The sequence below is a fragment of the Neltuma alba genome, unplaced genomic scaffold (assembly GCF_004799145.2).
Source record: "Neltuma alba isolate B1F8T4 unplaced genomic scaffold, ASM479914v2 tig00011916_pilon, whole genome shotgun sequence".
Taxonomy (NCBI): Eukaryota; Viridiplantae; Streptophyta; class Magnoliopsida; order Fabales; family Fabaceae; genus Neltuma; species Neltuma alba.
Genome location: NW_021636509.1, coordinates 38422 through 110510, shown reverse-complemented (window position 1 = coordinate 110510; position 72089 = coordinate 38422). Strand labels below are relative to the sequence as shown.

Here is a 72089-nt window from a genome sequence, read left to right as displayed (position 1 = left end):
ATAGTAATAAAGTTTGAATAAAGTTATTTTGCAAAATGCTGATCAATAAAATTTTATAATTTTGCAGTTAATTAACCAATATAAAAAATTTTAACCCTTTAGAGGGAAAAGGATATGTGAGAATTATCTATGTATAATGCTCCTGCCAAGGTCACTTATTGTAATTCTGTTGATTTAAAAATCTCCTCTTGATTAAATCCTTGGATCTTTGAGTACGCTCACTGGTCACCATCTCTTGTGTCAATCTTTTTTAAAAGACAAAAGGGGTGCAATACAGGTTGGTCTCCAGGCCCAACCTACAGTCCTGCAAAAAAATGAGGAGTTTTTGTTGACTACAAACCAATCCTGTTGGGAGTGGGCCTTTTGGCTCGCGTTGCTTTAGTATGAACCCATAATAGGTTAGTCCATCAATCCACGGTCTAACCAGGATATTTTTTCATTACTAGCATTTAATAGAATTATTTAAGTTTTTCGGTCCAACCAAATTGGGGATAGTCGTTGGCTTGATGATTTGTATGATCTATCAGTTCAGTTATATCCTTTCTATCAGATACACAGAGAAACCGAATTCTCTGTGAAACATCCTTCCTTTGACCCCTCAAAGTATGCGTTTGGAAACATTACGGTTTAAGCAATTCACGAACCAAGCCTGTAGATTGAAAATTTGCAATTAGTTCTTGGGTTACTGTTCACGGGTCAAATTCCAGATTTTTAGTCTAATTTTGAAAAATCATAACTAATTCAATAAAAATCGTATTAAGGTGCTCCAAAATTCTACTCGAAACTCTTTCAATTCTGTATAGGAGAAAAATATGAAAATGGACTTATTCTTACCCAATTCATATAGTTTATTCGTTGAAATTTACTATTTATTTGGTTAAAACTATACGTTCTAATTTCTCTGCCCTAATTTTGATCAAGCATAACTCTTGGCACACACATCCATTTAAAATGATCTGCCACTTGTTTTAAAGCTCCAGGTATTTATTTTAAACATACCAAATTTCATGGCTTGACTTATACATTTGATAGGTCAAACTAGAGCTGGAAACTGACTGCTCTAGGACCTACGTTTTTTTTTCCATGGGACAATTCTTACTTTAATTCTTTTTATTGTTTTGGCATGCATAACTTGGGTTTTCTCTTTCCCATTCATTCTTATACATTTTCAGTCATGCCATAAATGTTCTAAACCAATACATCGCATCATTAGCATTCTTGTACATAATTTACACAATAGGAGAATCATACATTAACCAATAGTTTCATTCATTAACATGAATAATTCTTCACTTTCTTCTCCTTCCTTCTCATGCTCTCCTTCATGCAATCATTGTCCATCATACTTGACCTAAATGGTTGGTTAGAAAGGGGTGAGATTTGAAAAAATCTCAGTTACAAACAATAACCACCCAAATATACATGATAAGCTTGGTATTTATAACATGCTTGCAACTTAACATCTTTATAACATAATGATATGTTTGGAAATCATCATACATTTATCATAAAATACATAAGCCGATGGCATATTTCAAACACATTCACAATCACAACATGAGTTCATAAAATCATATAAACATAGAAACATGTCATACCTGCAAGCAAATACCAAGCAGATAAGAGTAAGGTCAAGTTTGCTACCTTGTGTCTTTAAACTTTCTCTTTACTTCCTCTTGCTTCCTTTTGCTACCAACCATTAAGGTCGCTTGCTCAACCTTTGCCATTCATCTTCCTCAATGTCTCATGACCCTAAATGCATCAACACATCATTCCCATTCATTCATTAGAGCCATGGTAATGAACAATATCAACACTTTGTTTTCTTTGAGCTATATTGACTTCTAACTTTTGAGCTTGATTTCCAACCTTTCTAAAATTAATTCCACATGCTATTCCCACACAATTTTGCATGTAGAATCTATTTCTAAGCTCAAAATAATCAAAATCAAACTCCTTCTCTATGAACTAGCCTTGGCCAAAATATAACTCAAGTTACATCGTCATGAAATTCAACCAATTTCAATATAAAACCACTTATTCTTGTTCCTTTCAAACCTTTAAACATTATTCTAACATTAATTTCATCTTCCCCTATTTTTAAGAATTTTGTGCAGCATATCCCTCTAGAGTTTCAAGCTCCCAAAAATCATTAAAATCCATAACCAAACTCAACAACAACAAGGGTAGTGAAAACAACATTAAAAACTATGAACATACCTTGTTTTGAAGTTTGATCTTGCATATGACCGCTTGACCTTTCTCTCTCCCTCTTCTTTCTCTCTCTAGAATCCATTTTGTAAGAGTTTCCCCATAGGTCCATAGCTTGCAAGAAAATGACGGGTGGGGAGGGGGTATTTATAAAAAACAAGATTGAATCTGGACCGTTGATCTTAAAAATATGTGGCTTGATCTAGACCGTCCGTTTTCTCTTTTTATCTTGTGATGGCATGTGTCCTATGACATCATGATTACATCATCTTGATGACATCATTCTTGCATCATCAAGCCACATGCCTTTAATCCAATAGTACACGTGTCTTGCATTCGACCGTACATATGTCTTGCATTCAACCGTACACATAATACCTTCTTTTCCCATCTGATTGTACACTTGTCTCTTTGATATTCCTTCATCATTTTGGCATTAAAATAGGGAGGAAATTAATATAAAATTTATGCAAAATACAAACATTAGGCATTCCTCTACCTATCTTACCATTCTACACCATATAGGATACTTTTTCTGGCCTTAACTTACTTGGGACTACTGGGACATACTATGGTACCATTTTCTCACCTCAAATAAATCTATATGGTATTGTATAACATGCCCAAAGAGAGAATGATGCTCTTTTCTTGTTCTTCCATTAAAATAATTAAAATAATTAATAATATTTATTTCGGAGTGATCTTGACCGAATTCTTTCTACCAGTCCACAATTTTGAGAATCTATCTTCGGGTGCCAATAATATTTATTTATCATGGGGAATTCCTCTAATTTTTCTTAAGTCAAAAGTCAACCTCTAGACAGTTGACTTTGACTTTCCCTGGATAGTGTATAAATAGGCTTTAAATTCCATTAAAGCCAATCTCTTCGCTTTCTGGGGACAGAATTATTTTTAAAACCTGTGATAATTTCTCAAGTATTTTTTTTCATTTTCTTCCAATTATCTGAGACTTCCCTGTACTTTAAATATTTATTTTTAATAATATTCAAAATCAATCAAAACCCTAGGAATTCCACAATTTCCTTCTAGGGGCATTTTCATCATTTTTAGCCTCATACATGCCTTTGAACCTTATTTCTATTTTTCTAAAATTTTCTGGAGTGTTCAGGCACCTACCATTTCCCATTTTCTAGAATTTTTTTTGGAATTTTCGGGCATAATTTTCATTTTTGCCCTTACCAACCCCTAAATTTTGCAAAATTATGATTTTGCCTCTGGTTTGGCTTAACATCAAAATTCACCTTATTGAGGCCTCTAACATAATCTTTGGCCTATATTTATCTCTATTTCTCATTCCTGGGCACCAAGACTTCCTCTGAGTCTCTAACTTCTTCTTTTTTCAGTCCGAGAAAACTTTCCCTTTGCGATTTAGTTCTTAGGAATCCTACTGTCCTTCCAGGGACATAACTGTGGCTTTTTATGCAAAAGCCAAATTTTCTCATTCCTAATCCAAACACCACAAGTACAAACTCATCATGCTTAAACTCCATAAGCAGTTTATAAGTGGCTTTCACCGCTAACCCAAATAGAGCTGCCTCTAGGGAAAACGAGGTGGTTTGAGGGGGGAAAATGAGGGGCAACGTGGTCATCTAACAAGATTTAGAAATTCCTAGTTACGTAGCACTAATTGGGAATTTATTAGTTGTATATAATTATGAATTTATTAAAAATGTAGACCTGAATTTGAATTTTGGTGTTTTAACTGTATTTAATTAGGATTTTCTCTTTTTTTGGGGTAAAACAATCAACTTTACTTGAGCTGGATGTGTTTTATTTTCCTGTTTTAGTCTGCATGTTCTTTCTGTTTCATAGATAATAAGATATAAATGTTTTTGCTTTGTTAAAACCTTTTTACCGAATCTGGGCACTTATTAGTTATAATTCTTTGATAATTACTTTTCTTCTGCGGTAGAATATGTTTAGAACATTTCTTAGTCATATGGCATAATCTAAACCATCCGTACAAATCCAATAATAATACGTATTTTTGTAATTAATTAACTAACAAGTTTTCTCATATATTATACAAGATTTGAGAGATGGGGAGTATTTTTTATGACTTATGAGTCATATGACTTGTTTACCTTGTGTATCTATAATTAAAGGATTAAAGGTCAAAAATACCTATGAAAATACACCAAAAATTCACCTAACACTATAAACTTTCTTTGGGTTCAAATCTACCAATCCAAGTTTAAGCAAAGATCAATAATTATCACTATCGTTAAATTTAACTAATATCTGTTTTTTGGGTTGTGTGGCTCATGATTTTTTTAATGAAAGAAATAAAATACCCCAATTAAAATAAAAGAGTCAAGAGTCAGAAATACCCATGAACTGATATTAAAAATTCACTAAATACCATATAATTTTTAATGAAAGTACCAAAATACTCTCAATCTTGAAGAGCTATTGCATTAGAGTGTGTTAGAGATTAATTAATTATAATAAATTCTTATATCCCAAAATTCATAATTGAAAAAGATTATTAATGTTTCTTTGTTATGAAATTAACCAACAAAGAAAGTAGACTAGAAAAGAGATATGGACAAGAAAATAAATGATACTCCTTCACTTGTCTTGCAACACAAATGACATGATATGTTCTATTTATAAGTATAGTCTTACACATAGGTTACACTTATACTTAAATGATAGGCAGTGAGCAATAAACTACATGAATGTGAGTGGGAGTGAGTTACAAAATTAAAGGCATAGTGGATAGTAATGGAGTAGTAGAAGATTAATGCCTAGTGGAAGTAGTGGGAGTTGATGAAATTGAAGAGGAAGAGGAGATGGACATCTACTCTTGATAATATTTATGACACTCCCCCTTGGATGTCTATTATTTAAGAATGTGCCTCATTAAAAAACTTTAACTAGGAAAAACCCTGCGGGACAAAAATCTAGCAGAAGAAAAAGAGTACACATCTATTATAAACTATTCAATGCTGCTTTACTAAAAACCTTTCTAAGAAAATCCAGTGGGAAAAAAATAGAGGAGAAAAAAAGAGTACAGTATATATTAATTCTCCCTCTTGGTAACATCAATTGACATCCCTGAGTTCGTAACATCCAATATAATTAGTAAGCTTTTCAAATATTGCGGCTGGAAGTGACTTAGTGAACAAATCTGCTCGATTTTTATTTGAAGGGATTTGTTGGATGTTAATTTCATCATTTTTTGGAGATCATAAGTGAAGAAGAATTTTGTTGAAATATGTTTTGTCCTATCTCCTTTGATATGCCCTTCTTTTAGTTGCACAATACATGCAATATCTTCATACAGAATTGTTAGGATCATATTACTGGAAGACAAGCCACAAGTAGTTCATATGTGATGTATTATCGATCTTAACTTTACACATTCTCAACTTGCTTCATATATTGCTAGAATTTCTGCATGATTAGATGATGTGGTTGATATAATTTGTTTCAGAGATCGTCATGAAATGGTTCTCCTACCATATGTGAACAAATATACTGTTTGTGATCTACCGACATGTGGATCAGATAAGAATCCAGCATCTGCATAATCAACAAAGTCAGTCTTGGGTACATTCAAGTAAAATAATACCATGTCTATAGTAACCCTAGAGTACCAAAGAATGTGCTTAACTCCATTTTAATGTCTTCATGTTGGTGATCTTGCTTGTAAGTAACAGCAAATGATATATCAGATCGTATGTGCTTAGCAAGATACATAAGTGCAACAATTGTACCAAGATATGGTACTTTTGGACCAAGTAGTTCTTCATCACACTTTTAAGGTCTAAATGGAACTTTGTCTCTCTCTTAAGAACTTACAACCACTAGAGTACATACTGGATGTGATTTATCCATATAAAAACACTTCAAAACCATTCTTGTATAGGTTTCTTGATACAAAAAAAGAAATCTCATTTCTTAAATATTAAATTTGTCATTCAAGACAAAATTTGTTCTTCCCGAGTCCTTCATTTTGAATTCTTTTTTTAAGCAATCCATGGCTTTGTAAGCTTTTCATGAGTCCCAATAATATTCATGCTATCAACATAAACAGCAATTATAACAAACTTATTTCTAAATCTTTTCATAAAAATTCATAGGTAAATTGAATCATTCTTATATCCTGCATCTAACAGATATTTGTTTAAACAGTTATACCACATAAGCTATGATTGCTTTAATCAATACAAAGATTTATTTAACTTGGTTGAATATTGCTCTTGACAATATTCATAATATTCTTAATAAAACATTTTCTTGATAGCCAATTTTTTTAATAAATACCAGCCACTTGTTATAATTATTATATTAACTAGACTGTTATACTCGTGCACTACACGGGGAACTACTTTAAAACACAAAGGACAAGGGAAATGTTAAGGGATATTCCCACAAACAGTTAGTGCTTGATCAGCGTGAGTTATTTATGTCATAACTTAAACAATTAAATTGTAACGGTTGACAAACATAATGAGCTATGGATACCAGTATTTACTGCTAATGGTAAAGGAACTATAAAAACAAAATAGTGAATACCACGTGCCATATTACTTACATTACCATGAACCTCAAACATTCCTAAATATTTCTGGGTATACCACATTTGTTGTTGTGTTCAATGCATCAGAACCAGTTTGGGCAACAACAATCTTCAACCCTTCCATGCTCTTAACTCTAGACAGTGCAACATATAATTGACCATGTGTAAAAACAGGCTTGCATAAGTATAAACTAACATAACGAAGAGATTGCCCTTGACTTTTATTGATTGTCATGGCAAATGAGAGTGATATTGGAAATTGCCTTCTTTGCATTCGAAATGGCCACCTATTCTCTGAGGGATTCATATCCATTCTATGAATAAGGACTTTTTTGTTTGGATTGGACCCATTCAATGTGACAGCTTCTATGATTGATTTCCCCAACTTTGATATACGAAGGCGTGTGCCATTACATAGTCCTGATGCTTGATCAATGTTTCGTAATAACATTATAGGTGCTCCCACCTTCAAAATTAACTTATGGGGAGGCATGCCTGAGCAGTTAATTGTGTTGAGAAATTCTGTTGTGTACAGATCATCAAAAGTATCAGTTTTATCAGTGGTCTTGCAAACAGAATCGCAGCTTAGAAATTCAAATGACTCTCCTAGCAAAGATGATGACATGTACTCATTGATAAGGTTAACCATCTCAATTGTGGGTGCCAATATTGCTCTTTTATTGAAATATTCATTGCAGTCTAAGTTATCTATCAAATCTGAGTATGTAGATTGAACAATAGAATGCATTGGGTCCATAGGGTTTGAAATCAAGATCTCTTTTGGAATTTCAATCTGTGCAATTCCATCCACTGGGGCACCTAATTTCCCATCTCCAACATCCAATAACCATTGTGAAAACCAAGCCAATTTTTCTACATCCACAGGATTTTTTGGTGCAGACAGACGCATGTTTTTTGTCAACTTGAAAATAGTGCAGTAATCCCACAAGTGAGATGAATTAATACATACATCTACAATGGAGGCCCTATTTCCTTTAGGAATAACAGGGAGAATCTGACAGAAATCACCACCCATAATAATGCATTTTCCACCAAAAGGTTTGCTAGATTGCATGATATCTTGCAAAGACCTACTAAACGCCTCCACACATAACCTTTGAACCATAGGAGCCTCATCCCAAATTATTAATTTTGTACTCTTGATCAAATTTGCTAGTGGAGTGTTCTGATTTATAGAACAAATGGAAGACTCATTTATTTGGATAGGAATTGCAAACCTTGAATGAGCAGTCCTACCAGATGGCAATAAAGTAGCTGCAATCCCACTCGAAGCAACAGTTATGACTATATCACCTTTTGCTCGTAATGTAGAGGTCAATGCATTCCACAAAAATGTCTTGCCAGTACCACCATAACCATATACGAAGAAGAATCCACCTTCACCTTTTTCAACATGCAAAATAACCTCGTCATAAATTTTTTTTTTATCAGCATTAAGCATATTGAGCAATTTGATCGATTCACGTTGCATCTCAAGCCTATCATAGCTTAACTCTTGAATGATTAGATGGTTCCTGATATCTATTGGTTGAGTTCCATTCGGAATTGATAAAGAAGGAAAGTTGTGGAGGCTCTTCCCATTTTGACGAAGCAAGGAATCAATGTCTTTAAGTGCTGCTTGTTCTTTATCATCCAAACTAATGTTTAAACCTAAAAAGTAAGTATACTAAAAAATCATAAGTATGAAGTACAAGCATATAACTTAAGTAACATAATAATTGATTGCAAAAGTACTTACAGTTACCTGTAAATGTAGGATCATCTCGAGGGAAGTACAACATATCCTCTGAAATAAATTTTGATGTCTCCCTCCATACATAGTCTGGATGTTGAAGACTACATGACAACAGCATACTAACAAATAGTTTTCGCAAGGAAGTCCTAGTTGCCCAAACAGATGCTTCTTTTATAGCTGCTATGTATTCATTGTCATCATCAAGAAGACCATATGCAAAGCATGCATCCTTAAAAGTTGTATATACAATACCATCAACTATCGTAATTGCATCAAAAGAGGATGGACCTTTAACTTTGGTCAATAACACACGGAGATAATACAATTCCCCTACAGATGGTGAGATATGCGTCATCCTACCAACGGCAAAGCCTTTCTTCCTACGCTTCCATTTTCGTTTATCCTTTTGGTAGACGTAATGATTAGGGAACTCAATATAAGTCAAACTTCTAGCAAAACCATCATTTGAGTTTTTTTCCATCCAAGATGGAAACTATGACTCACATACCCTCGGCTTCTCCAACAATGCAGCAACATCATCTGTATTGGCATATATGACATGTTGTTGGTTTGGTAAATGGAAACTCAATCTTTCTACTGCAGGATTTCTATGATGGATATTGAATCCAAATATACGCCATGCACCTTCACATGCAGATATATATCTGCAATTGTAGTATTGTTGCACCTCATCAATTATTTTGTTGTTACCATCAGTATTATTCTGGAAAAGTGCAGCAACTACTCTATCATTTCCTTTGCTGATATACTTGAACAAATATTTGACTGCAGTTGAATGGTTGCACTTCTCAATATTGATGTGCCCTTGAAACATTTGTAGCAATATTGGATTATATGGTATGACATACAGGTTGTCTAGATGTACACCTTTGCTTTCAATAGTTCTACCGTCATCTCTTTGTTTATAAGTAGGATACCCATCCTCATCAACAATGGTGTGGTGATTGTATTTTTTGGGAAAATATTTGGTGCATTTTCTTTCCTTCATGCATGGTGACTTTGGGTTACTAACACCACATGGACCATGTATCATATATCTCTTCACCAACTCGTACAGAATGGGGCTTGATGATTTGTCTGGTATTTCTGCGCACACAACTGCATCAATGGCTTCGGGATCTTTTATTTTGTCTCTAGGGTGAAGGAATAATAGTATATGTGCATGCGGGAGTCCTCTCTTTTGGAATTCGATTGTGTAAATTTCTGAGAAAGTGAATGAAGAGATGTCACAGTTTAAAATTGCATAATTAGAAATGAAGTAAATACAAAGAACAGTAAATAAGGAGAATATTATTATATGAGCTAACCTGCTATGATTTCACCAAGTATCTTCTCAGTCTTGAGAAATTTCATGAGACATTGTAACTTCAGTTTGAAAATGCAAACTAATATATTTGGACGGTCGGATGGCTTGACTGCGTGTTGTGAGCAAAACCTTGTGATCTCCGGCTAGGCAGGATTGCAAGTAAATGTCAAAAATAAATCAGGATACCCAACAGACCGACAAAGAGCCATTGCATCTTGATAATTGTTGACCATATATCTTGCTCCACCAGTGAAAGAAGATGGAAGAATGATTCGCTTCCCAATTGAAGCAGCATTTCGTTCCCCTCCAACAATAGCATTAGATAATCCTTGGTATAAGTCTACACGTAGCTCCCTTTGATGTGTCTTGACCCATAGCAACCTTTGTGATTCTATCATTGTATATCCATCGACTATAAATTGTTGGAGTAATCTAGAAGCATGCAAGATGGTAGAGGGCTCATTTGTTCTTACTATCAAGCGATAGCTAAAGAACTCACGCATACTTAATCTTTTTCTTGTTTTGGTCACCCTAACGGTCTCTTCTCTATGTTCAATATCATCTCTATAGCCATCTTCTCCGAAAGGGAATAGGATAGGATATTGAAGAGGTAAATAAGATGCATGCAATTCACTAATCCTTTGAGGAGTCCCAGAATGTTCTTGTATAATAATATCCCTAACTGAAGATGTCATGTCTAAATCACCAATAACTAATGCTGCAACCTCAGAAGCTATAGGCACATTATAGATTCTACCATCTGTTTGTCTTGCACTAAGCAAACACAGCTTAAGTGGTCTATGTTGATAACTATTGAGTAATGATGATCAAGACGGTATTGTTAGACAAAAGGATTCACTTCATTTAACTCCTCCTTAATTTGTTGTACTATATCAGAATTGATGATGACTTCATTTTGATATTTACTGCAAAAATGCCGAGCAAATTGGTCATCAGAGGTTCGAAGTATTTGTATAGATAAAATTGAATTTATATTTAAATTTGAAGTAAAGATTAATACCTAACAGCAGCAATTCTGTTGGTGACCTCATTTTCGGTGTCATATATGTATAGTTGTGAGAACACCGGACGACAACCCTCGGGTGGCAATAAACTACCAATATGATGGTAATTCATTCCTGATAATACAAATGTGTATGGACCTCCACCATTATTTTTAGAGTGATCTACCTTGCCTCCCAATAATGTGAATGAGAACATATTATTATATTGTCTAATATTATGATGGAAGTTTCTAGAGTTAGGCGAGTCCTTCTCAAAGAACAACCTTGCTAACGTCGGTGGAGGTGACTTCATTAGAGGCAAAACTACTTTACCTTTTAGGCAACAAAGTGAGAATGTATCCACGTGCCTTTGCTTCCTATCTTTCTTCACCCTTTCATTGAACCAAAGATTTGCTCCACAAAACTTGCAAACATGTATAGGATCCCCTTCATCTATATATCCTGTGAACAAATGCAATGTATAAGCTGTGCATTACATAATTAGACACATCATTTTCTAATGCAAAATGTAATGTACCATCGAATGCAATTATAGAGTCATCATGATCAGTTGAAATACTGTCTTGTGATAGAGAGTTAAACCCACTTGACTGTGTACCTGACATTTGGAAAAAAGACAGCCAACTAATTTGAAATGATATAAACTTACATGCTGCTTATTTCTCATTTGGTAACTATGGTTAATGGCAATAGCTAACCTTCGTTTAGATCAAAGGGTTCATCATCTGATCCACTGTCATCACTGCTATTATTTTCAAAGTTGAAAGTAATGTTTCTATAAGCTACACATTAAAAGAAACATAAGTCAATGACTATTAGCTGTTGCTGTCACTCATAAGTTTTAATAACATTATCTTGTGCATAACAAAACATTAATAGGAACGAATGGCTACTGTATACATATACCTGATTCTGTTTCATTGATAGATTTGTTAGCCTGACGATGCGATTGACTGACATGATGTAATTCTCCTTGATGACAACCTTTACATTTAAAAAACCAAAGCTGAAAATGACAAATTATTTTATTTCCTATGTTGCTTCTAAGGGATTTTCCCAATATCATTTCCCTATTCCACAGCTATCTACTCTCACATAAATATATATTTGTTTCATACACACACAAAAAAACTGCCAACCTATGCATTTAGAAAAAAATTTATTTTTTTACAATTTCATTCATACTACAAAAACGAAGTTAGTTAAGACTCTTCATTTTTTTTTTCCAAATCCCACATGTATTGTTAAAGCCTACACTTTCATACTCGCTAAAGTTCTAAATTATGAATTCTTAATGTGATTAAAAATACCCTTTTGACATATACATGCACCCAGATAAGGCTTTTTAGCTTTGTAAAACATAAAAATTTATAGACATATTACATGCCCGAAACCTTTATATATACGGTATAATATTTCATATATGTAATCTGAATTGATTTATACAATATATAACCTAATTGATTATCACCTGATGTTGGAGGCCTAATTGCATCTTCTCCCGGTCGTTCTGATAGAGTCCTTTCTACGCATAAACTTGTATCACCCAAAAACCCATTTGCTGGAAAAACTAAACGAACATGAACGAAATATAGCAACAGCTTAATAGGTCAAACTCTTACTTTGTGGTGCAGCAAGAAATGAAAGAACATGCAACACGGGTTTTCTAAGTTGGTTTGCTCATCGTATACAACATCTAGATCGGAAAAATATGAGCATTACCTTCGTTGACATCTTTTTTGTATTCTTTTCCTTGTCCTTTTATTGGCAATGCACATATTTTCAATGCTTCTCATTCGTGCACTCTTTCGTGTTAAAGGCTCTTTCCTTCCTGTTGCATTTGTCTTTTCTATAAGAGATGAAAAGAACCATTAATAAACGTCTTGAAGAGTCTACTCAAGATTGCCTCAGAAGGTATCATAGCAATACCGGTATCAAAGTGCACTGCCAAATTCGAAACCAAGTTTGTTAAATCTGTCAAGGCACCAGACTTCCTTCCTTGCCTTCGTTTGCTAGTCACACCAAGTTGACTAAAAACACTAGATGTCGGGGTTTGATTTGAAGAGTTAACATCCACCATTGCTGTTGAGAAATGAACATACAATGCGAATGAGATTCGTAATATGAATATATGTTGAATGGACTAGCTAAAAACTATGACAGTATCTTCAACTTTCATATATAACAGCATATACATGTTTTTATAAGCATAGAAATGAAAGAGAGTAATACCTGGTACAGATAAATCACAATCATTTAGTTCATTGGAGTATGTCGGACTAATCCCGTATGGTTCTTTGGAAGCCATACTAATGACATCAAAGCTGAGAGAGCTTCGTGAAGTTGATATTTATATGGTTAGCATTTTATATTGATTATTTTCTTTGACCAAGATTGTAACTTTAACAGTCAAACCGTACACAAGTTATGTGAACTGTTAAAAGCAAAGTTGATAGGGACATGGCTTATGCAGCATAAGCATTAGGTGTTCGATGTCTGCAAGCAAGCATTAAATACATGACATTGACCTATCATTGACATGTAGCTATTGGTAATCTCAGGTATCAATTGAGATTATATAGTATAAAATAGTAGTGGCTAGTAGTAGGGAGACTCTAGAAATTTTTTATTTTTTCTTCTTATTGTGATCATCAAAGATTTAGAATTACTTACATTAATATGCAGATTGTTTTTCCCCATATCGAGAGTGAGAATTTTTGGTAAAAAAATAATGATAGTAAAAGACTGAGAAATATTTCCTTTTTATCCACCACAACAACACGATGAATTTTGTATGGGTATTACTAACGTTTTCCTACCAGGTATTAACTGATGGATCAGAGACTTTTACTCTGATATTCAGGAAAATACTATTTAAGTTTTTGCAGTACATTGACTACCTGAGCTTTAACTAATATTAGTAACTGCATTTGACATAATGGCCTAAATAATAAAAAATTAGTTAGGAAGAGGTGGATAATTTTTTTATTGGTGATATTTATAATCAAGAAAGACAAGATATTTACCCAAAAATTAAAGAACTGGTAGAAACATCCACTCCAACATTTCTCTTGATCGCCGGCCTTCTCCTCACTCTATTAGTTACTGGTGTGACCTGGTTAGCAAGCTTGACAAGAGTGACGTCTTCAAGTTCATTGTTCTGTGGTGCAGCAGGCTGAGGGATAACGGGTGACATGTTTTCATGGCTATCCTGAATATCAGTGATTTCAACTAACAAAGGAACATCCTGGAGCATCAATTTTCAAACAATATTTAACTCATATTTACTGTCTTGAACAATAATGTAAGGATAGTAATATTATGGACCATTTTTTTGTTATAATTTATGGATCCAAACCTGGCTGTCATTGTTCGCATTACGAGCATTAACTTCACCGACTTCAACATTTGCATCCATAAACTGGTCCATGAGGTCTTCATAAATAGTAAACTGGCCTACACTAATTGCAGATGTTGGATGTTTTTTGTTGTACTCATTGAGCTTCATTTTCACTAGTAGAACCTTTCCTACAGGATCTTCCAGCTCATCCGAAAAATCATATGCTGGGCGATTATCCTGTGAACATTGATATTGTTATATAGCAAAATACGTACATTTAATTGTGGAGTACTTTCAAAGCAACCAAACCTGTTGCATGAGAAGTTTCAACTCTGTGGCTGTCTTGTTAATCAATTGAATAGCTTGTTTATCCCAAAAGATTAATGAAGCAAATCCAGTACGTCTTCCACCATGTAGTGAATGCGAAGCCTACAATAAAAGACATGACGGTCATAATATGTGAGGATAAAAATAACATACCAAATAATACTAACATCTCCTTCGACCATACTTTGGTTCTATGGCATCTGGAACTTTCTTGCAGATCGGGCACATAACTGATGTACCCTCAAGTCTGGTTTTCGCAGCACACTTTGAACATCCATCATAGGTCCATCCGTGATATGTTTCTAGCTTCTTAACCGTGCATTTAACAACAAAAGTCTCACCCTGATGTTGGGAGGAAAAAACAGACTTACATATCACAGCCATAACTTATAAAATTGACAGATACAAGCTTGTTGGGATAGAATTTTTGTATCTCTAACATAAAAAGACAATATACTAACTATTTGTTGCAATTGAACGTCTTTGATAGTAACTTTCGGCTGACTGCGGAGTGATGTGGCACTTGAGGATTGACTTGACTGTGAAGATAACTGCTGACCATATAGGTGCATCACAGGGGAGCTATCATCATCGACACTATATATATAATCATTTCAAAGTAATGAGTAACATGTGGAAAAAGATAACCGACACTGACAGCTACGATGCATGCTTAGTTATATTAATACGTAACTATATTATTGAATGTGGTAATATAATAATAGTAGATCCCACACACTTGACTTTAACCTTTCAATTAAGTCTTTGACTTCCTTGATTGGAGGGTTGAAAAATACTCTAGTGGCAAAGAAGGAACTGCATATAGTTGGGGCTCCTACAATAATACAAAATAAAATCCGTCAAACAAAGGGTAGGTAATATTACTATAAACTAAACCAAATAAACCACATAGAAAGTATATAAGTATATGAACAATACCATCTTCGGAGAAACCAATTCTAGCGAGATTGAATAGGCCAACAACAGGTGTTTCTGTGTTCTGTAACTGAGCCATAAAAGCATCAATTGCACAGTCATCAAATAGTATGCACTCAATATCATTCTCCCTGCCAATACATAATAGTTAATATTATGCCATTAATGAAGTATGAAATAAGTATATTTTGTTCTAAATTAGGTAGGTGGTCAGTACTGGGCATCAATCAATATCATGGGAAGTTTAGACTTAGTTTCATTATCCCTACGGAACTCTTCAAGCGTACCCATGGCCTTCACAAATGCCATCACATCTGCAAAAAATAATTTACTTACAACTATACGACACAACTATATTAATACCTATTGTGTGAAGTCATCTGTATAAATAATTCACCATACCAAAAAGGTGTTGAACGTGGTGCTCTAGAGTGGCCTTCAAAATCTCAGAGATGGGGAAGAATGAATATGAATATGCTGGAAGTGATGCGTTGTGGTCTGCAAAGAAAGTTTGTGGAGTGAAAGTGATCTTGAAAGGGTGTGTTGAAGCTCTGTATTGATTTCCATTTTGTGACACAATGAAGTTAGCGAATAAGTATTTCCTTCCACAATATTAGTTTTGTATCTGGCCATGATATTCCTATTTAGCACAGTCGCTTGAATGGTAGTACCCTGTGTTATAGTCAGCACATGTAAGTAACACACACTAAGTGACTAAGTTGAAGAATATTGACACATGATAGAATACCTCCTCATCCAATAACAGCATGGTCACACCAAAAACATCACCAGGAGTTTTTTTTTGGTAGATGTTCCACTTGCGCATAACCCTCACTATTATACTCCAACGGTCCGTACCATCATGCAAGTTCTTAATCAAACTCATACGCACCATTTCTACAGATTTGAACCAAAGAATGCACACTAAATAAGATATGGAAGCTAGAACAATATATGAAGATAAAAAAAATATGAAATAAACCATTGGAGCAATGGAAGAGGACGAATATAAAATATAAAAGCATTATTCACCTCTTACGTATTCAAAGATGAAGGGCAAGGATTACAAGAAAGAGTTATGTGATACCACTAGCAAACATCTTTATATAAGCCGCTACCTATGATGCATGGGCGGGAAAATTTTGAAAACCATTATCCAGCTTGCTGCCCTCACTATCTTATTCGTCTTATATACCTACAACAATTAGAAACAATTTGAAATAAGTTTATTATCCACACAGCTACAACTTACGTCAAAAAGGGGCTTTATCAAGAGAAAGCGATTCATAATAGGGATTTTAACTAAAATTGTGTACAGTTGATATGACTATTCATGTATGATATATTATAAGATAAGCTGTCAATGTTCTTTCTGTGCCTTATATTACCCATGACATTGGCTATTCCCAATTTTGTGTAATTCTATGGTCTTCGATATAGCTATTACTTCTTTTATACAATTAGCATATACTATCATGATGAGCGATATCCCACTTCAAACAACTTTTAGGCATACTCTCTGCTGCCTACATTGTAGCTCAACTTGCAGAGATCATATGGAAAATACCCAGTTATAGTGATTTTATATATGAGAATATTAAATAATAAAATAAGTGGTCTGGAGAATGATTTCAATTTACATACAGGTTTCACAGCATCCATGTATAATATTAATGGAGATGGGGACATATCGTTCTGTTTTATATTATATTAAATTACAGCATATTAAAGGACATCAAAAGATACCTACGACAACCTATCTGTTTATTAGACCGTGGTATTAAGTGATTGGACATGCATAGATAAACTATTAATTATACATTCGTTGAATCCGGTTGTAATGGATATGAATAGAATGGTACCCATGATGATATTAATTTCATTTCACATTAGCATATTCCTTAACTTTAAGTTTAATTTTTTTAAATATTGCCTGCATCTATTACGCATTTTTGGTAATTTTTAATTTGATTTTTACCATTCATAATATTTTATCTATCCTTTCAATTTAATTTAAAATGTCAGAATTAGAAGCTACATATATAATTCTATTCCTTTCATTTACATATATATATATATATATGAAAAATAAGGGCATATTTATTTTTTTAATACTACATTTGATCCTTAATATAAAAGCTAGATAACTAATTTTGGGATTTAAAAAAAAATTAATATAGTTATTTGTCATACATGTATATTGATTTCCCTAAACTATCCTCTTCAATCATGTGAGTTGGATGATTATAATTATATAATTGTTATAATAAGAAGAATTTTTATTTTCAAAATACATATAAAGGGGAAATTATTATTTCCATGATATTAAATTGAAACATAAATTGGAGAATCAATATAAGTTAAGTGTCTCATGTTTCTATCTAAGTTAAGTATAAACTATAAGTAGGAGCCAATTTACATCATGTGCACTAAATATGAGCCAATGTCTGATAAGACTATGAACATGTGAAATTAACATCTTGTTGCTCTAGCAATTGTTCTATAAAGTTTGGAAACAAAAGATTCGAGTTAGAATTAATAGCTCAAGACAAACAAAATTTCATACGTAACTATACATATCTGACAAAAAGAATCATTTCCACTTCCATAGGTATTTTGCTCACATTGGCATTGATAAAGTTCAAGGATCTTACCTTAATTATCAAACATACCTGATCTCTTCTACATTAATTGATGAAGTGAGGAGTCCAATATATATGATAGTCAAAGAGATTTGTAAACATGTTCCATCATGTTCATTATTACTGCAATCAATCCCTGTGTAACTTCTGATGACATTATACAAAAGTATAACTCCACTGGTCATACAATTTGTACTGTACTTTTTCATTTTTCTAACAAGTGCTTTTCTCATAAACCCATGTAAGATCAGCATCATCTAGTCCTTTCGACCATCTGTGAAATAAAGTTTAAATGAAAAAGATTATGACACCATCACTGTCTACATGTTCAGCGGCACCTATGACTTTCATTAAGCTCCAAAAAAACTTTCATCCCTTAGCAAAGTTACTCTCATCGGCTTCCACAACAAATAAAGTGCATGCTTACAAATAGAGATATTTCTACCTTGTGATATACTCATAAGGAAGCGGGCCGCTGAGTACTCTAACACTGCAGCAAAAGACTATAATAATTGTGATAATCCATAGCTGTTTGACCTAGTATATGGAAGTACCTTGATAGGTAAAGAGGTAGATAAAGCTTTTTATAAATAAATATGGTATATAAAAAGCACTATGATTATTGCCATACCCAAATAAGAGATGGAAGCTAGAACAATATATGAAGATTAAAAAAAAATTGAAATAAGCCATTGAAGCAATGAAACAGGACGAATAAATATTATCCAACCTCTTACTTACTCAAAGATTAAGAGTGAGGACTATAAGAAGAATTTTGTCATAAATATATATTGACTTCCCTAAACTATCATCTTCAATCATGTGCATCGGATGATTATAATTATTTTCAAAATACATATAAAGGGAAAATTATTAAACTAAACCATAAATTGGAGAATCAATATAAGTTAAGTGTCCAATGTTTCTATCTAAGTTAACTATAAACTATAAGTAGGAGCCAATTTACATCATGTGCACTTAATATGAGCCAATGTCTGATAAGACTATGAACATGTGAAATCAACATCTTGTTGCTCTAGCAACCGTTCTGTAAACTTTGGAAACAAAAGATTCCGGTTAGAATTAATAGCTCAAGACAAACAAAATTTCATACGTAACTATACATATCTGACAAAAAGAATCATTTCCACTTCCATAGGTATTTTACTGACATTGGCATTGATAAAGTTTAAGGATCTTACCTTAATTATCAAATATACCTGATCTCTTCTACATTAATCGATGAAGTGAGGACTCTAATATATATGATGGTCAAAGAGATTTGTAAATATGATCTGTCATGTTCATTATTACTGCAATCAATTCTTGTGTAACTTTCGATGACATTATACAAAAGTATAACTCCACTGGTCATACAATTTGTACTGTACTTTTTCATTTTTCTAACAAGTGCTTTTCTCATAAACCCATGTAAGATCAGCATCATCTAGTCCTTTCGACCATCTGTGAAATAAAGTTTAAATGAAAAAGATTATGACAACATCACTGTCTACATGTTCAGCGGCACCTATGACTTTCATTAAGCTCCAAAAAAACTTTCCTCCCTTAGCAAAGTTACTCTCATCGGCTTCCACAACAAATAAAGTGCATGCTTACAAATAGAAATATTTCTACCTTGTGATATACTCATAAAGAAGCGGGCCGCTGAGTACTCTAACACTGCAGCAAAAGACTATAATAATTGCGATAATCCATAGCTGTTTGACCTAGTATATGGAAGTACCTTGATAGGTAAAGAGGTAAATAAAGCTTCTTATAAATAAATATGGTACATAAAAAGCACTATGATTATCGCCATACCCCACGTATACACGAATATGTGAAATACACCATCAAGATGGGAAAGAAAGAATGTATAGTAAATAAGAGATAGAAGCTAGAACAATATATGAAGATTAAAAGAAAATGAAATAAGCCATTGAAGCAATGAAACAGGATGAATAAATATTATCCGACCTCTTACTTATTCAAAGATTAAGAGCGAGGATTGTAAGAAAGAGTTATGTGATCTACGACCAAGAAACATCCATATAAAAGCTGCCACTGATAATACATGGGCGGGAAAATTTTGAAAACCATAATCCATCTTGGCACCCTCACTATCCTATCCTACTCATATGGCTATAGCAATTGGAAACAATTTGAAATAAGTTTGTTATCTACATAGCTACAACTTGCGTCAAAAAGGGGCTTCATCAAGAGAAGGCGACTCATAATAAGGGGTTTAGCTAAAATTGTGTATAACTGATATGACTATTCATGTATGATATATTATAATGTAAGCTGTCAATGTTCTTTCCATGCCTTATATTAGCCATGCATTGACTATTGCTGATTTTGTGCAATTTTGAGTTCTTCGATATAGCTATTACTTCTTTTATACAATCAGCATATGCTACGTGATGAGTGATATCCCACTTCAGACAACATTCAGCCATACTATTTGCAGCCTACACTATAGCTCAACTTGCAAGAATCCTATGGAAAATGCACAGTTATCATGATTTGATAGGTAGACAGGTAAAGAAATTGTCTAATAATAAATATGGTATATAAATAACGCTATGATTGTCACAATGCCCCATGAATGCACAAATATGTGAAATAAATAATCAAGATGGTAACAAAGAAGAGAAAGTACCCATCAGAGTAGACAAATTTTGCACCTATTGTCAGGTTACCCCATGGATGAAAAGACAATACCAACATTGATTAAACCCTTCCTTTTATCTACTCTGGCTTATGTGAGCTACGAAGCCTAGCTCATCAGTAAGAATGATTGAAATTAATCAATGCACAATAATTTTTAAATATTACCACCATCACGTTTAGCTGGGGGGCTAAGCGTTATCAATATCCACATCACCAACCTCACTTCTTAATAAGTCCGTCGATCACTTCCACAACCAACAAAGGTTCAACCTATCAAATAACAACAAAGGATGAGCAGCATGGAGGCATTCGTTGGCATAGACTTCTACAACTTATTACGTCGCTGGAGGAACCATGGTGTCAGCCTTATTTGAGTCATCTGTGGTCCATTGATTGTTCTCATCACAAGGGATGCAACTACTAAAGAAAAAATGTTCCACACTGCTATTATGGAGGAAGTCATTGTGGGTTCCTCAAGTTGGTATGGAGAACAATATTTCATCATCAAATGTATTTATGGAATTTTGAGGGCACAAGGTTTTTACTGCAAACCATTGGAGCGTGTAGAAATCTACAACTATAATGACTACAATCATTACAAGAAGATCTTACGTGAACACACTCCTCACATACGTGTGGGAATGCCACGGTTTGGTTATGAACCACTGTTGATTCACGACCTGGATTCGCAGACATACATGAAGATCATCCCCATCGTGCGACCTCATTCAGCAAGGAAGTCTCGTATGGTGTACCGAAGAATTGAACCAGTGACCCAATGCAAGGGCTTACCTCCAGAAAACAGTGAGATATCGCATGAAGGTCAAAGCAAAGAACCAAATCTTCCCCGTTCTAGTGATTTTGATGCAGATTTAGGTTTCGTATCAAGCAGCGAGGAGGACGAGTGACTCAAGTTTTCTTGATCACTTCATATATGAAAGAAGCCATTCACGATACGTGGCACCTATTTTCCATTCGTAATATGTTTTTATTTTCATTGTGGTGAGCCATTAAGTTTTCTCTCTAGCATCATCCATTTAGTCTAACCTTATCCTTGACACAAAATGTTAACGTCAACTTTAATTATTTATGTTATTGGATAGTTTTATTACTTCAACTTTAATTATTTAAGTTATTAGATAGTTTCATTACTTTGACTTACGATCATGAATATACAAAATCACATGGTAGCATATTAACATATCACTGATAAGGAATTATATTTGATTTTTTTCGTCAATATAATTAGAATTTAGATAATATGAAATGACAAAAGTTTGATAAACATGCTAAGTATCGTTATGACATGTCTTGTAATCACCACTGACAAAAAAAAAAAAATTGTTCAGAAACTAAAACTACATAAACACACCTTTCTACTGGACATATAGAACCACAATTCAATACCCAATACCATTCCACTAAAGGTACACTAACACAACACCATGCCTCAAGCTAAAACATTAAAACATAGCCTATTCGCATTTGTCCTCCTCCTCTCATATCAACTCCTTCTTCAACTTTAGGACCTCAGGATAAGGTGGGTCAAACTTCACCTTCGTAGCATCACTGTAAGAAAGCTTCACTGGGCAACCTAATAAACAACACCACACATTTGGCAACAGTAGGTGATTATTTAATAATGCACTAAAAAGATTAAATACCAATGAGCTTACATAGACTATGATCCAAATCATACCATTCTTAGTGGGCATCCCACTAACTAAATACTTTACAAGAACAAAAAGATCCTTTTTCATTGTGATTGCATCGTACCCTTCCCTCACCGCTTCAACCCAGCCACCACGTAAGATGCATCTAACATGGTCCTTAGCCCTGTCGATTGCAAGCAAAGGAATGGAAATCACACATGTGTATTATATTATACTTAACAGCCAAAATAATATGTGGGAGAAAAAAATACTCACCATAAAGTACTTTTCCGGCGAGTCTCCAATATCATAACCAACTCCTTCTCATAGAATCCTCTATATTTATTCAGCTTCACTTGGGAAATATAGTTGAGGAAGCCACACACGTCTGTAATGTCAGTAAAAGAATGTCAGCCATATGGCAAACATTTAGTTTCTTTATTTACTTACAAGATAAACGTTCATAATGGGCTTCAGAAAAGCTAGTATATACCAACCTACAAATCTGTTATCATCCTTCAAACCCCATGGTATATCATACACAGCCTTCAAATTCAAGCTTCTCTCAGGTAAGAGTTGAAAACACTCTCTCAACACGGATGATGGAATGAGCTCCATGTGTTACATTTTGTGAATGCCCTCACCTCCGACTATGACACGCATTCCAGAAATGCTATAACAGCTACCCCTAAACATCCTCCATGTGAACCGTGCCATGGCTTCGTCACTCTTCATGTAGCAAAGCATATGAGTACCCTACAAAACTTACAACCAAATATTAAACACCCCTTACCAAAATCACATACTGATAAAAAGTGCACAGGAACAACCCTCTCATTGTATAACACAAAATCCATTGACATATTCTCCTTCATTGGCCGGTGCTGGTCGCCTATGAAATGGATGACATCCCTAGGGAATATCCTATCAATCTTTACTGTCACCATCTTCATAGCCACACCTGGCTCTAAATCATTGAGAAAAGCCTTTGGAAAAGACTGCATCATTACTAACAAACAACACCTGTGAAGATCAAATTAGCGACTGAGATATAAGCATGAGTAAGACTGTCAGTTAGGAGATTACGATATTGTCTGAATAGTAACAGCAAATAACGGCTCATCAATCGTCTCAACCACCACAAATAACTAATAAAGACACATTATTTATTATAAAAAAAAATAACGGAAACCATACAAAATACCACGCACCTGCACAAAATGGTGATGGCAAGACGAAACCCCTAAACCACGATACACTAAACAAATATAATAGATATATAGAATGTGAGAAGTGGAGAGATGAATAGCTTCATAGATGATGAGTTCGCTATATATACAAATGAAACCACAGATGCAGAACACCACGTGATCGATCACCAAACGGCTTGGACAAAGCCCAACAAATATAATATTTTATTCATATGGAAAGTATGTCGGCTTGTGAACAGTGTTTAGAGTCAAGAGCCGAGGATAAGCCATATAGCTAACGGCTTGCCGGAACAGTATCTAATTATATATTGATTGTTATGACTAAAAATATTTTAATAACATAAATATTATAAATAATAATTAAATATTTTTGTAACTTATCGTGTTTTATATTTTAACATCATTATTACTTATCCTGAAGTGTTTTGATTTTAGAGAATTGTTAAATAAAGTTAACAAAATAAATACTTACATTTTTATCCTTTGATTAGTATTTATCTTATATTTTTAAATTTTTATTCATTTTGAAAAAATTATAATTAAATCTAAAAAAAATTATATGAGGATGCTCCAAAGTTTGATTAAAATAAAGAATCTAAATCTATTTTGTAAGAGGTTGAATTTTTTTTTGGAAGGGAAATGAACCGAGAAGACCATCAAGAGATTGGAAGGAGATGTGGTTTCTTTTTTTGTTTTTTAAATTGAGATTATTTTAGTACTTTCACTAAAAATATTATGGGTTTTAGTATCAAAATTGGTTTTAAATTTTCTCAAAGAATTTAATATAAATGTAAAAGAAACCTTAGGTCGACTGTTAAATTTGATAATATAGAATGGAGGATAAATACAAGGGTTAAGGGTCAAAAATACTCATAAAAATATATTAAAAGTTCACCCAACATCATAAACTTTCTCTAGGTTCAAATCTACCAATCGAAGTTTAAAAAGAAGTTAATAATTCCAACACTGTTACGTCTGTTTTTTTAGCAGTGGGACCCATATTTTTTTTAATGAAAATACCAAAAGACCCCCATTGAAAAAAAAGTTAAAGGTCAGAAATACTCATAAACTTATACCAATGGTTCACCAAACCTATATAATTTTTGATAAAAGTATAAAAATGCCCAAATTTTGAAGGGTTATTGCATTAGAGTGTGTTAGAAATTATTAATTATAATAAATTTTTAATTCCCAATCTTTATAATTAAAAAAGATTATTGATGTTTTTTGATAAATTTTTTCTTGATCAACAATTTTTTTCTTTTTTTATAAAAATCAATCAATTGTAATAGTTACTATATTAATTGTTATGGCTCAAAATATTTTAATAGGATAAATGTTATGCATAATAATTAAATATCTTTTTGTAACTTATCATGTTTTATATTTTAACATCATTATTGCTTATCTCATAGTGGTTTCAGAGAATTGTTAAATTAAGCTAGCAAAATAAATATTCACATTTTATTTCTTTGATTAGTATTCATTTGATATTTTCATATTTTTTATTCAATTTAAAAAATTGCTTAATTCTAGAAAAAAAAATTAAATGAGGGTACTCTAAAGTTTAATTGAAATAAAGAATATAAATCCATCTTGCAAGAGGGTGAGCTTTTTTCTTAAAAAGGAGATGAGCTAAAAGGACCATTGACAGGTTAAAGGGAGATGGTGGCTTCTTTTTTTCTTACTAGGAATATTTTGGTACTTTTATTAAAAAATAGTGGGTTCCATTATCAAAAGTAGCTTTAAATTCTCTTAAAAAATTAAATATAAATGTAAAAAATAATTCAAATTAAATGTTAAATTTGATAACATAGACTGGAGGATAAACATAACTCCATATAATGTTGATACAAGCAACTTATTTTCAAAAGATACCTATAATGTCCGTTAAAAGAAAAGATTGGGAATATAAATAATTAATATTTAAAGAGCAATTCAATTTAAGCTTAAATTTTTTCCATGAGTTATTTTAATTATAAAAATTTATTATAATTAATAATCTTTAACACACTCTAATGTGATAGCCTTTTGAGATTGGGGGTATTTTCATACTTTCATTAAAAATTATACAGTATTTGGTGAACTTTCAATGCGAGTTCATGGGTGTTTTTGACCGTTAAACTTTTTGTTTTAATTAGGGGTATTTTAGTAATTTTGTTCCAAAAATCGTGGGTCCTACTGCTTAAAAAATGGATGTTAACGGCACTAGTATTATTGACCTCTTTTTAAACTTCGATTGGTAGATTTGAACCCAAAGAAAGTTCATGGTGTTGGGTGAATTTTTGGTATATTTTCATAGGTATTGTTTACTCTTAACCCTAAATACAATTCCATGGGTTGTTGATACAAGCAACTTATTTTTAAAAAATACCCATAATATAATATCTACTAAAAAGAAAATTGGGAATATTAATTACTTATCATTGAAGGTTAAACTTTTTTACCCAAGTTATTTTAATCATAAAATTTTTTATAACTAGTAATTTCTAGCACACTTTAATGCAATAGCCCTTCAAGATTTGGGTATTTTGGTACTTTCATAAACATTATATGGCATTTGGTGAATTTTGTGTATAAGTTCATGGGTATTTTTTGACCCTTAGCTTTCTTCTAATTAGGGGTATTTTGGTGCTTTCATTAAAAAAAAAAATGGGTCCCACAATCAAAAAAAGGATGTTAGTTAATTTTGATGGTATTGGCGTTATTGAACTCTTTTTAAACTTAAATTGATACTGGGTAAATTTTTGACATATTTTCATTAGTATTTTTGACTCTTAATCATAATTATATATTGATAATACAGTTCATTTGGCTGAAAAAAATGAGTTTTTTGATAACAATGTGAAAGCCTATCGCAGTTTGAGTCATCGGTCAACTATTTACTTTGTCATTTTAATATCTTATTGTCTATGCAAAAGTCTTGTTGAAATGACATGTCATGCGGGACAACTTTTTCTTTTTTTATTATAGAAGTCTTTAAGTCAACCTTCAAGTATAGCCCCACAATTTCTGGGCCAAAAAAAAAACCCCACAAGTACCTCATAAACAAGCTATCAGTAAGCACCCTGAAACTTGTCATTATTGATATAGATTGTCGAAAAGTATCAATATTTTTTTTAACTGAGATTATTTTAGTATTTTCATTAAAAATATTATGGGTTTTCCTACCAAAGTGATTTTAAATTTTCTCAAAGAATTTAATATAAAGTAAAAGAAATTCTAGATTGACTGTTACATTTGATAATATAGACCGGAAGATAAATACAATTCCATAGGTTGTTGATACAAACAAGTTATTTTTAAAACATAATATCTATTAAAAAAGGATTGGGGATATTAATTACTTATTGTTGAAGCTTAAACTTTTTTACCCAAGTTATTTTAATTATAAAATTTTTTATAACTAATAATTTCTAACATACTCTAATGCAATAGTCCTTTAAGATTTGTGGTATTTTGGTATTTTCATAAAAATTATATGGTATTTAGTGAATTTTTGGTATAAGTTCATGGGTATTTTTTGACCTTTAACTTTTTTTTAATTAGGGGTGTTTTGGTACTTTCATTAAAAAAGTTATGGGTCCCACAATTAAGAAAATGGATGTTACTTCATTTTCACGGTGCTAGTGTTATTGAGCTCTTTTTAAATTTGGATCGATAGATTTGAATCTAAAAAAAGTTTATAGTACTAGATAAACTTTTAGTATATTTTTATAGGTATTTTTAACCCTTAACTCATAATTATCTATTGATAATACATTTCATTTGGCCAAAAAAATAATTTTTTTGATAACAATCTGAAAGCCTATGCAGTTAGAGTCCTTGGTCAACTATTTTTACTTTGTCGTCTTAATATCTTAACGTCTATGCAAAAGTACTGTTGAAATAGCACATATGGGACAATCTCTTTTTTTTTCTTGATTATAGAAGTCTTCAATTCAACCTTTAAGTATAGCCCCACAATTTCTGACCCCGAAAAAAAAAAACGCCACAATTACCCCGTAAAGAAACTATCAGCAAGCGCCCAAAAACTTGCCATTATTGATATAGATGTGAAAAAGTATCTGTATTTTTTTTAACTGAGATTATTTCAGTACTTTCATTAAAAATATTGTGGGTTTCACTACCATAACTGATTTTAAATTTTATCAAAGAATTTAATATAAATGTAAAAGAAATTTTAGGTCGACTTTTAAATTTGATAACAGAGAGTGAAGAATAAATCATATTCTATAGGTTGTTGGTACAAACAACTTATTTTTAAAAAATATTCATAATATAATATCTACTAAAAAAAGAGTGGGGATATTAATTACTTATCGTTGAAGCTTAAATTTTTTTACCCAAGTTATTTTAATTATAAATTTTTTTATAAGTAATAATTTCTAACACACTCTAATGCAATAGCCCTTTAAGATTTGTGGTATTTTGGTACTTTCATAAAAATTATATGGCATTTGGTGAATTTTTTGTATAAGTTTATGGGTACTTTTTGACCCTTAACTTTTTTTTAATTAGGGGTATTTTAGTACTTTCATTAAAAAAAGGATCTCACAAACGAAACAACGGACGTTAGTTAATTTTAGCAGTGCTAGCATTATGAATAACTTTATTATATAAATTAATATAATGAACAAATAATTGTATTATATATACACAATATATTAAAGATGTAATATTTGATAAAAATTCAAAATTGACAAATGAATTTATTTGAACACCTCCATTTATGATTATTGACTAAACTAGTGTTGAAGAGAATTTTGAGTTTTAACAAGGATAGAATGAAATTTGATCAAGATATAGATTGATTTCGACATTCAATACAAAGACAAATGGCACATATATACAAAGGTTTTTAAGAAAAAAATTATGTAGCATACATGCGTTAATAGCAGAAGGGTGCTTACTTTAATTATTCAAATCATTATTTTTTTTATATAGAACAATTAATTAGATTTTTCACTAACTATAAATGGTTTTCTTCAAATAAATAAAAAGCACATATACAATATAATGCAATATAATACATATATATAATTAAATTTTATCTATTCAACGTTATTTAAAAATAAATTATATTAGCAAAAAATTATTTACAATATAAAATTCTAAATTTGTTTCATGTAAAATTAATATTATATGTAAAATAATTTCTGAGTGAAATAAAATATTATAAAATAAACACCAATATAAATATTAAAAAACTATTTTTTCATATCAATAATTAAATTAAAATTATTATATAATTTATTTTTATTTTTAATAATATGGTTGTTCAAAAAAAAAGAATATGACATATATTTAATTTTGTGTTAAAAGATTGCGATTTCTTTGGAGCTGAAGCTAAAGTGGCAAATACTCAGACTTGCACAGTCTACTTGAGGTGAGGGTTAGCTGTAATTGGAGTAATAGATATAGTGATCCCTCTGCACCTATTCAATATCTAAAAGCTCTAAAACGTTATGAAATTTATTGGCCAAAAAAAAACATTATTAAATTTCATTAAATCCTTTGGGCCAAAGTGAAATTAAAATTTTCTTATGTATCATCGTTAATTTCTTTATATTTTTTATAAAAGTAAAATTCCAAATAAAGATACTTAAATAGTCTAAATTTTTATTTGAATCAGTAAATTTGTTAAGCTCCTAATCAAGTCACATGACTCAAAAAGAGATATTATAATTTTATGAAATGCCTCTAATATTATTTTCATTAGAAGCGAAAAAAAATTCTAAATGAACATGTTCCATTTTACAATTAATATGTTTTAATTCTAAATTAATAATCTATTGCCTCCATAATACACTTGGAGTAAGTCTTTGAATAAAACTTATTAATCATAATAAAATCTTAAAAATTAATAAATTTAACTATGCAGTTAACAAGTTTCAATTTTAAATTACTAGCTTTATGTCTCCAAAATACATTTGCAATAAATCTCTAAATAAAACTTGATCATAATACAACTTTAAAAATTAATATATTTTATTTCATAATTATAATATTTTAATTCTAAATTCATAATTTTCTGTCACCATAACACTTGAAATAAATCTTTAAATAAAACTTGATCATAACATAACATTAAAAATTAACCTGTTCCATTTCACAGTTAATATATTCCAATTCTAAATTAATGACTTTATGTTTCCTTAACACACTTATGATACTATGAACAAAATTTTATGACAATACAACTTTAAAAATCAATATTTTTTATTTCACAATTAACACGTTTCGGTTGCAAATTAATAACTTTATATCTCCATAACATGCTTATAGAATTGAGGAAGAAATATTTTAATATAAAAACTAACATATCACTGCGTTCTTGATTGATTCTTCGACTTTGCAATGGCATACGCTAAATTTTCCTTGTTAAGAGCTCTTAGGCAATGCAAGAATGATAGAAAATCTTCATCGCTAAAGGTTTCTACTGAAAGGGGTATTATAGTTATTTCATAAAATTTTAAAATCCCTCTTTTGGTTCATGTGACCTGATTAGCCTCACCGTAAAGAAGACGGAAGAAAGGAAAAAAGTGGAATCAGACAATGACCCAAATAAAAATTTAACTTATTTAAGCATCTTTTTAAGGGATTTTTTCTTTTATAGATTGTCTAATTTTTATTGTAAACCTACCTATATTTCTTGTAAATCCGTGGTGGGTGATTCTCTTTCCAAAAATAAAAAAATAACGGTACAAATGTCTTTTCACGCATAAAATTTAATTTCATTTTGGTTCACGGGTATAGTAAAATTACATAATGTTTCGAGAGTTTTTGGATGCATTTTAATTAAATAGGTATAGAGGTGTGCAGTGAAATTCTTCCTAATTTTATCCTCAGATATTACTTAGATATTGCATTTTTTTTGTGAAACAATCGACCTTGCTTTAATTGAATCTGTTTCGTTTTCCGGTTTTAGTCTGCATGCTCTTTCTATTTCACGCATGATAAGATATAAATGCTTTTGTTTTCTTAAAAAAAAAATCCTTTTTACTGATCCCGGGCAATGATTATTTATAATTATTTGATAATTTCTTTTCTTGTGTGGTAGATAATATGTTTAGAACATTTCTTAGTCTTTCACATGGCATGATCTAAACCATCCCTACAAATCCAATATAATATAATTTATGAGTAATGAATAATATGACTTGTTTACCTCATTATATATATTTATATATTGATCGCACAATTCATTGGGCCCAAAAAAGAGGTCTTTGTAACGAATGTAAAAGTCTATAGTAGTCCAAATAACACGTTATGCGTAAAATCCATGAAGGAGTGTTTAGTGACAATTTTTCCAGTTTTTCTAAATCTAATATTTAAAGCTAGGAGTCGTATTACTTTGTGGCTTTTGGTATCTTCACCGACTTCACATCTATTCAAAGTCTTCCAAGTCAACCTTCGCGTGTATAGCCTACAAACAACCCCACAAACAAACTAGCAGCAAATTTTGACTTTATCTCTCTTTAATGTCCGTATGTTTGGTATGAGGACAAGGAAAGGGAGAAGAGAAAATTTTTAATAGGCTTAATTTAAAAGTTGAAAAAATAGAGTTAACAACTTTTAATTAATTTTTTTACTCTTTTTTTTTCTGCCGTTCCGTCCATTCCCCTCATACTAGACATAGAGAAAATTATTGAAACGTGTTGTGAACCGCGACTTTGCATTTAGAAAAGTCTCCGAGTCTATGGCCCCACAATGAATTCTATAAATCTTACCATCCATTTTTCACTCCCTCACGCCTCAAGCACATCTCATGGCCAATCTAGCCTCCACGTAGAGTTGCCTTTTTTTTTTTTTTATTTGTTAAATTCCTAAAACTACTACCTTTGGTACTTAATATAAGAGTTAGATAATTAATTTGTCAATATTATAAAAATTAATTAAGCTAGTTATTTATAATAAACTGATATTGTCTTTTTCAAAATATCCTTATTAGTTATATACTTTAAGGGAGTGTTTGGATAGAAACCAAACCATGGTTTCAGAAGTGCTTTTATGGATTACGAAGTAAATATGTGAAGGAGGTTACCTCGTTTTGTGGAAAAGTGCTTCTGAAACCACGGTTTTGGAGCATCCAAACAGGCCCTAAGAAGAAAACATTTTATCATATGCAATCACCATAAGCACTACTTTAAAGAAAAATAAATAAATATGTAAAACAAAATAGCTCGTGATCTTATATTTATGATCAAATTAAATTTTTAACTAGTTATTATATTTAGGACTGAACGTAACAAATTGTTAGGAGTAAATTTTGGGTTAAGTGCTGACATTAAAAAAAAAAATTATACAGGTGGCACACTTTGATTGGAGTAATGGATATAAGGAACCAAATTAACTTGATCTAAATGTTATCCTTAGATTTTACTTATATATTCATTTATTTTTCAGAAAATGTTAATTAAATTCAATTGAAATATTAAAATTTAGGTTCAACATATGTTTTTAACAAATTTCTAATTACAAATTAAGAATTTTTAAATCTTATAAATTTTCTTGCCCCCTCCTCTCTCAATCAGAAATCCCTCTTCCAGTCTTAAATCAGTATGGTCATTTAACAAGATTTGAAAATTCCTAATTAGTCTTGTTCGATTAGAAATTTTTAAAAATGTAGGTCCCAATTTGAATTTTGTTATTTTAGCTATTCATTGGAACTTTTCCTTCTTCTTTTTTTTTGTTTTTTGTGAAACAATCGACGTTACTTGAACTAGAGTTGTTTTAATTTATTTTCAAATTTTAGTCTGCAAGTTCTTCTTATTTCATAGATCATAAGATATAACATGCTTTTCTTCTCCAAAACGTTTTTACTGATTTTGGGCACTTTTCTTTGATAATTGCTTTTCTTGTGCGGCAGAAACTGCTGAGAACATTTCTTTGTCACACGGCGTGATCTGAGCTATCCCTTCAAATCCAATTAAACACCTATTTTCGTATGTGGCTAATCACTTTTTCTTATATATTATACATGATTTGAGAGATGAAGCATATTATTTATGATTTATGAACAATATGACTTATTTACCTTATTATACATATATATTATTATATATTGACAATACAATTCATTTGGCTCAAAAAATAATTTTTTTGATAACAATGTGAAAGCCAACATAGTTGTTGAAATAACAAGTTATGTGTGACGACTTTGATTTTTCTTCATTACAAAAGTCTTGCAAGTCAACCTTCAAGCATAGCCTCACAATTAACCCCATAAACAAGCTATCAGCAAGCACCACAAAATTTGTAAATGTTGATAATTTGCTTCGAAAGCATTTTTCATTTTCTTGTGTACATTTTGGCTGTATCTCTCTTTATAATATCTACATAAAAGTCTAAAAATTGTTGAAGCGTGTTCTGAACGATGACTCTGTATTTACAAGAGCCTACAAGTCTATGGCCCTACAATTCATTTTTCACTCTCTCACGCCTAAAGCACATCTCTTGAGCATTATATATGTATTGCTAGTTCTCTACTTCTGAACCTATAATTGAAGATACTGTCATTATAATGGCCTTTATCTGGAAGTTTTTCTATGCGTTATTTGCATTGCTGCTTCTGTTACATACGAGTTTCAGTTTGGCTGAAGGAGCAAAGTGCGTAGAGAATGAGAGAAAAGCTTTACTCTTATTCAAACAAGGAATCGTGCAAGACGACTCTGGAATGTTATCAACATGGAGAGATGGAGATCATGAAGACTGCTGCAACTGGAAAGGAGTTTATTGTAGTAATGAAACAGGTCACATTCAATTCCTTAATCTTCGCAGTTCATTTCCTTTGAGTGGTAAAATTAATATTACTTCATTGAGTGAATTCCATGACATGGAATATTTGGATCTCAGTGGCAATGATTTCTACCCAAGTGAAATCCCAGAGTCCATAGAGTCCTTTACCAAGTTACGATATCTCAATCTCTATTTCTAATTTTGTTGGAACTATTCCTTCTCAATTGGGGAAGCTTTCAAGTTTAGTATATCTTGATCTGAGTTACAATAGATTGGTTGGAGATCTCCCTTGGACGATTGGAAACCTTTCAAAGCTGCAACATCTCTATCTTGGATCTAATTCTATTGGTGGAGTAATCCCTTTCCAGCTCGGAAATCTTTCCATGTTGCGAACATTACAGCTTGGCGGTAATTCTAATCTCACATTTGATCAGCAGAGCAATCATGATGCAAAGTGGCTATCTGAGCTTTCTTCGCTATCAAGTCTTGACTTGAGTTCTGTGAGTGACGTTGGCTATTCTCATCTCTGGCTACAATTGATTGGTGAACTGTCAAAACTTAGAGTTTTGCGACTAAGTGGATATGGCATTTCTTATACCCATAATCCTTCTTTGACTTCTTATCCTTCAAATTATTCCTCTTCTCTTGTTATCCTTGATCTCTCTGGAAATAACTTGAACTCAGCATCATTTCAATGGCCCTTCAATTTGAGCTCCAACCTTCGAGAGCTATACCTACGTGATTGTAATCTTTCAAGTACTGATCTTCATTTTACATTTTCCAATTTTCAGCTTTCTTCTCTCATCGTCCTTGACCTTTCTTACAATAACCTGATGTCACTAACAGCACTGAACTTCGGCTCCAATCTACAAGTGCTTAATTTGCAAACTTGTAGCCTTTTATCTGATAATCTCATTTTTACAGCTTTCAATCCCAATCTCACTTCTCTTGTCCAGCTTGATTTCTCTTATAATTTATTGACATCATCATCCACATTCCATTGGATTTCTAACTTCACCTTTAATCTTCGTGAGATTCAACTTCTTGAAAACTTGCTGGAGGGTCCCATTCCAAAAGGTTTTGGAAACATAATGAACTCTCTAGAAGTCCTTGATCTCTCTGGAAATAAGCTATGTGGTGAAATACCAACATCACTTGGGAATATATGCACTTTGAAGCACTTATATCTTTCACACAATAACTTTAGTGGGGAGCTTTCAAGTTTCATCCGAAACACTTCCTGGTGCAGTAGTCATCAGCTACAGTCGTTGTAGTTATCTAACAATCACTACAAAAAAATTGACTTTCAGCGGGTACAAAAGTCGCCGCCGAAAGTTTTTTGCGGCGACAAGTCGCCGCTGAAAAGTCGTTGCCGTAGCAGCCGTGGCTGAAAACTTTCAGTGGCGACTAAAAAGGTCGCCGTTAAAAGATACTTTCAGCGGCGACTTTTAGAAGTTTCAGCAGCGACAAATGTCGTTGCCGAAAACACTTTCGGCGGCGACATTTGTCGCCGCTGAAAAGCCTTTCAGCGGCGACAAAAAAGTCGCCGCAGAAAACACTTTCGGCGGCGACACTCTTTTTGGTGTCGCCGCCGAAAGTGGACTTTCAGCGGCGACTTTTTTGTCGCCGCCGAAAATCGTCGCCTAAAGTCTATTTTTTTGTAGTGAATCAAATAAAGGGCATGTCAACCAATCTCTTTATTTTCTCCTTTTTGGAATATCTAGATCTCTCTAACAATCAATTAAAAGGAGAAGTACCTAAAAGCATCGGATTGCTATCTCAATTGAATCGTTTGTGGCTAGATGGAAACAATTTAGGAGGTGTAATAACTGAATCTCATTTCAACAAGCTCTCTAATTTGAAGGGGTTATCACTGTCTGGCAATTCATTAGCCCTGCAAATTAGCACTAGATGGATTGCCCCATTTCAGTTGGAAGATTTGGAAATGGCTTCTTGTATGTTGGGTCCTTATTTTCCTAATTGGCTCCATAATCAACACAAGTTAGAGAGATTGGATATTTCTAATTGTGGGCTTTCAGGTTTCATACCAGAATGGTTTTGGCCACTGATAAAATATGCGGTTTCCATGAACATCTCATATAACAATTTTGTTGGTGAAATTCCAAATTTATCATTGAAGCTCAGTACTGGAGCAATATATTTGACATCAAACAACTTTGAAGGTGCAGTTCCATCATTTTTTTCACGGGTATCAACACTTGATCTTTCAGAAAACAAATTCTCAAATTTGGTCCCACTTCTATTTGATCAAATTGAAGACAATGAAGACGTGGGCATTTTAGACACATCAAACAATCGATTAGAGGGACATCTACCTGATTGTTGGAGCCATTTGAGCTTGTTAACGTTTGTTGATTTGAGCAATAATAACCTGTTCGGAGTGATGCCAACCTCTATGGGATGACTTGTGAATTTGGAGGCTTTGGTTTTAAGAAACAACAGCCTAGTTGGAGAACTTCCTTTTTCTTTAACAAATTGCTCCCAGTTATTGCTCTTAGATGTGTCTGAAAATAAGCTGTTAGGGTCAATACCTTCATGGATTGGAGAAAACCTTAGACAATTGCAAATTCTAAGCTTAAGAATGAATAATTTATATGGCAGAATACCTTTGCATCTTTGTCACTTGGGCCATATTCGGCTCTTGGACCTATCTCATAACAATTTGTCCAATGAAATCCCATCATGTCTTCAAAATTTTAGTGCTTTGGTACATGATGACTATATCGACTTAACTCCTCATTCATATGAGTTCAATCAGACAGGTATACGTAGGGGATCTACCTCTTTTTTTTTTTGAATTCTACGTAACATTGATGTGGAAGGGTAAAGATGACTTGTTCAAGAGGCTAGAACAACTTCTTAAAAGCATTGATCTATCTAGCAATGCTCTCACTGGTGAAATACCCAAAGAAGTTGTATCTTTATTGGGATTGGTTTCTTTGAATCTATCGAGAAACAAATTAAGTGGAAAAATTCCTCCTAAGATTGGAAACCTAGGATCATTAGAATTCTTAGATTTGTCAAGAAATAGATTATCAGGTCCAATCCCTCAAAGTCTTGCTCATATTGATCGCCTTAGTGTGTTAGACTTGTCAAACAATCATCTTTCCGAAAATATCCCAAAAGGCACACAATTGCAGAGTTTTAATGCCACAAGTTATGAGGGAAATCTTGATCTCTGTGGAGCGCCACTTAACAAAAAGTGTCTTGATGATGATGAAACACCCTCACCTCAAACATCTAATCATTATGAAGATGATGATGACGACTCATATTTCACTCAGGACTTTTACTTGAGCTTGGGATTGGGATTTGCTTTTGGATTTTGGGCCTTCCTTGGACCATTGCTCTTCAATCGCACTTGGAGACAAACCTATTATACATTTGTAAGAAGAGTTACAGATAGAGTCCAGATCTTGATGGCCATTTATGTGTCAAGGTACCTCACGAACAGATAGGTAATAATATAAAGTAATAATGTTTTCTTGTTTTTGCACTAGTGACATTTTCAAAATATGTGATGCACTATCATGTTTCTTGCAGAATCTGCAACTTATTTGGCTTGGTGTACGTAGGATCATCCTTGGTGGTTAATAATTTGTGAGTCCAAGTAAAAACCGTTGGTTGTATGAGTTTGCTATATTATATGTAATCTAATCTACTTTTAATAATCTTCATTACTAGCATTATATTCAATCGAGCTATTGCTTTTCTATTGCCTTGTAAATCTTTTCTGTTGTATACAAACTGGGGCTGATAGCTTGATGATTCGTATGAATGTTTGTCTGTTCGGTTATATGATTTCTATTGGATAAATGTGGGCACCCTGTACAAAAGTTGGTAGCTTAGCTTCTTACAATTTAAGTTTACTGTTTTAATTTTGATTCTATATATTCTTGGTTGCTGCTATTTATTACTAAATTGTTGATTACAAGTATGCTTAAGGCAGCAGATATGAAATTTGTCAAATATTTATATGTGAACGAAAATTAACCAGTAGCCGCTTTGTGTTGAATTGATCATCTTGAGCCACTGATGAAAAATCATTATTGCTTGAAGACAAAAAGAAAAAAAAAATGGAAGTCCATGATTTTTGGAAACAAAAACGAAAAAAAAAAAATTATGAATGTTTATTGTGGCATTGGGAAAAACAGTTTTTTTTTTATATATAATCTTATTATGTGCTACTAATTTTCATGTGAAGGATCTGAGCATACAAGTCGTAATAGTAATAAGAGCAGCAAGATGTATTTTCAAGTTATACAAAAGGAAATAAATAATCTGCAGCATAAACTTGTTAATTAATGAAAGTCCGAATTCAACTTGAAAAGTGTAATAAAGTTGTTAATTATACAACAGTTTCGTAAGAATTATGTGGTTTGGACAGAAACAATATTGGACCTTTATTTGAAGCCTGTGAGGAACTCAGAATCCTTGCTTAAAGTTTGTTCGGTATATACTATATACATGCTAATTTGCACTTTGCAATGTGGAGTTCCCAAAGAGGACCAAAAATTCAGAAGCTTAGAGTCCCGCATCATGAGCTCATTATAGTTCGTACAGCGGAAGGCATATAAAAATGGAAGCAAGCCGACGTTGAGAAGCACGCAGCCACGCAGCGAGCACAGAGCAAACTATTCTTTCGCCTTTTACTAGAGAATACCGCGTGCAAGCTGCTTCAAGCGGCATATGCCTATCTTTGGAAGGGACCCATTTTTGGGTGGGATCCTACATTTCACCCTTAAAGATTTATGTTGTTTATAATTTTACATTTAGAACTGAAGAAGTATTTTATTAAAATCGGTAAATGATAATTTTTTTTTTTTAGGAAAATATTTAAATAATGCTCGTTGAAGATTTCCCTCCTAAAAAATATTTGGGAAAGATGTGCAATATGAGATAGTCTTTTCTCTTCTTTCTAACCATATGGGAGCTTATAATAAATTAATACAATACTATCTCAGTCTTAAATATAATCCTATATTTAGGACAAATTAGGTCATATATTTAGGATAACAAGTATTAATAAATTAGAAGTCCTGTATGTTATGCGAAAAGAAGATTGTGACATACAAAATGAAAACTACCACTGTGTTCCTGTGCTTTAATCTTGTTTTTAATCTCCAAATTTTCTTGGTCTTCTGTCACTTTTATTAGTTCCGTCTAGAATGCTAGTACTATTTTGAAAAATACTTAGAATGATCATGAGGTAACTTGAAAATGATGTTAATTTTGTCAAAATGGACTTAACACTCTTTAATTCCATCAGTCGATTGGCAACACAATTGCTAGCCTAATAAAAGTTATAAAAATAATAAATAAAAAAATTCATCTGATTAAAAAACCCACCTCCTTAAAACAAAATAAGCACGAATGTGAAGGCCAGTGAACCCAAAAAACACGGGCATTAGACCTCATTAAAATTAACATGTTTGGGCTAGCTGATAGTGTTTTTGAGTATTTTTAAGACAAAACAAATGTAAGAAATTAATTTATTTGAATAAAATATAATTATATATCCAAATTCTAAATCCAATTCACTTTCGGCTAACATTCCATTGAGAAGTCCCCCCCCCCCGGGTGGCCCACTTTGAAATTTATTGCCACATAGAATGACATGTAACATAGTTTGACGGCTCTCCTATAAAAAGTGATTCCCAATTAGATCTTGCTTATTAATGTCTTGCACAAATGAATTAGATCTTCTCTTCTTCTTTTTTTTTTGTTTTACCTGCACCAGACAATTGCTTGAGAAAATGTATTGCATGCCGAAAGTGTACAATTGATACGTGTTCGTGCTGAAATATCCGATTCCAAATAAGTGTAATATCCTTCCACAGTCATAAATTCAAATTTAAATAAACTAAAATAATCAAAACATTCATTGAAATAAAATTTATTGAATCTCAGTTCCAGAGCTATATTAATGAATACCATCACAATCAAATTCAAGATTCCCCACGAATGTTGACTAGAGGTTTGCAGCATTCATGCTAACAAATAAATAAATAAATAGTTAATAGAAATACCAATAATTAATAATCAAATAAAATCATGCCAACATTATTCCCAAAATATAATCACTATCACATATAACACTGCATATTGGGAAATGTAGCAATAAATTGGATCAATCTATACATCATATAAGAATGATATACTAAGGGGTGTTTGGATAGAAACCAAACCATGGTTTCAGAAATGCTTTTACGGATTACGAAGTAAATATGTGGAGGAGATTATCTCGTTTTGCGGAAAAGTGCTTCTAAAACCATGGTTTTGGGTTTCCCAAACACCCCCTAAATGAGGATTCGAAAATAAGACACAGTCAAGCCTCTGATGTCAGAAAATAAGAATGGAATTAGATTCAAACAAGATTTATCAAATTTCCTGTTCTTTCTCAATGTTAGCACGACCTCTACTTCACATATAAACTAAATTAGCCTGTAAAACACAACTCGACCAAAAAAAAAGTACACCTCAAATTTCCAGGGTGGCCGCAGCAAAAATTAAAAGACAGCCACCACACCTATGAATGAGACTCCTAAATTTGAATTTGAAAATTATAATAAAGGAATAAATCAAAAAATTATTCTCTGAATCGCTTAACTTATATACATGGTACAAAAGCTATGGAAAAGATTAAGCTACCTGCTAACTAGCTGTGAGAAGATCAGCAAAAAATGATAAAGCCCATGAATAAAACAGACTCTAAGACTTATTCAATGTAATTGCACTGGGAAGGAATCTAACGCGGCTACATTGTTTTAATTTGGATAAAGCTTCTTTCGGCTTACCAAGCAAGAGATCTACATAAATTGCAGTAATTGTGGCTTCAGGACTGTTTGGCAATATGGATAACGCCTGGGCAACTAATTGATGGGCTTGGTCTAACTCACCCTGCATTGCAGATAATGCCGCAAAATTTGCATAAATTATCCCACGGGCCTCTTCTGGCTTAAGAAAATCTATACGTTGAAAATCGTCAGATGAAGAAATGTTGGCTGGCGCAGATCCTGCAGTTCCATCTTCAAATTCAGCAGTTCTCTCCACCTGCCATTTCTTGCAGTCATCTTGACTGAAAGGCAATTCAATAGCGTATCCCCCAGACAAATAAATTGACAAATGCTCGGCAGCTTCTTTTGGTCTATTTAGCAAGCAGAGTGCCTCTGCTGAATAAACATGGCCTAGAAAGAGATAAATTCTAGAGCATTCTGGAAGTTCCAGAAGAGATGTTGCAACTGACAGTGCCTTAACAGGGTTGTCTAATTCCAATTCCACATATGCCAGGTTAGCAAGCGCTACCTGCTTAATCAATAAATTTTCTCTTCTGCACATATCTTCATAATGGGACAGGGAGCTCTGAATGACCTCCTGATTAGTACCTCCCTTTTGCTCTTTCACGTCCCCATTTGAATTAGCCTGACCTAAGCTTAATGCTAATGAAAATGCCTTGAAATTGATTCCGAGTAAATTCTTATTGTTTGAATTGCCGGATGACACATCACCTGAATGATTTTCCTCACTTAACGAATTGAAAGGCAAGCCAGACTTTAAATTATCCGTCTTGTTGGAATCCAGCAAGTACAGGACATTTAACAGGAACTGCCGGGCCAGAGACATCGATAAATTCAGCTGCACATCATTTTTGAGATGACAATCATATCTGTCAAGCAACTCTGCACATCCATTTCTCGGAATCTCATTGTTCAGTACAAGTTGCCTCCATTTTCCCTTCCCAACAACATGAACTCCAACTTCCAATCTTGTTGGTAAAACACGGCTTGATTTAATTAGGCCCTTTTCCAAAGCCATCAGACAGCATTCAGCGAGCCGAAGCCACAAGAGAGGCTTATTGTAGAAGACCATACTAGACTTCTGAAAACAGCGAGCAGCAAGTAATGGCTTTCCACAAGCCAAGTACTGCATACCACAATTATATACTATAAGAAGGGCGTTATCCTGAGAAAAAGTGGGCATCTTTAGCGGTTGGTTCTTCCTAAGGGACGAACAATTTGTCAATGCCTTAGAGAAAAACAAAGATGATGTCTGGTATTTCCCAAGCTGATAGTAAATGCAACCAAGATTGTTGTGGAAAATGCTCAAAAATGCAGGGTCAGTCCTGTTGTTTGATACCATCAATAGCTTGATTGCTTTGCGGTGGTTATGACGAGCATATTCAAGCTGAGATTTCAAAAGAAGAGCCATTGAAGAATCTCTTCCACGTGCAATGTTCATAGCGAGCTTCACTTCACGTTTGGCTAGCTTCAAATTCCTGGTTAGCAGCAAAAATTCAACCTTGTAAAGTTGGAGTTTAAGCTTCAACTCAACATTAGAAAACCTATCAACCAATGCCATTGATAGATCATTTGATGATAAGCCAGCTGGGCTGGTTAAATTCTGTCCACCCATATCCAGCATCAGGGCTTCATAACCAAGGGCCTCTTCAGAAAAAGCCCTAGACAGATTATTTTCAGATGCATTAGCAGCAGGCCCCAGATCAGAACTAGATGTATCTGCAGCTGATGGACCACTAGGGATTGATGAAGACTTGGTGATTAGGTTTGCAGATTGTTGCTGTGCTGTGTTTCCATTGTCGCCTTGACTCGCATTACTAAGACTAAATGCCCTTTCCAAATAAGACAAAACATCCTAATAAAACAGATTCCACCATCAGAACTTCGCACTTCTGAAAAGCTAAATAGGAAAAAAAATTCTATAAGCACTCAGTCATTTTATGCCCAGAAAATATTTTTACTAACAAATGTACTTAGCTGATCATCAAAATCTCATCAAAATATGCTCATGATCTGGAATGTGAAGAAAAAATTCCCCTAGTATATTCCTTTGTTTCTTCACAAATCACAATAACTCTTGGAATATTCATAACCCATATTATACACAATTATAAATACCATATCGAACAATGTTTAAAATATGTTTGTCATTTTTATGAATGATTACTCTCGTTATACTTGCTATGCTTGCTTGACCTTGACACAGTGGACACAAAATAAACTCACAAGTATATAAGTAATACTTATATCACAGTATATTTCAAAAATAAAAACTCAGTCTCACTCAATACTCAAATGTTCATATACCTACACCACCTAACATATACAACTCAGGGTCAACACCTCATTAATAACACTTCCAGTCCCTGGTAATAATTCTGAAAAAAAAAAATATATATATATATATATATATAAATGACAAAGGCCTCAACAAATGAACTAGTTTAATTATAAAATATAACTTACAGCTGATTTTGATGCATCACAGCAAGCAAGGCTAGCATCAAGCAGCAGCAGGCATACGTGTAGAGCTGTTGTCTGCTTTTTGAAAGAGAACCCAGAAAAATACAAAACCAAGGCAGTCAACACATTGCAACTTCCAGAACAATACAACATTTAATCAATTCTTGATATACCTCATCTATGGGTTCAATATTTTGATAGAGGGGTTCCAAAACTGATAATGTCTTTCTATACTCGTGGAGATGGTACCAAATGATGGCCTATAGAGATTAAAATCACAAAAAGCAAAAAAATATATATATACACAAATAAATTTATATGCCCAAATTGAAATATATAGATATTTTGAAAACAAATTTTTCAAGTAATAAAGAGTAACCAACGTACAATATTTAGTATTGCCACAGATGAGTCAAACCCATCCGTATATGTTGTAGTGGTGCTATGTGCACCTGAAAACTGATGTGACAAAGCATTACTTCCTTTGGATCCCAAAACAACTTTGTTTCCAACATTCTTAACTGACTCTCCATGTTCTCCAGAAGCCCGAGCAAGCTCATCACACTTTCTCTAAACCAATGGCAGTAACAAGATGCAGTAGTAAGCACAACTAAATAAGCGGCCAAAACAAAAAACGTGACTACAACTAAATAGAAATGAAAACTTCAAAGAAACAAAACAAAATGCAGATGGCGCAAATTAGGACAAATCAAGTTTCAAAACCCTAAATTTTAACCAATCTTCATTTGATTCATAGTTTAAGGGCAGATTGGAAATAAAAATGGACATCAACATCCTGACAGACTCAATGTGTGAGCAGAAAGATTGTCACCAATATTCGAGGACCCTTGTCTTCTGCAATCATTCAACTCAAGATTCAGTGAGAAAAATAATACTCAAGCCTCATACAGCTGTGTTCCCTAACTTAAAAGTACATTATTCAGGTCTCAGTATGCACAGGCGCACGTCCATCCATAAATATTATATCATAAAACTAAAAACCACAGAAGAGAGAATTTCATAGTTAATGGTTGGCATAAATATTTATGTCTATCAGCCAACCGGATACTAGAAATTTCCCATCTCTGCAGCTCTCCTATTCAAACGAAAAAAAATCTACTTCAAGTCCAAAATTTACAGTCATGTGAAGCAGCCAGCTATTTAAGATCAATCTAGACCAAGGTATATGGTAAAATTTTAGACATGCATCCTCCCATTTTCAACCAAGTTCCCGTACAGAAATTTCAAAGCCCCCTGCCCATAACAAAAAGAAAAATGCATTCACCTGCGTATTGCGTAAAGGCTCATAGACTACTGATATTTTGAGTCGGCCAATTTTTGAGTTTGCAGAATCCAAAATTTAGGCCAAAGCTATCACCATATGAATTTGTCATTATCACTTTTAATTTGGTAATGATGTAAACATAATTATATACCCTTTCTCACCTAGTGCTAGGAAAACCACAAAATAAAACCATTGTTAAAACTCACTTTTCCCCAGGGGAAAAATCCTAACATCCCAAACTAAAAAAGAAAAGAAACAAATTAATTTCACTGGCAAGCCAACCAACCCAAAAAGAAAAATATGGAAAAATAAAAAAGAAAATGACAACAAAGCCAACACTTCCAAGTAAACCACAAGGAGAGAATGAAGAAAATGAGGAAGAAGAGGAGGAGATAGCTTACCTTCACACAATTAAGCACTTCAAGCAACTTCTGGGGATTCAAGGAACCATCTTGGAAGGATTTCGTAATTGCAATATTATGAAAGACCTGAAATATTAGCATTTAAATTTAAAATCTTATATATTTGGAGAATAGGATAGCAGACTTCGTGGGTTGTATTAACCCATGATCCCACCATGATGGTCCACCTAAATTGTATGAAACAGACTGGGATATGAATGATAACAAATATTTCTAATATCAATGAGAAATTAAGATATGGCTCCCAAGAAAAGAGACAATAGATTCTTGATGACTACAGCACAGAGGGCAGCTCCAAGCATTCTAAAACACCAAAAAGTTCATAGTGCTTATTATCTGTTCTCATTCTGGCCCAAAAAAAAAAAAAAAACCAACTTCATGGCCATAGTTAATCCAATTGAAGCTCCTTCAATTATTTTAAAATATTGATCAAATTACAACCTAATCCATTTGCAGGATTCTTTTACAAGTACGCATAGAAACGACAACGCAAAGCCACAACGACTCCAAGTCCAAGGAAAGTGGATATTTATCTGGTTAGTGTTATGCATGCAAACAAATCATAAGTGAGCCCTTGAACAGAATACAGGCTCCAAATTTTTCTGGTGAAATTACTCCTGCATCCACTTTAGATTCAATATATGTTCTTTTTCTAAAAGTCCAACCTACTTTTTTTGAAGTTTGAAGAAGAACAGAGCCCCCGGAAATCTAACATCTTTCTCCCTGGAAAATACAGAGGCATTCCCCAATACAAACATTTCAAACTAAATAATACTTCATATTCAGTCATTTTTCACGTGCTTCCCCCCAGACAGATCTATATCAATTCGCATTTGCATGTATAGCAACAGAAATTTCACAGCATGCGCCCGCCAGCTAGTACGACAGGGATTTACCAAGATTGAATTTTGTCACTTACAAAAAATTGAACTAATGAATCAACGAAAGACCACCACCAGCCAGAGAAGGCAAGGGGAAGAACATACCATGGCATCAACTAACATCTGGACAGGTGAACAGAATTGAGTCTTGTCAAAACCATCCAGAAAGAAATGTAAATGGAAATGCTTAAGTGGATAACAATAAAGAGAGTCAACCATTTCCACCATTATTTCGTCCAGAGGAAAAATGAAAGCAGGCAGCAAAGTTAATGACGTCGGTACGACCAGCCATCCATATGCATGCAAAAATAGAAAGAAAAATGACCTTGGGATCGTCTTGTTGCATCTGCAAGAGCTGCTTCAAGACTTCAACACATTCGGCAAACTTGCCCGACTGAAAATGCAAGGCAGCGTCTTTTGCCAGCGCAACGGTGACCGAGAAAGAAGCATCGTCGGAGGCATCAACCGGCGAAGAACCATCGTGGCTAGGGGCAGGTAGGGTCGTTGACGCAGAGGAAGGCAATAATGTCAAATCTCGGACTTCCATGCTCAGATCGAGTAACCAGAATACAAATCGTATTGCAAGAAAGTAGAAAAGCCCTAAACTGAGTGAAGTACTCCGGATGAAGCAGCACAGTGAGAAAGAATCTGATTATCCGAATTTGATTATAATAACGAAGTGAAAAATAATTAAAAATAGAGAGACCCTTTGGTGAGAAAAAACTTTCTGTATTTATGTGTTGCAAGTGTATCCGGTTCAGCAGAGGAGAAGAGAGAGAATGAAAACCTATTCGCCGAATCAGGAAGACGGGAAGATCCGGCTAGAAACAGTAACTACGGAAGTGGGCAAGGGAGTTAACTTTGGTCTCATCTTTTCTCGGGAAAATTGATATTAAGCTCCTTAGCTTGTAGCACCAATTTTCGAATTAGCATAAAAGTGCATAAACGCTAAAAATACTGAACTTCACATTGGTATCAAACAGTTACAAATGACAGAAGAGGAAAAGCTTAAATTGGCATTATAAAAACGTGAAAAAATGACATAAATTCCTTGAATGTCAACAAATGCATATTTCCTGCAATTGAGCTGAAATGCGTCAATTGAGCTTGTAATGACAACATCGTAAAGTATTTTAACAAATTTCAAATTGACATTAAACAGTTGCTTTTTTATCCTCCCTTCTGACATATATAAATAATGAGGAAAAATAGCCCAGCTATCCAACAAAATTGTGTAAATGATGTGAAAATAAAATATCCCAAACCTAAGTCAAAAGTAATAAACTTCAATGCTATCAAGGGAGTGTTTGGATAAAAACCAAATCATGGTTTCAGAAGTGCTTTTACGGATTACGAAGTAAATATGTGGAGGAGTTTATCTCGTTTTGCGGAAAAGTGCTTCTGAAACCACGGTTTTGGAGCACCCAAACAGAGCCCAAGTCTCAAATCTAATGTATTCTAATTATCTCAGTTGTTCAAGGTACAAAAACAAAGCACATGATATCTTCTCCAAGCCAAAACCAAAAAAAAATAAAGAAGAAGAGAAAAGAAAATAGCATAAGCTCCTAGTTAGAAGATGCCGATTCATTTGAAGATCAGTGAGGAACTTGAATACATCAAAATACTAAAATTCAGATGGGTAAATGAACCGATTAAGACAGTAGGTTAAGAATTAATATGTCAAATTGTGATTAAATTAAGAATGAAATTGAAGTGAAGATTCAAGCACAGCATCAGATAAATTGGGATTTAGTGGCTTAGAGATTTAGAGATAGAGTTCAGAGTAGTTGAACCATCCCAAATCCCTTCCCATCTGTTTACGCACTTCTTAACCAGCGTATTGCTTGGATTTCTGCAACCATGGTTCATCCCGGATGAGCCCACCTCGTGTGGCGTCTCCAAATCTGGCTCTTGATCCATTCACATTAAAACACGAACAGAGCCCTCCGGAGGTGAATTCCAGCTCGTATCAGCTCTGTCCCCTACTTAAAAGATGGTGTCCTATAAGGTGGTGGGGGCATCTGTTTTACCATTCCTTCTAGTTGCTCACTGGATCTTTCAAAGGCTTTCTTGCTGCGATTTCTTCCTTCTTTTTCTTTCTTCATTCTCTTCATTATTGTAAATGTATTAAGAATTTTTTCTATTCAACAAAAAGTTGTACATTGTTTGAGAAATGTTAATAATTCATGCAAAGATATTTATACATCTGAGTTTTAGTTGGGATTTTTCAAGAAAATTTTATTGGGATTTCCCCCAAAAGTTTTTTAAGGAGTTAAATGGTTATGATTTTAGGGTTAGCGTGCAAGTTTGTTATGAAAGTTTGCAGCATTTAGAAATTTTTTGGATGTAAATTTCCATCAAAAGTTTAAAATCATAGCAATGTTATTATACTACCTCCGGTCCTAATTATAAGACCCAGTTGACTTATTTGAGGAAATTAAGGAAGTAAGTTAAGTTAGTTATTTGTAATAAATAAGTGTTGTCATTCCTAAAATATCCTTGCTAATTAAGTATATTGGCTAGAACTATCATTATTAGAAGGATTATCTTGGAAAAAAATGTATAAATATGAGAGACAAAATGGATTGGGGTCTTATAATTAGGACCAAACAAAAAGTCAAACGGGGTCTTATAATAAGGACAGGAGGTAGTATATTGTTAAAGATGTTAATGGTTAATGTCATTGTTTTAGTGGTCAACATTAGCTTTCCAATGTTAAGGGGTAAAATTATTACACTTTCATGACAGATTTAGGATGTATAGTCTAAGTGAAAACTTCTGAGATAAATTTACATCTTAACCTATGATGCTTTTATTGATGAGAATGACTTTTTGCATATTTATTATTACAAAAATAAATTAAGTGATGATAATTAAATTGAATAGTCTACATATTATTGACTTTTATTTTCCGTAAGAAATTTATGCGGTCACCAAACAAAATCAAATTTATTTCTTAGCTGATAAGATTAAAAAAAAAGGAAAATTTAAGCATAAAGACCTAGAATAATCAATATTTATGGCAAAGATCCATTAAAATTATAACTGTATTGGACAACCAAAATATAAAGAATGGACAATTATTTAAAAGAACCATCCAATTGCATTTACCTTTTCCTCTCCTCAAATTCGCACCATACTGTCCAGCAAGCAACAATTCTTATGGCACTCAACGTAATAGCATTTCTTGAAACCATTTTTACACATACGTGACATGAATTATACACCCAAAAAAAAAAGTGGCAGAAGAAAAGATGGACTGTCCACAACGGAAGTTAAATTACAAAAAAAATAATCATTTGCTCAAAATATTAGAACTAATTTATTTCAGTTGCATAAAAAGAAGATGTCGCATAGCAAAAAATGATTGCACATAAGAGAAGTTAAGCTGCACAAAATTTTTGAGAATCATTTGCTAGTTAATTTCTAAATTACGAATTTATTCCTAATTTTCCCAACAAAAATATACAGCAGTGGGGCATAGTTAATTCAAGTCGCTTTTATCCTGCAATATTTTTTAAATTCTCTCTCCAAAAAGCATTTCGATGTTGACTTCACAATCTTTCTTCGGAAACTCTATGCTTCTGCCATTATACCTTTGCAATAATAAAACAAATCAACATTGACGAATATAGATGGTGTTGTGAGGAACAGATCCTGCAGAAGAACTTTAACTAATGCCCCCGGTTGGTAATTGTCTAAGAGGAACGTGTGAGTTGTGGAGAGAAAATGTGGGATTTAACAAGGGGTAATTTAGCATTTTTAAATGTATAATTTGGTATTTGATCTTTTAAAAAATTAGGATTTTTAGGCTCCTTTGTAATAAATATTTTTTCTTCCTGCTCTTCCATTATAATTTTCCCTTACTTTGTGTTTGGTTTGACAGAATGGAGGAGAGGAGAGTGGTTTTAAAGAAGGGGAGGAAGCTAAAGTGCATGAGAGGGCAGCTACAGAGGGGAAAAGGAGGGGAGATTTTTTTTTCAGTGTAATTTAGAGTATACTCAAACCACTTTGAATTTAAGACTAATTTCTATCAGGCTAAGAGCATTAAGGTTGAAGTCCTCCTAACAACTACATTTTCCGGATTCGAACTTCTGTTCTCCTCCTTAATGGAATAAAACTGCTTACCATCTCAACCAACAGCTTATTAGTGAGAGGAGATATTTTAATGATCCCTTATTTTGTATTGACTGAAGGGGAGGGAAGAGGAGAAAAAGATACTAGGAGGGAAGATAATACAAATTAACTATTTTAACCTTATAAAATTTAAATGGATTTTCCATCCTTTCTATTTTATCAAGACATAAATATGTATAAACACTCAACACATCATCACGCGCATATTCACAAGTAAGCAGTCAATATGGGAAAATGAGTGGAAAGCAAAATAAAATATTAACAAAACAATGTAATTAGAAGAAAGGCCAAAGAATACTCACTAGTTCTGAATATCACAAGATGACGATAGAAAAATTTTTAAGAGGAAAGAGGAGTGGGTAGGAGGGATTTTGCTCCCCTCCTCTTGTTTGGGTTGCTGAAATTTTTAATATGGGAGAAAACATTTTAAAATTTTTCCTCATCTCCTCTCATAACTCTCCTATTCCAAATTGGAAGAATTTGAAAGGAAAATAGTAATATTTTAGCTTATTTTGATTAATATGTTTATAATTAGTTTTTAATATCCCTATATTATCTTTCTGATCTTACATCATGTGTGTAAGGGATGATAATTGTCATTCTCTTATCAAATCATATGTCAAAGATATTCATATATCTCAGTATGAGTTGGGATTTGATTATTTCAAGAAAATTTTATGGGGATTTCCCCTAAAAAAATTTTAGGAATTATATCATAATGATTTTATGGTTAAAGTGTAAATTTGTTCTGAAAGTTTTTAACACTCGAAAATTTTTGAGATATAAATTTGTATCAAAGATTTAAAATCATAACAATATTGTCATATATCGTTAAAAATATTAATAGTCAATATCACTGTTTGAGTAGTCAATGTGAGTTTTTCAACAGCAAGGGAAAAAATTGTTAAACCTTCAGGACAGATTTAAGATGCATACCTTAAGTGAAAACTTTTGAGACAAATTTACACTTTAACCCGTGATGATTTTATTGATGAGAATAACTTTTGCATATTTATTATTATAAAAATAAATTAAGTGATGATAATTAAATTGAATAGTTTACGTATTATTTACTTTTATTTTCGGTAAGAAATTAAAATTTATGCGTTCGCCAAACAAAATCAAATTTATTTCTCAGCGGATAAGATTAAAAAAGGAAAAATTAAGCAGAAAGACCTAGAATAATCAATATTTATGGCAAAGGTCCGTTAAAATTCTAATTATATTAGACAACCAAAATATAACGAATAGACAATCATTTAAAAGAACCATCCGATTGCATTTACCCTTTCCTCTCCTCAAATTCGCACCATACCGTCCAGCAAGCAACAATTCTTATGGCACTCAACTTAGGCTCTGTTTGCGTGTTCCAAAACCATGGTTTCAGAAGCACTTTTCTGCAAAACGAGTTAGGGTGTGTTTGGATGAAACCAAACCGTGGTTTGGAAAAGTGATTCTGGAGAATAGATTCTGGGGAGAATAGATTATGTGAAGAATAGATTTTGTAAAAAAGTAATTCTGAGAAGTGAGAGTGTTTGGATAGTTGTTATCAGAAGCACTTTTTATATATACAAATTACTAAAAAAAAAAAAAAGTTAATATGATAATTACAAAAAAAATAGATTTTATGATATATTTTAATTTGAAGGAATAAAATTGTTAATAATATATTTTTTACCAACATAATTAATAATACATAAGATAATATAATTAATAAATAATTAATATGTATATATATTTATAAAATATAAGATTGAATATGTTTATAAAAAATATATTTATAAAAAAATAACAAGATACATATCATATAGGCCCTCACACTCTCCCTTTTTTCTCCAAAAGCAAAAAAATTTTGCTTTTTCCAAAACCATGGTTTTGGAGCCAAAACCATGGTTTTGACCCAAAACCATGGTTTTGGTTTTTAGGGGGGGTGTTTGGGTGATCTATTCCCCAAACCATGGTTTGGGTCCCCAAACCATGGTTTGGGGTGTCACCCAAACACACCCTTAATCTCCTCCACATATTTACTTCGTAATCCGTAAAAGCACTTCTGAAACCATGGTTTAGTTTTTATCCAAACACTCCCTTAATAGCATTTCTTGAAACCAATTTACACATACGTGAGATGAATTATAAACACACCAAAAAAAGTTTAGTTGTTCAAAAAAATGTGGCAGAAAAAAAGATGGACTGTGTACAAAGAAAATTAAATTACACAAAAGAATAATCGTTTGCACAAAATATTAGAAATAATTTATATTTAGGTAAGGTGGATTGCACACAAAAAAAGTTTAGTTGCAAAAAAGAAGACGTTACAAAATGAAAAATGATTGTATATAAAATAAGTTAAGTTGCACACATAAAAAATTAAGCTGTACAAAATTCTTAAGAATCATTTGCTAATTAATTTCTAAATTACGAATTTATTCCTAATCAACCTATATAATAAATAAAAATCAGTGTCAAGCCGAGCCAATGTCCTCTTCATTACGGCTCCTCTCTCATTTTACTGTTCTATGAACAGTGTTGACTTAATGAACAGTGCCGGCTCTATTTTTGTGGCTTCATCACCAGGGCGCACATTTGGCAGATTTGAATTTCAAAATTTGAAATTCCCTCCATCCACATTGATTCATTATCCCTTCTTTGGTTCTTCTTTTTACATTATCGCTAGGGCACACGTTCGAGCTCGTCCTTCCTCCATTGTTCATTCACTGAATTTTTCCTTCCCGATGTGAGGCAAATTTTCTTTTCAAAGGGGTTTTCATTCTCATGTTCAAACGGAAGCTTTATCCTCTCCCTAGATTGTAAATACCCCATTTTCAAGAGCCGTCCATGCTGCTTCCGTCAATACATTTTCAAGTTCATTTGATAATTCTTTCTTTTTATTCTTCATCTTTTTCTGCTTGTATCATCTTCTATTCCTTACTGAAGCTTCACTATTCTGCAATAAGCTTGTCGAACTCAACTTTCATTACGTTGCGGCAGGAAATCATTCCTCTGTTGTCGCTCCGGTTCATTGCCATTGCTACTCATAGGGTATTTTGCATCAAAACCTTCTCCCTCTCTTCTTCATTGTCAGGAAGAGGTAGGATTGGTCTAGCTACTACCTTACGCAGCAGGGCTGGTAAAACAGGCCAACCCGCGAGTTGTGGGTTGACCTGTAGCGGGTTGTGGGTTGTTCGGTGCGGGCTCAAAAGGCCCGTTTTCTGGAGGATTGGCATTTTGCCAACCCTAACCCGCCAAGATGGGTTGGCGGGCTAACCCACCAACCCGCCAAGATGGGTTGGCGGGCTAACCCACCAACCCGCCAAAATTTTTATTTTTATTTTTATTGTTTTTTTTAAATTTTCTTATTTTTTTAAATGTTAGCAATTATATATAATATAAAATAAAAATACTAAAAATGATATAAAATATTAGAAACATCCAAATAAAAATTACAACACAATAAAATACAAATAGTATATGATTGTCCAATTTTTCAACATGATAATACACAAGTTCACACATTTTTTTTTCAATGAAACCAATGAGCAATATTGAATAACCTTATTTATCTAATTATTTCTAATGACAATAAAGTTTGAAGTAAAAATTTGTTTTACTTTTGTCTTTGTTATCTTTTTTTTTTAAAAAAAAAGGTGGGTTAACCCGCGGGTTGGCCCGCGCCAACCCGGCGCGGGTTAGGGTTATGGCGGTGCGGGTTATATTTTTTAAGGTAGTGGCGGGTTGGCTTTTGGCCAACCCTAACCCGCCATTTTTGACGGGTTGGCGGGTTGGACCCGCGAGTCCAACCCATATTACCGGCTCTATTACGCAGCTGTCGCCGCCGCCAATTAGTTAGAAAGGCATCCTTCTCCTTCCTTTCCATCAATACATTTCTTCCACGGGAATGGTACTATTTGTTTTATTATAACTCCCATTTAGTCAGTAGGGATGGTTGCTGAATAAAAATCCTGCTTTTGAAGCATATACGGATGATTTACCAATTTTTTTGAGAATAAAGAGACTCAGTACATGGAGAGAGGACCGAACAATGAAAGAGGATTTTTATTCAAACTACTTTAGAGGGAGGGGAGGTCTTAGTTTGTGTAGTTCTATGAATTCCTTGAATGTATAGGTATTTATTTTTACTCTTCTCTTTTTCCTGGTTTAATCATATTCAACCATGAAGAGGAAGAATGTGAGCAAGAAGAAGCTGACAATAATAATTTTCTCATCTTTGGGTGCAATCTCCGTGCTGTTATTACTAGGCATTTGTTGTATCTATCAAGTCGAGAGGAAGAGGAAGATGACTGGTAAATTTCTTAATCACGTTATTTTTCTGTTTTTTGTTTCCTTGTACAACTTTGGCTGCTGTTGACTAATATAATGGTATGCACGGTAATGTGCTAAGCCACTAAATTTGAAGATGAATAAAAAAAAAAACTAAGACATATTTTACTTTTTCATTTTCCATGGTGGCTGAAAAGTCTAAGTTTTAATGTTTTGATTCTGTTGTTCGGTGATGCCAGTGGGTACATAGTGTTGACACTGGTGTTCTTCTATATCTTTGTTTTTGGGCCAAAGGTGTGCTTCCGAATCTCAGTTCCCAATAAGTCCATACGAAAATGCCAGAAAGATTGCCAAAGATATCATCCTTGATTCTTCAGAGAATTCAGATATGGTGTAATGATCTTATACTGTTTTATCTCCGAGTTAATGCCACACGTGACGGTTTGAATGTTGCTCTTTGAATGGATGAGATCAATGAGTGAGTTAAGCTTGCCTATTTGCTATGAACTAAACCATACTTGTGCAGAGTTGGTGATACACAATCCCAGAAGTTCTGAAATTCTCATGCATGTTATTATCATGATTGACAAGTAACTCCTGCTGCAAAGTGATGCCAATCAAAACAAAACCAAATACTCTTTGGAAACTCAATGAACATTACTTGCACGACAGTTAATGTCAGACTTGCTATTCAGTATGCTTGACCTTCCGAAATTTCTTACTTTTATTGCTTGATGTATCCGATGGTAATAATGAAAGAATCAACCACTCCTATGTATCTCAGTGTTGCCATTCAAATAAAAACAAGACGAGTGTGGATGTTATTTGCCAATTAATTTCAAGACGGTTCATTTATTTTTATTTAGTTTTTTTCCCCCTCTCATGTGATTATTGACCTTCATTCATCCTATATGCATTGGTATGATAATTTTACTGGAACAAGTATTATAGTTTATCCTGTTATGTGATCCGCTATATTGGTTACCAAAATATCTGGTAATAATAAAAGGTAGTGATTAAAGCCATATATACACGAAGGAATGAGAAGACGATTCAATTCTTTTAATTATGAAAAAGCAAAGTATGGCCATCTATCTGTATCTATTTGGGGCTAGCAGGGCTAGAAGGATTTACCCGTTGGTTTTAGATATTACAAGCTGTGGGGAATTATTATTTCAGCATGCGCCACTTATGTAATAGCAGGTAGTGCAGGGATTTCTTGAGGGATTCATGGAATGATGGAAATGGGATTTCGGCCACATACCTATTTATTTCAATGTGCACTTTGGGCAAAGATCTCACTTGCGATTTTGTTGTGCGGCTTTTTGTGCTTTCTTTTCTATCTCTTCATGCTGTAATTGTTAAATCTTGGATTTACTAATTATCATATTTATATTGAAGCTATTATCCACTTCCTCATATGGCGTTCTTACAGAGGAGAGATGATGACTGTAGGATTGTGACAGATATCCCTCAAATTCTTGGATTGAATTCGGCCTACCAGGATCTATTAGTTGAGTATTTGTAATCTTTACAGGATCTGCATATGTCCTAAGTCTGATCTGTCATTGGTTTCTGATAAAGTTTCTAAGGCAAGCATTTTGGTTTTCTAGGAACACAGGTTTCAAAAACCAAAATTCACCGGTCCCTTCTTTAAGGCACATACAAATGAAACAAAATTGCTCAAGATTTCTTTATTGTTTTACTCATCTTGGTAATCAAATTTGTAATTAAAGTTATAATATTGAGCAGATCAAATGCAAATCAAAAGCATCTAATGCCTTGAATGTACGTGAATCCTTCTAATAATAGTCATGTGCCTTTCTGTATGAAAAAGAAGAGAGTTTTCAATTAATTACTCTTTCATTTGCAATTACCATTAAAATTAAGAGCAATTATTAAGCTATATGGGCTTGTGATGCTTACTGTTAATAAAAATTAAGGTTTCCAACTATATGATGTTCTTTTATGGGTGAAAAGTATTGAATGATGAAGATTTTTTTTTTGCATGATAGGGACAACAAAGGCCAAGAACTACCAATATTGATAAACAGAGGTGTTTCGAAATTTTCATACAACAAATTGAATAATTATTTGATATTTGATGGAAACATTGAGATTGTATGTAAGGAAGTTGGATAACCAATATGTGTATAATTTTGCGCTTGTGATGCTTACTGTTGATAGTTATTGTGACATGATGAAATTGGCTTTTAGAAAATCTATTTGACCACTTACGATTCAAGTAAAATAGAAAGTATGTTATATAGTAATTTTTTTCTTTAAGTGATATAATTGTTTTTGTATTTACTATTTGTGAACAAAGATTTTATTGGTAAGGTTTGATTTTTAGGAAGTACAAGGTTATTGAGATTGAGTTGAGATTTAGTTATACGAAGGTGATTGTAGCATTTTTGGTGCATAGATTACAATGATATTGTGTTGATAATTTGGAGTTGTGAAGATTATAATGAATTGAGATTATTACTCCCTCTGGTTCTATATATAAGCTTTAAATAATCGAATCATATTTAATAAACTAGCAGTTAAAATTAGTTAAAAATAATAAATGAGGTAGAAATTTTTTTTAAAATTTGTCCTTATTTATTAAGAGAGTAAATAAGAAAAACAATAAATAAAAAAATGATGAAAGAGAGTATATGAGGGTAATATTAATGAGATGGAGGGAGTATGCAAAATAGGAAACAAATAATAAATATTTAGACAAACTCAAGAATGAAATTTATATTTTGGATCAGACATTTTTCTAAAAATAAAACTTATAAATAAAACTGGAGGGAGTAATTAATTGCATTGAAGTAAATTCTTCCCGTGCATCGCACGGGGAGTCATTGCTAGTTTTCCCAACAAAAATATACAGCAGTGGGGCATAGTTAATTCAAGTCGTTTTTATCCAGCAATATTTTTTAAATTCTCTCTCCAAAAAGCATTTCGATGTTGACTTCACAATCTTTCTTCGGAAACTCTATGCTTCTGCCATTATACCTTTGCAATAAAACAAATCAACATTGACGATGGTGCTGTAAGGGATAGATCCTGCAGAAGAACTTTCACTAATACCCCCTGTTGGTAATTGTCTAAGAGGAACGTGTGAGTTGTGGAGGGGATTTAACAAGGGGTAATTTAGCATTTTTAAATGTATAATTTGGTGTTTGATCTTTTAAAAAATTAGGATTTTTAGGCTCCTTTGAAATAAATATTTTTTGTTCCTGCTCTTTCATTATAATTTTCCCTTACGTTGTGTTTGGTTTCATAGAAAGGAGGAGAGGAGAGTGGTTTTAATGAAGGGGAGGGAGCTAAAGTGCATGAGAGGGTGGCTACAGAGAGGAAAGGGAGGCGAGATTTTTTTCCATGTAATTCAAAGTATACTCAAGCCACTTTGGGTTTAAGACTAATTTCTGTCAGGCTAGGAGCATTAAGGTTAAAGTCATCATAATAAGTGTGTTTTTAGGATTCGAACTTGTGTTCTCCTCCTTACAGAGGTAAGACTGCTCACCATATCAACCAACAGCTTGTTGGTAAGATGACATATTTTAATGATCTCTTGTTTGTATTGATTGAAGGGGAGGGAAGGGGACAAAATGGTACTAGGAGGAAAGCTAATAAAAATTGACTATTTTAACCTTATAAAATTTAAATAGATTTTCTATCTTTTCTATTTTAACCTCATCAACACACAATACATCAACACACACATTCACTAGTAAGCAGTCAATATGGGAAGATGAGCGGAAAGCAAAATAAAATATTAACAAAACAATGTAAGTAGAAGAAAGGCCAAAGAATAAATTTTAACAAAACAATGTAATTAGAAGAAAAGCCAAAGAATACTCACTAGTTTTGAATATTACAAGATAACGATCGAAAAACTTTTTAAGAGGAAAGAGGAGTGGGTAGGAGGGATTTTGCTCCCCTTCTCTTGTTTGGGTTGCTAAAATTTTTAAGAGGGGAGAAAATATTTTAAGATTTTCCCTTGTCTCCCCTCATAGCTCTCCTCTTCCAAATTGGAAGAATTTGAAGAAAAATAGTATTTTAACTTGTTTTGACTAATATGTTTACAATTACCTTTTAATATCCCCATATTATCTTTTTGATCTTATATTATGTGTGTAAATGATGATAATTGTCACTCTCTTATCAAATCATATGTCAAATCATAAAAAATCCCTCCCCTCCTCTCTCATCAATTCAAACAAAGTAGTATTAAAATACCAAAATTTCTATTTATATCATTTACTACTAATTGAAAGATTTTGTTTTTTTAAAATATTATATGTGCCTGAGCAAGCAATATTCACAAAGACATGTCTTTGCTGAAAAAAGAGTAACCAATAAGCTGCTGATTGAGATAATTTACAAACTCATTTTCATAAAGAGAAAAATACAAGTTGAGATCTTATAAAGCTTCCCTATTGGTAATAGCTCAAGATAACCAAACAAGGACAGTTGAGAATTGTCTTCCTTCGTCAGCATCCACCTCATGCCTAGTGGATGGAGGTTGATCAAGGATATAGAACTTAACCTCCATGCTGTGGTAGGCACTGGTGGGCAGATTTGCATTGGTCCAAAAAATTTCATTCCCTTCTCACCAAAAAAAATCATTCCCAAGGAATGGAGGTCATTCCGTCAGTCTACTTGAGTATTGCTCACTGCCAAAGCCGTTAACCTCGTCAATCTCTTTCCTATTCGCATACCACATAGGCCATTGCCTCCTACCAAAGATGGCCAAGTGATCCGCATTGCAACTGAGACCCCAAAAAAAAAAAAAAACAATAGTACAAATCACCAGAGTACACCATAAATATTTTCAAAGTTCTCCTAAGCTAGGCCTCGGCCACAATGGAGGATACACATGGACTGAGGATACATCACTATGTGATGGGGGAATCTCATCAAAACGTATTTACACTGTTCATATTTGGGTGCCAAAAAAACAACTACCCTCTTGCATTCGTTTGAAACAATTTAACGAAAGGGATTAACAACATGGGTTACTATTTTCAACACCTGAGTGGCTGGTGAAAATAATCTACGCTCAAGTGCAGACGTATGCAGGTCTGCAGACAACTCTTACGACAGATACAAAGCTTCTAAATAATCATCGATGTAAGCTAAGCTGGGCCAGTGATCTGTACGAATTCGAACTAAAGTTGAAACATCACAGACTTCCATTTGAAAAAGCAAATGAAACCTTGGAGGAAGAACTATTAAGATAAGAATACGACCCAAGTTTCGTTTTCTAGCACTGCTAACGCCCCCCTTGGTATCCTCATCCTTGTAAGTCAGGAAAAGTGGGCCCGTATCAAAATTAGCAGCTGAAGCAGGATCATGTGAAGCATCTGAAGTATCATCCCAAATGATGTTCTGGATGATGCCGCCGCCACGTACAATATCAATAAGAGGCTCCCCAGTCACACCCACAACATAGCATGCTAGGTGGCGCTCAGTTGCCTGGACCAAAGAGGCTACAGGGGTATCAAGAAGCTTAACAGATCGGGTTCCACTGATGGCTGCGACTCCTTTGCTTCCTTTCAATGGAAAGGTCTCCCGCCCAGTGTTGGAGGACGTCCCACATGCCTCCCATAAAGCAGTGAATAAGTCTAATTTGTAGCGAGGTATTGCATCTTCTGCTATGTCTGGTGGAACAATGGCCTTTAAAAACATGTCCTCTATGCCGACAGTAATTCCTCGAAGCTGACCTTGAATGATCTGGCCGTTTTCCGCATTGGTTTCAATGTGAACATCAACAACACCAGGTGTTGGTTCCCTTGGCTCCAATTCGATCACCACAGAAGCTCTAAATTTATCTTCTTTGGCACCATTTTCTACAGGAACAATTGAGAGATTCTGAGATGTATTATTATCATAACGTTCACCAAGAAGAAAAGGTATGCGATAAGATGGAATAGGCCCATAAGGTGCAGAAGATGAGAATTTTAACACAGTAGCATATATAGCAGGAAGGGCATCTATCTCTTCCAAGGACAAGGCAGTGGTATCGATTCCTAACATGCGGATGAAATTACTAGACTCAAGTCTCAAACTACAATTTATCTTGACTCTGAGTCCTGGCATACATCTGAAGTCAGGAATGCAGGAAAAGTACTTCCTCAATGTGTTCAAAATATCTGCAATTTTAGAATCTGTCACGCGCAGTGGCTCTTGGGTTTGGCTAATTCTTCCCATTTCAGGAATAGTCTCGGTATTAGAACTTTCAGGAGACTCATTTTCCTCAGCAGGGGCTTCACTGTCCTTGACACCCTCTAGATAGGCAGGTTTGTCGTTGCTAACCCCAAAACTTGATAATGACAGTGACCAAAATTGTTTAACAAGCAAAGGGATCACACGCTCAAGGTGAATGCAGGATGATAAGTCCCTAAACGTCTTGAACTTTTGAGAAAGTCGAGGTGACTGAACGCTGTAAAAAGAACTTGACTGTGAAGATGGGGAGACACCATGGATCAAGTCCCCAAGTTTCAAGATGTCTCTGAGCTTCTTCCCTGGAATGCAAACCAGCATACGCAAGTAGATTCTGCAAAAACAAGCAACAGAAAACATTAGAATAGATAAGCGACCATTTTGTAGGCCCTATGAACCTTTTCCAAGCTATTTTGAACTTCAAGAATGGAAGATGATGAAAGGATATCACACAACCAATACAAAACCAAAGGGAAAAACAATAAGAGAGAACTACAATAAGGTCCCAAAAAAGAAAAATAATTATAAAAAATCCCAATAACAGCTTAAGCGGCTTGTAATGACAAGTTTCAGAATAGGAAATGACAACTTCTGGAACTTGTTTTGTAATTGTTTTCCTTTCTTGGGACCTCATTGTAATTCTCCCAAGTCCCAAACAATAGTAAACAAAAAAGAACAAACAATTCACCGTCACTACCTTGCATTATCACGAACTTCCAAATCAGGATAAAAGAGACAAGTGAAAGCAAGCATACGAGATAACCTAAGGAACAATCTGGAACTATGTCGGTGAACCAGCATGGTCCGACAAATCCCAAGAACCCTACTACCATGGGACCAAGATTTCATTCCTGTATCTGGGCCATGTTTTTCGACAAGGAAAAACATGAAGTTTGAGAGCAGCTCCAACAATCTGAGTGGAGGTATTGTTTCGTTTTCAGAAATTCTATCAAATAAGGGGAAGTAAGAAATCAACTTATAATCCACTCTCAATTTTGGAAGCAAATGCTCATCAAATTTCTGAAGTAAACGCTCTCCCAACCAAGAATGCTTTTTACAGGAGAGAAAACGATCAACAAAGGCAACAACCACAGGAACCAATCTCCAACCATCCAACATCATGTTCACAAGCATCCCCTGAAAAACGAAACTCAAATTTAGTATTTGCTAATTCAAAATTCACATATGATAATGCAAATCCAAAGAGAATAAAAAAGTTACTATCATTCAAAAGAAACAAAAGAGAAATGATAATAATATTAGCTTCCATTTCAATCACGTAGCACAAGCCTAACATTTTATTCTATGGAAGGAAGGACAATAACAAATCCTCAGGTATCGATTTTTAGACTTGGGCCTAGGCGTGGTTCTTTAACCCATACTATAAACTAGCAGAAAGAGAACTGGAATTCATAAATTATGGCTTGCTATTATTACCCATAAAAAGGGGAAGGGTTGGCGGCGAGATATGGAAACCATTTTTCTCTTTAAATCCCCAGTAGCATTCATTAGATAGAAAATGTAAAGCGGGAACTCAAAGGACAAAACCAAAATTTGGTGAACAAAAACGACCTCAGCATATGATCAAGTAGCCAAAAAGAAAACTGCTAAGGCAGTAAAGGGTAGTAAATCTTCTATATGATTTTTAACTATCCTACCAGCATGGTTCATCAATAGGACTGGAGAAATACAAACAACCTGACCTAAACCAGCAGGGCTTTTTCTCCTTTGGGAAACAAGATATTGATGAGATGAGATAATAGACCAAGGTAAAAATAACGTAGGCCATGAAATCCTGCCCAGACAAAAGAAAACAACATAGGCTCCAAGGCAAAAGACGTCAATCCATTTGAAGGTCCATGAAGGATACTCCCCAAAAAGAAACTGTTTGTAGAAACCCACCAAGAGGTCATTAAAATAATCCTCTCCCAAAGAAGACTTGATGGAAGAAATTGCTAATAAAAAACACCATGGCATTTTGTTCTAACTAAAGACACCGGAAACCAACAAGAACTGCACAGTGCCAGTAAACTCCAAGCTTCTTTGACCTTCCAAAATCCATAAGCTTGCCAGCTACAAAACCACTAAGATCAGCTGGACAAACCCATTTCTTGTCAAGAAATTCAGAAAACAATACACCCACTACAAATGAAATCTACCAATGTGTGTTTGGATGTGGTAAAAAAGTGTTTTTTTTTTTAAAATGAAAATCATGGTTTGTGATAAAGATGGCCAAACACCTCATGCAATCCAAAAATTGATTAATTATACCAAAGCCATAGTTTCAAGGCCAAAACTATGGTTTTCCATCAAGCTAGGGTGATCAGATTCTGAAAAGAATAATGACAGTGTTAGAGGGTAACAACTATCCAAACATTATCACTTTTTTCTACAAAATCTATTCTCCAAAATCACTTTTAATCACCTTTTTTCAAATATTATCACTTTTTTTCACAAAATTTATTCTCGAAAATCACTTTTGACCACCTTTTTTCAGAATCTATTTTCCAAAACTAGTTAAATACCACAATACCATTTTTCCAGGATACTGGAACTCAGTCATTTTACAACCTTGTTTGTAATATTAACATATCTTCCATCATTGACATCACATTCAGAAAACAGACTCTATTCTGGTTTTATATTATAATATAGTATGAAAACTAACATAAGAAAATTAAGCTACTGTTGCAAACCCCCACCGGTTGCCTCTGAATTCACCAGTAGTTATTCTGTTCTATTACATCAAGAATCACGATATCTGATTTTTAAGAAAATACACCAAACAATATTTTCTGTCCTCCCTTCTGGCACATATGAATAATAAGTAACAATAGCCCTGATATCCAACTAAATTGTACAAATAACATGAAATTAAAGTATCCCAAACTTAAGCCAAAACTAATAAACCCCGATGCTATCAAATCTCAAATGTCATGACTTGTCATTATCCCACAGCTTTCCATTTTCTTTTCATTTTGATACAGTATCAAAATCTAGCAAAAAATTTACCCCTAGCAATAAAATTCAACTTTGACAGGGCATCATAATCACAGGGGAGGTGGAAATTTTGTTGAAATATCAATAAGATGGGCAGCAAGCAAAACAAGGATAGAGTTAGAATTACCTCTAAGGTACAAAATATTTTGGAGTCTAACAGATATGTTGTTGTAGAAGGATCATAATCAGAATGAGATGACGAGCTAATCACAAATTTATGTAAGGTACGGAACATGACAGCTGTTTCTGTGCTCCCTGGAGGTAACCATTTGAAAGATGATACACAGACAAGACTGTCTCCAAAGAGCTGTACTGGATTAACTGAATCTACTTCCTCCTGTGAACTACCTCCCGATCTCAAGATATCAACGCATATTGAGCAGAGCGCAAGGAGGTCAAGTTTTAACGCTTTCAAAGCAAGCGGATCAAATAAATTCGGATAAAACGCCGAGCATAATGTGATCACAGACCTAGCTTTTCCAACTTCTTTACAGAAAATCAATTTACTGAAACCCAACAACCACTGAATAGCTAGCAATCGAAAGACCAAGTAATGCTGTGCTTCTCTTGAAATTAACAAAAGCCTTCGGGAAATCTCTCCCTCTTGCCCATCAAAAGCATCTAAGAAATGCAAATACATCATCAAAACAACATGACACAGCATAGGGTCATACGAATAAATCATTCCAAAAAACTGCACCTTCAACATTGATGATTGCAACTCCAAGGCCACTGCCACCGGCAATATCATTGCCATGAACTCCATCATTCCACAAGGAGTCATAACATGCGGCCACTCTAGCAAGAAGGCTATCGCCCTCCTTAACTCCTTATAATTCAAACCTGAAATTTCCTTGTTGGAACCCATTAACCATTGGGGCACATTGAAAGGGACCATCGGTACAGATGTATTCAAAATAGACAGATTTAATTTCTGAGCCACAATGTTATGTATGACGGACATGAACAACAAAATGTAGTTCTGGGAAGCGTGAGTGCGCTCATTTTGGCACAAGCCCCATAAATGTCCAACAATCTCGGAAAACAGACAAGGATTCGCCCTCTCCAACTCCCTCAGACACTCGCAGGCAATGGCACGAGTATGGCGGTCCACCCCATGATTCGGGCGATTAATCATGGTCAACAAAAATTCAACCAACTTCACAGTATATCTCGCTTCAAACTTGTCAAATTCATCAAGACATATTAGAATCGATGTGGTGGAAACCATCAATTGCTCTTTGAAAGTGAAAGTGATGTGAACCCCATCCACTGGAGCTTGAATCACAATTCGAAGAGTATTGATGAGGCGATCGAGGAAGTGGGACTGATGTTCATGGTCGAACAGAGAATCCGAAAATTCTTCAAGGAAAAGGAGGAGTTGAATCTTGAGAGAATGAGAGAAGTCCTTTCGGAGAAGGGCGTTGAGTAGGAGGTCAAGCAGAGAAGGGAATGGATAAAGCGACGTCCATTTGCGGCAACGAGGACCACCGTACTGGAAGTCGTCGATGAGGGTTTCCCAGTCTAGAGGAGAGAGAGGCTTCAATGGTGGCGGAGTCGGCTTCTCTGCCATGATTTGTCACAGACGGACATCAATCAATTCTCAAATTATCTCAATAGCTCAGGCAAAAAAGATGCTTGAGATTCGTCGAAATCTCACATAACTGCTCTCCACAACAACTTCTGTTTTGTATTTCTTTGAATTGAAGATTCCTAAACACACCATCAAGAAAGACATTTTCTTGCTGAAACAGACTGCGAATTACAGTGCCTGGTAGCAATCACACACATCAGATGGCTTCTAACAGGGTATGTTAATGGTATCGGGGAGAATGAGGGTAAAAAGGTAATACATGATTCAACAGACAACAGGCCGTGCTCATCAGGAGTGCTCAGCACTCAAAACGCTGCGTTTTGAGTGCTCAGCCGTTTTTTTTTTTTTACTTTATACTACCTCAAATCATTAATATAAAAATTATTTTGATATTAAATTTAGATTTAAATATAAGATTCTAATCTACTTTCTCTCTCATATATATTTATTTTTTTAATATAATCTTTATAATAATTGCACGTGTTAAAAATTTAATCAATTATTAGTAATTATAGCTAATACACATAATTAGTAAAAGGTATTTTAGAAAAAACAACACTTATTTGTTACAAATGAGTAATTTAGCTAATTTTTTTAATACACTTGAATTAGTTAAACTAACCTTATATTAAGGATCAAAGGAAGTATGTATTAAAATAATTTTTTATTAACATTTATCTAGTACTCAAAAATATTTTTTTTAGATGTTTTCAATATCTTAAAGTATTTTATTATTCATTTAGTACCTTAAAATATTTTTTCACGTGTGTTTAATGTTTTAAAAAATTTTCTATTTCCTAATATTGTATCACAAAGTATTTTAAAATATTGAAAAATATTTCAGAATACTAGATAAATCATAAAAGACTTTAGAATACGAGACTCTAAAATATGTTTTTAGGTAAGCCCATTCACAAAGTATTTTAGAATAATGAACACGTATGAAAAAATATTTTAGGGTACCAAATGGATCACAAAATACTTTAAAATACTGAATTCTTAAATATTTTTTCAAATGCATTGTTAGAAAATATTTTAGAACACTATATACATATGAGAAAATACTTCGGGATATAATAAAATATTTCAAAATATTGAATGTATCTAAAGAATATTTCAGAGTATTAGATAAACTTTAACTAAAAATAATTCTAATACATATATTTTTTTGTAGCGAAAAAAATTAAAAAAAAATAAAGGTCCCTCATGCTCAACACTCAAAACGTCCACGTTTTGAGTGCTGAGCACTCCATGCTCATTAAGATGATGAGCACGGAATGCAGATCGTATAAATAGGCCTGTGCAGTATATTCCAAACAATCCTTGCCCTTTTTGTTTGGCTAGTGGATAGAATCAAAATCATAATTTTAAAAGTGTTTTTACAGTATACAAAGTAAATATATAGAGGAGCTTATTTTGATTTATAAAAAAATATTTTTAAAAATATTTTTCATAGTACCTAAATGCCTCTCCCAAGGCATCAATATACAACCAACAAAGGAAGGAAAAACATATGTCTACAATGACAAATTATGTCTCCACCAAGACGTCTAAACCAGATAAAGATGATTCCATCTTTGCATCAGTCTTACAACCCGTTTTTTTTTTTTTTTCAGTTCTATAACCCTCTACTCTTAATTCTCTCAAATCTCCTTTTTTTTTTTTGACCGGAGTCTCAAATCTCCTTTTCATTCTTACGTTTTCTTTCTTCATATGCTTTCAATGCATTAATTTGATTCTCTTCATCCCATTCAACAACGACACCGTCATTTTTAGATGACTCATTCTTCTTTGAATTAGTTTTATCTACCTTCAGCTCATCAACATTCTCTATATCTAAGAGTGCATCCTTTGATTACTGTCTCGGCCTTGTCATTCTCTTTCTTATCTGATTGTTGTCGCAAAAGCATCTTTCAACCATCTTGTGCATGAACGTCAACAAGACAAATGGTGAAGAAAAGAGATCTTGGACCAAAGCCTCGAACCTTTGGCTTGACAAACAGTAATATATGATTTAATCCATATATATATATATATTATAAAACTCATCATTTCTGATGATTTTACATCTAAACATACATTTCAATCATTTCATCTAACCTTATTTTGATTTATCAAATTTACTTTTTTCCTATAACAGCGTAACCAAACATATACCACATTGTATTAATTGATTTTTTTTTGGTGACATGTATTAATTGATCTTTATCCCGACTTCATATTGCAAAAATCAATTTGGGACAAAAGTCTCTTTTTACAAATTTTAATCCAGATGAGCATAAAGATGAATGAATGAATGAATGAATTAGAGATTTAGGGGTGCAATGCTGATGACGATAGGTCGAGTGACATGTTGTTGATAAAATCGGGGGTTTTGCGGGGAGCACAAAAACCATTTTTCTTCATTTATTTATTTTTTTGAGTATATGTTCTTGTTGTTTTTTTTATATTATTGTTTAAAATCTTTGATTCAAACATTGGCTACAATGACTCGCTTGCACAATTTTTTTACTAAGCTTGTGTATTCTTCTATTAGAAACAATCATAATCAAGATATTATTGGGTACTAAATATGAATATCTTTATACTGAGAATTTGAATCTTGATTTGCTATATAGACATATGGTATTGCAGGCTTCTATAAGGCCACGTTTGGTACGTGGCATTGGGAGCGAGGGACAGGGATTGGATCAGGGAATGAGACAATTTATGGTGTTTGGTACGTGGCATTGAGCAAGGCATGGGATTGCATAGTGCCTCACGGGTGGAATTGGACAAGCCGCGCTCCCCCTAGTATTGCATTTTCAATCCTAGGATTGAATATTTTTAGGACAAAAACATCCTCATTATAATAATTTTCAGACAAGTTTAACCTTCTCACTTTCGCCCTAGTCTTCTCTTATGGTTTTGAACTTGCTGCTTGCTTTCCCTCTCCTCACTTTCATACTCATTGGAAGGGGCATTATTGTCTTTCCATAACTTGGATCTGACTTTAAATAAAAATTAATCGAGCCAATCCTTCAAATATTACCTTGTACCAAATGTAAGTCTATAGCATCATTCTCAGTCACATTTCCACTCTCATTCCCTGTCTTATTACCAATCCCAAACCCTCAAATTCATTGCTGCGTGCCAAAGATAACCTAAGGGTAGTTATTATGACGTGTGGGCCTATTGCTTGGTTTGGGCTCTTTTTAAACTAGGGTGACGGATCCACGACCTGGAGCTCTAAGTCCATGTTTGTTCATGGGCCGGGCTCACAACTGAGGATCATACCGATGTCGTTGATTTGAAAACGTAGAATCCATACATTAATCAGACCTCTAGTCCACATATATCTACGCTACTTAATGGGTTTCAGTCCTAACTAATTTTTTTTTGCTTGAATTACAATTTCAGGAGTAATAAATAATGAAGCCACTGTGGAAGGGGGGCTGATGTTCATGATCGAAGAAAGAATCTGAAAATTTTAAGGAAAATGGGAAAATTTGAGGCAAGAACCTAGATAGAATAGTATCTAAGGGAAATTGCAATCAAGTCCCAAGAAAAATATTTGATTACTCTAAAGTTCATTGACAATATGAAGAGCGTTCAATGACAAGTTCCAGCATAGAGAACAATAACTGATTTTTGTTGCTCACTTGTAATTGAGATTTTAACGTAATTGAATTCCTTCTTTAGGATCTAATTATAATTCTCTCTGATACGAAAATATCTTAACAGTTGTGATTATTTAGAATAACCAAAAACCAATTAGAAATTATAAATATATAAATGCTAAATTATCTCTAACCAGGCCTTTGCCTACTTTATCTATTAATATAAGTGAACAAATACAAATATTACCTCCAGTCCCAAATATAAAATAATTACAAATTAGATCTTATATATAGGGCTAGAGGAAGTACTAAATATAAAAGAACAGTTTCTTATTTGTTTATTCTCTTTCATATTCATCTATTAATATTTTTCTGCTAATTATATTAATTATAATTTATTTAATTTATTTTTTAAAATAATATTTGTTTATTAAGATTTATTGAAATTCATTTTGAATTATTTTTATGATATATTGTAAATATAACAATAAATATTTTAACTTAAAAAATTATTACTGTTATGTGATATACCATTTTATTAAAACATACGTTAGTTTGCCTCTTCACTATAATAAAAAAAAGATATAAATAGTGCCTTGCTACTCTCTCTCTCTGCCATGAATAGTGCCTGTGTACCTAAAAGAGGGGTTATGAATTAATCATATTATTTAGCCTCATGCTGAGGTATAAGGCATGACCTTATTTTAAATGATTTTGAATTTTTAAATCAATCATTTTTATTCAAAATTATTGTGGCACTACATTGATATTAATAATATTCTATTATTAATTTTATTTATGTTATTACTCACAGTCTGATTTCTGATGATTCATATACAGTGTTTCCTATGAATCATTCTTAGTGTAAATACATAATGATTTTAATTATAATTTGGTTGATTATTCAAAGACTAATTATTTTTTGACTCACCCTAAAATGATTATTTCAAAAATCTAAACTGACCAATGTTCCATTTAAATAATTTGAATTTTAATAATTCATAATAAAATCAGAAAAATAGGTCTAGCCTGTTGAATCGACCTGTTTAGCTTTAAAAATAATAAGAGTTTTGGAATAAGCGGGCTTTTGAAACAGAAAAATCACAAAAAAGACCGTTAAAATTAAAAAATTGCACACAATACCTATTCATAAGAATTATTGTCAAAATCCATACTATTTTTTGTTAAAACACATACTAATATTGTAATGGGTCTCTATTTATATTTTTTTCTATTTTGGCAGTCTTTTTCTGCTATTTTTCTTTTTTTGAAACCCCTATTCTTAAACTTGAGCTCCTTAAATGTCAATCCTTCATGATTAATTTTCAATCCATTTAATTTAAGTCCATAAACTTTTTAGGAAACCTATTAGAATATCCAAATAAAAGTAGACCCATTAAGAAAAGTTCTCTTTAAAAGGCTTCAAAATATTCCATCAAGTCATCATATGGAGCTCTTGCTTTCTTGGATGTATTCCTTTCTAATAATTAAGAAACAAGTAAATGGCGAGTTACAATTTGATGCTTAGTATTCCCTCCCTCCCTTTTTATATAAAAACATTTGACCCAATCAATTGATCAGAAAATTAGTTAAAATTAATTAAAGATATAAAATTATAAGGTTTTTTTAAAAAAATAAACTTATTTATAGGGGAGAGAGTATAAGAGAGAATAAAAAATTATTAAATAAAAAAATTACAAAAGAGAGAGAACGTGTGATAGTCTGATAAAAAAAAATAAATGAATGATGCTTTAATAAATGAGATAATAAATATATTGAGATTAAAAATAAGTAACTAATTGAGACAAAATAAAAAATGGGCTAAGAAAATTTAAGATATTCTGTAAATGTTTTTTATGAATAGGGATAGGGACAAGGTGGACAGCACAGAGAACTATGAGCTACTGAAAATAAATAGCAAACAGAACATAAGTTAACATGAAAACAACTAAATTAACAAATGGACTTAACGGAATCTGTGTTATTTCGTAATTAAGAGAAGAAGTGGGCTCTCGAATATATTGATAGGCCCACTAAATCAAACCATCAATTTTCTGGTAGGTTTTTATTCTTCTTAATTAGCACTTAATTTTTAATATTTAAATTCCCCTGAAATTTATAAAAAATTAAATAAATAAAATAATTGCATGGAGTCTATAGTCTGTGAGAAAATTGAAGAAAAACCCATTTAACAAGTTCAAGTGAGATATAAAAGTTGTCATTGCCTTAGTAATTACTCCTTTTGTCCTTAATATAAAACTTAATTAATTAAGTCAGGTAGATTGAGAATATTAGTTCAATTAGTTAGTATGATATGTTTTTTTTCTAAAACATTCTAAATATCTTTCTTAATTCTATCTCTTCTTTTTTTATTTGATTATTATTAATGAAATATCAAGAGAATTAATTTTAAAAAAATTAATAAACATATGAAATAGGTTTTATATGTGGCTAACATCAACTCCCCATTAGGTCCTATATTAAAGATGGAGAAGTATAATGATTGAAGACCAATAATTAAATCACAACACTAATCTATGAAAAAATTGAAGAAACACTCATTTAAATTGGTGGGTAGGGTGGTAATCTTGGATCTTCAATAGTTGTAGAGATAATTTATACTTTTTTTTATTTAACGTAAGAGTTAAATAACTAACCTGAAAAAAATTAAGAAAATTAATTAAATTAATTACTTATTTATAACAAATATACTCTTCTGATCATATTTATAAAGCACTTTCAGTATGTTTTATACAGACCAAGGAAAACATTAAATCTTATTAACTCTGATTTAAAATTTAATAACTTTTTAACTTTATCCCTATTTAATATATATTATACCTAATGTAAACAAAATCAACATAATAATAAATTAGGAGTAAAATTGTACATCCATACAAAAAATTTCTCTTAATGTCCCATAAATAGGACCAAAAAATGTCTTCTTTCTCTGTCCTATAAATAGGACCAGAGGAGTATATACTAATTTGGCCAAAAAAAATAAATGTGTTAATTTTCTTAAATTATCCTCTTTAATTATGTATATTGAAACTACGTCTAGGTGAAAATATCTTATTATTAATAAGGATATTTTGAAAATAATACCAGAGAAAATAAATTAGAATTTTATTTAGTATAAAATTAAATCCCCGATTAGTTTTTATATCTTGGAGGAGGAGAAATAGTAGTAAACATGTTTTAGCCCTTTTTTTTTTTTACCAAAGGGTGCTACATGAGCGCAAACATACGAAGGTGGGGTCGCCTTTCACATGGCGCCATGTGACCGCGTAACTTCCCAGTTCCCTCTCCCCCGTTTCGGGCTTATTTAACTTCAACCTTCGGATGCATATAGTGCTTCTGCGGCTTCCCACTTTCGCATCCTCCCAATCGTGTATCGCACGCGCATTCATTATGCTTCCGCATCGATTATTGCCACTGGTGGGCACACCAACAGGTTCCTGAGGAAGCGGCGCGACAGCACGTCTCAACTCCGAGCATGTCTCGGCAATTCGGTATTGCTCCTCCCCATATGTTATCATCAAATTTGTTAAGCCCATATCAAATTTCTTTCCTAATCATATTATTAATTTTTCAATAATGACTAAACTATACATTTAGCCTTTTAATTTTGTATAAGGTTTCAATTTGATCTTTTAACTTTAAAAAATATATTCGTAGTCCTTTAACTCTAAATATTTTTTAAAAAAGATTTAAAATATTAAACGTTGATAAAATATTCTCAAATACTAACATATTAAGTTTAATTTTCAAAACATCCATAATTGTTACAAAAAATCATCATTGAAACCTAATGATTTTAGGATTAAAGACCAAATATATGTTTTTTAAAGTTAAAGGACCAAATTAAAATCTTATACAAAGTTAAATGATCAAATGTATACTTTAACCTTCAATAATTAAATAAAATCCTAATTTTGTTTTATTGAATGCATTTTCTTTGATAAATTGGATGCATTTTAATTACTCTCGAGCTACTTCTTCA

At 33.2% G+C, this 72089-nt stretch overlaps 5 protein-coding genes and 1 non-coding gene across 7 annotated transcripts in view; 2 read left to right on the top strand and 4 right to left on the bottom strand.

Moving 5' to 3' along the window:
* LOC114719457 (CCR4-NOT transcription complex subunit 10-like) overlaps positions 1 to 5812 on the bottom strand; it is a 16065-nt gene extending 10253 nt beyond the window's left edge. The window contains 1 exon segment of the mRNA XM_028904969.1: positions 5731 to 5812. Coding sequence (XP_028760802.1) covers positions 5731 to 5812 — 82 coding nt within the window.
* Positions 5813 to 6788: 976 nt separating this feature from the next.
* Positions 6789 to 9890, bottom strand: LOC114719456 (uncharacterized). Its single transcript, XM_028904968.1, has 4 exons — positions 9845 to 9890; positions 9025 to 9740; positions 8526 to 8919; positions 6789 to 8431 (listed from the first exon to the last, which is right to left on the bottom strand). Exons 1-4 carry the CDS (start codon positions 9888 to 9890, stop codon positions 6789 to 6791), a joined length of 2799 nt encoding a protein of 932 aa, XP_028760801.1.
* A 17318-nt stretch (positions 9891 to 27208) lies between these two features.
* LOC114719455 (receptor-like protein EIX1) lies at positions 27209 to 36869 on the top strand (the record flags this gene model as incomplete). Its single annotated transcript, XM_028904967.1, has 6 exons — positions 27209 to 27272; positions 33162 to 33561; positions 33662 to 34611; positions 35193 to 35345; positions 35430 to 35599; positions 36234 to 36869. Coding segments are annotated over 6 exons (2373 nt in total), but the record flags the coding sequence as incomplete, so codon positions are not given.
* A 1151-nt stretch (positions 36870 to 38020) lies between these two features.
* On the top strand, positions 38021 to 38138 carry LOC114719497 (U5 spliceosomal RNA). The gene has a single exon (XR_003737909.1). It is a non-coding gene; the product is annotated as a U5 spliceosomal RNA (small nuclear RNA).
* A 1615-nt stretch (positions 38139 to 39753) lies between these two features.
* Positions 39754 to 46050, bottom strand: LOC114719388 (CCR4-NOT transcription complex subunit 10-like). 2 transcript variants are annotated; one of them, XM_028904859.1, is made up of 7 exons: positions 45585 to 46050; positions 45365 to 45382; positions 44358 to 44444; positions 43059 to 43241; positions 42845 to 42931; positions 42675 to 42746; positions 39754 to 42063 (listed from the first exon to the last, which is right to left on the bottom strand). In XM_028904859.1, the coding sequence occupies exons 1-7, from the start codon at positions 45804 to 45806 to the stop codon at positions 40123 to 40125; spliced, it is 2610 nt and encodes an 869-aa protein (XP_028760692.1). In that variant the 5' UTR covers positions 45807 to 46050; the 3' UTR covers positions 39754 to 40122. The 2 variants fall into 2 exon arrangements, with proteins under 2 accessions (XP_028760692.1, XP_028760693.1); XM_028904860.1 differs by lacking the exon at positions 45365 to 45382.
* A 12404-nt stretch (positions 46051 to 58454) lies between these two features.
* LOC114719454 (AP-5 complex subunit beta-1-like) lies at positions 58455 to 64466 on the bottom strand. The gene is made up of 3 exons (XM_028904965.1): positions 63021 to 64466; positions 60591 to 61030; positions 58455 to 60227 (listed from the first exon to the last, which is right to left on the bottom strand). The coding sequence occupies exons 1-3, from the start codon at positions 64464 to 64466 to the stop codon at positions 58766 to 58768; spliced, it is 3348 nt and encodes a 1115-aa protein (XP_028760798.1). The 3' UTR covers positions 58455 to 58765.
* Between the last annotated feature and the right edge of the window lie 7623 nt (positions 64467 to 72089).

Coding starts and splice junctions, on each gene's coding strand:
- LOC114719456 (XM_028904968.1), bottom strand. CDS start 9,890: ATGAAATTTCTCAAGACTGAGAAGATACTTGGTGAAATCATAGCAG. Junction 8,920..9,024: donor CATTGTTGGAGAAGCCGAGG/GTATGTGAGTCA, acceptor GTCTACCAAAAG/GATAAACGAAAATGGAAGCG. Junction 8,432..8,525: donor AGATGATCCTACATTTACAG/GTAACTGTAAGT, acceptor CTTACTTTTTAG/GTTTAAACATTAGTTTGGAT.
- LOC114719388 (XM_028904859.1), bottom strand. CDS start 45,806: ATGGAAGTCCGAGATTTGACATTATTGCCTTCCTCTGCGTCAACGACC. Junction 43,242..44,357: donor AAGTGCTTAATTGTGTGAAG/GTAAGCTATCTC, acceptor CCATTGGTTTAG/AGAAAGTGTGATGAGCTTGC. Junction 42,932..43,058: donor CTGTGGCAATACTAAATATT/GTACGTTGGTTA, acceptor TAATCTCTATAG/GCCATCATTTGGTACCATCT.
- LOC114719454 (XM_028904965.1), bottom strand. CDS start 64,466: ATGGCAGAGAAGCCGACTCCGCCACCATTGAAGCCTCTCTCTCCTCTA. Junction 61,031..63,020: donor AAATATTTTGTACCTTAGAG/GTAATTCTAACT, acceptor TTCGTTTTTCAG/GGGATGCTTGTGAACATGAT. Junction 60,228..60,590: donor GAAGTTCGTGATAATGCAAG/GTAGTGACGGTG, acceptor TTGTTTTTGCAG/AATCTACTTGCGTATGCTGG.